At 37.1% G+C, this 72,089-nt stretch overlaps 2 non-coding genes and 1 pseudogene across 2 annotated transcripts; 2 read left to right on the top strand and 1 right to left on the bottom strand.

The window, feature by feature from the left end:
- The first annotated feature begins 21,627 nt into the window (after positions 1-21,627).
- LOC145565731 (small nucleolar RNA R71) lies at positions 21,628-21,733 on the top strand. The gene has a single exon (XR_014095116.1). It is a non-coding gene; the product is annotated as a small nucleolar RNA R71 (small nucleolar RNA).
- Positions 21,734-30,185: 8,452 nt separating this feature from the next.
- LOC145557639 (cytosolic sulfotransferase 12 pseudogene) lies at positions 30,186-31,436 on the top strand (annotated as a pseudogene).
- A 20,388-nt stretch (positions 31,437-51,824) lies between these two features.
- On the bottom strand, positions 51,825-51,931 carry LOC145565386 (small nucleolar RNA R71). Its single transcript, XR_014095022.1, has one exon. It is a non-coding gene; the product is annotated as a small nucleolar RNA R71 (small nucleolar RNA).
- Positions 51,932-72,089: the final 20,158 nt, after the last annotated feature.

The raw sequence follows: 72,089 nt of genomic DNA, 5'->3' as shown, positions 1-72,089 counted from the left end.
GCCAAGGGAATCATTACTCCCATTGGACCTACTAAAGATCCCCCACTTAAGAAAAGATCGCCTAGTTGGAATCCAGATGAACACTGCAATTACCACCAAGGTAGGGGTCATACTACTGAGAGCTGTTGGAAGCTAAAGGAGGCCATCCAGCATTTGATTGATAACAACAAGCTTCCCATACCTCCAGTTAACAAGAAGAGCGAGTAATGATAAGGGGAGCAACACAAGACAAGAGGCGAGCTTCAACGAAAAGATTTCATGACCTCTTTTTCTATTTCTTTTTCATTTTTTCCTTTCCCTAATAAGTCTAGCATAGGCACCTTTTCTTTTCCTGTAGATTAATTTTGTAGATTATTTTATTTATTTCCCTTTTTAATAAAATGAGCATTTATTTCCTTATATATGATCATTTCATTGCATTGCATTTAAAAAAAAAAACCATGTCGAATTAAGCACAAGGTATACTAATGATTTGAGGCACCCCTTGTAGCCACATCATATCTCATTTCACCTTTCAATTATACATCCTTTCTTCATAAACCACTTTGAGCCTCGTCTAACGATAGACCCTTCTTTTTTCAACCTACATCTACCTAACTTTGGGATGGGATGGTGTACAACTTATGGAATTCTAAAGAAGGCTTGAGTAATTCAAAAGATAGTAAAATCAAATATAAATAAAAGTGTACAAAAGGGCAAGTGTTCCAATGTCTTTGATATGAAAGTATCTTCGATAAGAACACGTCTCAGATTGCGTCTCTTATCGAGTGCTCGGTACCGTGCCCGAGAAACATGAATGCCAAGTGAGTGATAGACCGCATGATCGGGATTGCCCACACTTGCAAATGTAAAATAAATGCTAAAGTAAAAAAGAGCTAAAAAAGAATAGAAATTCAAGCATGAAAATACACATATTCAAAAGCAAGGTTGCACACCTTGGGGGCTTATCTAGGGTCTTGAGCCTTTATCCCCTTCTTCTTTAAACCTTTAGCCTAACCACATTACAACCCTTAAAAAGACCTTTTTTGAGGTATACACACTTGTGCAAGGTTCGGCTAGAGCTACGTTCGGCCTGATTCCTAACGGATACGTAGGCAACCTCACATCGAGGTGCGACCGTAATAAACATGCATTCATATTCACATTCACACACTTACACCATGATCATATCAAGGGATCTCCAATGCTCATCACTATTCACTTAGAGCTAGACTTGGGGGCTTGATCCCTACATCATTAGCTTACCTAGCCTAAGAGTCACCATCATTTGACTCTTTTCAATAATACATTTTTTCACACACTTAGCTCTTGCGGCCTAACTTTAGTGTCACTATCACACACATCACGCATACATGACCAAATATATTTCCCTTAGGAACCCTTTGTCACGAAATCTTAACATAAAGCATGCCTTGTCATATCAAAATCACTCATCAATCATAATCATCATTGCATCACTAAGTATGAAGTGCTTAGCCTCTGTGCCTAAGTTACCCAAATACTTTCATCATGGAGTCAACCATTGAGATAGCCTAGGATGGATTAATCCTTGCACCTTGAGAGATAGTATCAAACACATTTGACTAAACTCGTTCGACATGCACCTTCAAAAATTCGATTCTTTTTCGCGTCTTTCTTTTTCGGGAGAAAGTCGGTACCCTCCACAAAAATGACGGAAAATTTTTGCTTTTTTGCATTTTCAAGTCGCATAATCAACACTATGCACACACGGGTCATGAGTCTAACACATGTGTCATTTCACTTCGAGTCGAGTCAACCTCGAGTCAGTCAGTCAGCGAGTCAAGTTTATACCTTGAGTCGTGTCAAGTCGATGAGTCAAGCAACATTAAACCTTAGGTCAACCCTAAGATAATTAAAGAAATTGGCAAAGTTCTATAAATAAATACAGGTGCAGCAGAACAGGGAAGACCCTACTCCAGCGCCTGGCGCCAGAAATATTTCAGCAACGACAGAGCTCGAAGCCTCTCAGAAAGGTGATTTTTACTTCATACAGCAATTTCGGGTTCCTTGGTACGCCAGTTAGCCCCTATAAGCAATTTGACATGATTAAGTAGTCAGTTTGATTACAATCACAATAAGGGGGTCGACCTGATGAAAGATCGTCTCGCTTAGCTTAAAGCGCCTAAGATATGGCTCATTACAGAAACACCGACATAATGGTTTTAGCGAAAGCAAAGTTCAGGCGAGCTTTAGAGATCGACAAACGTTGGTCTTCAGAAATTTTTCTTCAGAACATTATCGCAACAAACATTCAAGCACCGAAGCTCTATTGTTCAGAGACGCGTGAACATTTCCATCAGAAGCTCTTTTGCTCTAGAGACGCGAGGGCATATCAATCAAGCTCTTTTGTTCAGAGACGCGTGGACATTCCCTATTTTCAAGCTCTTTTGTTCAGAGACGCGTGGACATTTCCTACAAGCTCTTTTGCTCAGAGACGCGTGGGCATCCTATTATCAAGCTCTTCGTTTAGAGACGCGTGAACATATCAAAAAGAAGCTCTTTGTTCAGAGACGAGTGAACATTGAAACAGCAAGATGACATTCTCTAGCTTGCAGGAGGTCATCAAAACAAGGATACATCAAATCGGTTACTTTCAGAAACGTGTGCTCGACGGTGCAAGATACGCGTTTCTTAGCTCTTTTATCTGTTTAACTAACGCTAGTTTTGCAGGTATCGGCGTTATAAGATTGATTTAGGATCACAGAACGTTCTGAATCATTCTCCGTCCCTATCGTTACTTTGACTTTCGTTTTTCGAAACTTGCGTTTCTCCAAACTCAGTCAAAGTGGGGGCTTCTGTAAACACCCGTTTGTGTCTCCCCAAAACCAAACCCGGTGATGAGTGCCTTTCACGTCGAATCATAATCGAATGAAACGAAAGTGTGGAAAGGTCTAGTGTTGCGGAAAGTTTTATTTCTTTTTCTCTTCTCCCTGTTTTTGAAAACTTTATTTTAAGAAAACAGCTAATCCAGTTTGGTTGGTCCATGATATGGGTCCAATAGTGGTGTAGTTGGATGGGGCTTGCAAAGACCTTTCCAACGATATATTATAAGCCCAATTCCGATTAATATTGAGGAAGTTATGGCCAATTTACTAAACTGGGCTCGGTTTGAGCTTTAAGTACGGCCTAATGATCTAGGGGAGGGCCTAATATAATTTATCATTCCTAATGTAATTAGGAATGGTTTTAGTCTTCTAGAACATTCTAGAAGATTCTTATCATTCCTAATTCAATTAGGACTCTTCAGAGTTTTAATCAAGATCAAATAGCATTTTCGATTGGAATTATATTATTTTATCTTCCAGTACAGGAAATTTATCAGATTTTCGAAAACGCGTTAAAAATCAGTTTGGCGTCCAACCCCAGGCCTTGGCGCCTGGAACCAGGATTGGCGCCAGGCGCTAGCCACTGGTGCTGGCGCCAACTAGCCAGGGCTGGCGCCAAGGTTGTTTTTCGATCTTCAGACTCTGTTTTGTTAAATTATCTTTTTTGGATGATTTTCTCTATAAATATCGTATTAAAAACTCCGTTTTCATTCAAGAATTCTCATCAACAACTAGTTTTAATTAGCATTCATCAACTCTCTTTATTCACCAACTATCTTCATCATTCATCAACAAGCATTAGTTCTTTTCATTCATTCATCAACTTTCAATAATATTAATTCATTGGCATTCTTTTCTTTTCTAAACCTTGCCTTTTAATACAAAATTCCGCATTCACAAGATCTAGAAACACTTAGCCATATTCGAAGTTGCCTTCGCCCTAGACGTGAAAGGTTTTAATTTCTGAGGGTTTGGTCCCAAATCTCTCTTTCAATTATTTAATTTAATTGTTTTGATTATTATTTTCCTTGAAGTTACTAACGCGTGTATTTTGTTATTAAAAAGAGGTACGAGGCATCCAAGTAAGTACTTTAACGGTTTGATTGATACTATGATATAGATATCATGCTTAGATTGTTATTTTAATTCCTAGTATCATGTCTAGGGTAACTTTAATATTAAGTATGATTAAAAGTACGATGCTTCCTATGTTCTTCCTAATATTTATGATTGTTAGAATCATGTTAGGGTTAAAGATTTGATTTTTATTGCTTAGTGACATGCTAGGGTTTGTTATTAATCTTGTTAGTATTATGCCTAGGATCTTACTTTTATTATGCTTTAACATGAATATTGTTATAATTATGATTGCTATGATTATGATATTCGTTATTGTTCATGATTATTTTATTCATAATTGATTATGTTGCTTGATTTTTATTCTTTATTGCTTGATCACCTTTATTGCATGTTTAAAGGGAATTTGTACTTGTAACCACGCTTAATAAGATATAAATAATCTTGTTAGGGTTAATTGTGATTATAATTCAAGTGATCGCCAATAATAGTTTATTTGTGCATTAATATTCAACCAACATAGATAAACAGGTATAGGGTTAATCCTATTGATTGTATGTTAATCAGAAAGCGCACATGAATACGATCAGAATAAAGTAGAGGCCTATTATTAGGGCAGGTTCAATCTCTTTTAGGTTGGATTTGTACCATCATCCCCGAACCCTTATTTGGTTCATGACCTTATGAAGTTGACGATCTCTTGGATCGTTAAGGGGTGTAACCTTCACCTCGTGAACGGTTTACAAGTTCCTTAAAAACTTGTTGGCGACTCTTTTGCTCTATCTTATTCCCTTTTGGACGCCACCGTACTTTAGTGTATGATCACAGTGGGGTTCAAGCTAGTGGGATTTTAAAGGCTTGAAATTATTCCCTACACCTTCGCACTTGCAAACTCTCTTGATGAAGCCACAAGAGTGACACCACTATTTTGAGTCGATGAGGATTTCTGATCCCGACTTTCAGTCCAAAATGTGTACCCATTTATATCATATCCCTCAAATGAATGAACATCTTCCTTTGGACAATAAGCTAGCCACTTTATTGTATCAGACACAGTCTTCTCCAATTGACGCATCACACGATCATGGAACCACTTCACAAACATCTTATTATGCAACTGCATTAGTGCTCTTTCCCCTTTTGATGGATATTCAACACGCAAACTATCCATGTGCTCTTCTAAATATGGGTGAACCTCCGCAATATGATGAAGCACAAATAGGTGAGCTTGCATGATTTGATCTCGAGCAGCCCAGATCCTTTTTGACCCAATTGTGCCATGACCATCAAGTCTCCCTTCATGTCGGGAAGTGGGAAGCCCAATAGGTTCGGCAACGGCAACATACTCTGCCACGAAATTCCCAATCTCCTCGGACACAATTCCTTGTATCATACTGCCTTCCGGATGGGCTGGATTTCTTACTTTATCTTGCAGTGTACCCATGTGTCGTTCAAAAGTGTAGCACCACCTCATAAATACTGGACCGCTCAACTTAATCTCACAAACTAAATGCATAATCAAATGCACCATTATGTCAAAAAGTGAAGGTGGGAAAAACATCTCAAATTTGCACAAAGTTACCACAACAGTCGCCTGGAAAGCATCAAGTGTAAAGGGATCAAGAACTTTGCTACAGATAGTATTGAAAAACCCACAGAGGCTTGTTATAACTTCTGTCACGTGCTTTGGTAAAATACCACGAAGTGCAATCGGTAGGAAAACTTGCATCATCATGTGACAATCATGGGATTTCATACTTGTCAACTTCAATTCTCCATTTAAGGAAACAAACCTTTTCATGTTTGACGAGAACCCAGATGGAAGCTTAATGTCATACAAACAAGCACAAAACCTCCGTTTTCTTCCTTTGATAATGTGTAGCAAGCTGGAGGTAAATACACCTTTTGGTTCTTTCCTTTTCCATCACCTTTCTTCTTTGCGATACCTGTGGCCTTTTCCTTGCGCTTCCCCTTACGGTTTTGACCACCATCTTCGTTTCCCTTTTCCTTAACCTTTGCCATCCCTACCTTAGCTTGAACCCAAAACTCCGGACGAACACCCCACTCTTGCAAATCTAACCGCGCACTCTTGCCATCCTTCGTTTTTCCAGGAATGTTCATAATTGTCCCCAGAATTGCATCACAAACATTCTTCTCTATATGCATCACTTCGAGACAATGTCTAACATCATGTTCTTTCCAGTACTCAAGCTTCCAAAAGATTGATTCCTTTTTAAAGAGAGCGTGTGGGTCAATTGCTTTTGTTGTTTTACCAAAAACACATGTGTAGGGAATAATTTCAAGCTTTAATCCCACTAGCTTGAACCCCACTGTGATCATACACTAAAGTATGGTGGAGTCCAAAAGGGAAGAAGATAGAGCAAAAGAGTCGCCAACAAGTTTTAGGAACTTGTAAACCGTTCACGAGGTGAAGGTTACACCCCTTAACGATCCAAGAGATCGTCAACTCCATAAGGTCTAGAACCAAATAAGGGTTCGGGGATGAAGGTACAAATCCAACCTAAAAGAGATTGAACCTGCCCTAATAATAGGCCTCTACTTTATTTTGATCGTATTCATGTGCGCTTTCTGATTAACATGCAATCAATAGGTTAACCCTAAATCTTTTTAATCTATGTTGGTTGAATATTAATGCACAAACAGATCTATTATTGGCGATCACTTGAATTATAATCATATTAACCCTAACAAGATTATTAAATATCTTATTAAGCGTGATTACAAGTACCAAATTCCCTTTAAGCATGCATAAAAGGCGTGATCAAGCAATAACAACAAATAATATATCAAGCAACATAATAAATTATCAATATCATGAAGGTTACACCCCGGCCTTAACGATCCAAGAGATCGTTAACTCCAATAGGTCTGGAACCAAGACTAGAAGTTCGGGGATGAAGGTACAAATTCAATCTAAAAGAGAAAGAACCTTCCCTAATAATAGACCTCTACTTTATTCTTCTCGTAATCATGTGCACTTTCTAACTAACATGCAATCAATAAGATTAACCCTAAACCTGTTTATCTATGTTGGTTGAATATTAATGCACAAATAAAACTATTATTGGCGATCACTTGAATTATAATCACATTAACCCTAAACATGATTATTAATTATCTTATTAAGCGTGATTACAAGTACCAAATTCCCTTTAAGCATGCATAAAAGGCGTGATCAAGCAATAACACTAAAAATAAAAAACATAATAATCAAAGTATAAATATAATCATGATCATAAAATTATAACAATGAAATAATCATGTTAAAGCATAATAAAAATAGCAAGATCCTAGGCATGATACTAACAAGATTAATAACAAACCCTAGCATGTCACTAAGCAATAAAAATCAAATCTTTAACCCTAACATGATACTAAAAATCATAAATATTAGGAAGAACATAGGAAGCATCGCAGGAATCATATTAAGCATATTTGATATTATAACCTTTTCCCTAAACATGATACTAGGAATATCATAATAACAATCTAAGCATGATTTCTATATCATAATATCAATTAAACCATTAAAGTACTTACTTTGATGCTTCGTACCTCTTTCTAATAACAAAATACACACGTTAGTAACTTCAAGGAAAATAATAAACAAAACAATTAAATTTAATAATTGAAAAAGAGATTTGGGACCAAACCCTCAGAAATTAAACCTTTCACGTCTAGGGCGAAGGCAACTTCGAATATGGCTAGGTGTTTCTAGATCTTGTGAATGCGGAATTTTGTGTGTAAAAACAAAGTTTAGAATTAAGAGAGAATTGATTGAAAGATTGCGAATGAAAACTGATTGTTGATGATAATTCGTGAGAATTTGTGAATGAAAACGGAGTTTTTAATACGTTATTTATAGAGAAAATCAGCCAAAAAGATAAAATGATAAAACATAGCACTTGGCGCCAGCACCAGCTTATTGGCGCCAGACGCCAATGGCTAGCACCAGGCGCCAATAGCTGGCGCTAGGCCTGGTTCCAGGCGCTGATTTCAGAAATTCACGCGTTTTTGTTTTTATCATATCTTTTGATCCGAAAGTCCAAATAAGGCATATAATATGTCGTTCGAAAGATCTTAAAGTCTACTTTCCAACCCAATTAGAATCAGATTAAAATATTTTTTAAATAAAAAGATATGGCCAAAGTAGTGAAAGGGTATCAATTTTGGATAAAGTTTCATGTCTCATTCATATCTTTTTCGTTATAACTCGGATTTAATATTATAATATATCATTGGAAAGATAATTTCAAGATCTATCCAACCATATAAAATTTGGATAAATATTATGAGGCACGAAAATAAAATCTGAATATATTCCACTTCGTACAAAATAAGGATTCTTAAAAGGAGTAGTTTTATTCAATTTCAAACTCTTTAAAACATAATTATCAATCCTAACCCCATTAGGATTTAAAAGAACCTTCTAGAGTATTATAAAAGACTATAATCAATCCTAATAGCTTTAGGAATGATAATTAATAATAGGCCCTCCTCTAGATCATTGGGCCGCATATAAAAACCAAATCGGGCCCAGTTTAGTATTTTGGCCATAACTTCCTCGATATTCATCTGAATTGGGGTTATAATATATCGTTGGAAAGGTCTTTTCAAACCTCATCCAACTACACTATTATTGGACCCATATCATAGACCAACCAAACTGGATTGGCTTTTTTCTTAAAATAAGTTTTCAAAAACAAAGAGAAAAGAATTAAAAACTATCCGCAACACTAGACTTTCCACACTTTCGCTTCATTAGATTATGATTCGACGTGAAAGGTACTCATCACTGGGTTTGGTTTTGGGGAGACACAAATGGGTGTCTACAACATGGAATACCCTTCACTCTCTCATAAACCTCCTTTCCACTCAATGGCCTAGGCGCAACCCCCTCCTCAACTTTCCCATCGAAAGCCTTTTTCTGCTTACGATACGGGTGATCGCGCCTAAGAAATCTTCGGTTCCTCACGTACACATCTTTGCCATAGTGGTTAAGGTACACGTTCGGTGTGTCATCAATACAAATGGGACATGCTTTATGCCCTTTGTTCTTGTACCCGGACAGATTGCCATATGCAGGAAAATCATTGATGGTCCACATAAGGGCAGCACGCAATAGAAACATCTCGTTCTTATGGGCATCATAAACGGTAACACCTTCGTCCCACATCTTTCTCAAATCATCAATAAGGGGCTCAAGGTAAACATCAATGTCGTTTCCAGGTTGCCTTGGCCCCGTTATCAAAAGTGAAAGCATTATATATTTCCGTTTCATACACAACCACGGAGGTAAGTTGTAAATCACTAAAAGTACCGGCCATGTGCTGTGTTTAGTACTAAGAGTGCCAAATGGATTCATACCGTCCGTGCACAACCCAAGCCTTAAATTTCTGACTTCACCACCAAATGCCCTAAACTTCATATCGATGTTCTTCCATTGTGGAGAGTCAGCAGGATGCTTGACAAGGAAATAATCGTGTCGTTGAGCGACTACACCTAAGTCAAATTAATTTATAACGCTCTACCAACCTAATACGTGTATAGGGTAAATAGAGGGATCGAACCACAGGGAGACATGCATAAACACCGCATTCACTACTTAAGACTTTAAGCTATCTCGGGACAAGAAGTATGAATAACTAAGAGATTAAACTAAGGATTAAGAATGATTAAAGATCAATATAACTAAACACCAAGGGAAGTGGGTGGATGTAGATGTCACTTGATCATGCAATAACACAGAAGCAAAGCAATGGTAAACTAAGCATGCAAGAATATCGAAATAAAGCTCGATCTAACCGCCTTCCGGGGTTAATCGATTCCTCCTAACATAGCCTCTATGCTTCCACATTAGAACCATATATTAGAAGGTGCAAACAAAGAATTATCGATATTAATGAATCTCAACTAAGTCAACTTCCGTTACTTGTTAGTAAAGACTCATCTTTGATCAACTAACAATGTGCACTTACAAGAAAGACCAAAGAATATCAAGCATACAAAGACTTTAATCACCATTAACATAACCCCAACATCATAAGCATGAATCAATTAACAACTACACCATCCCCACACCCTTGGCTAGGTGACTACTCACAAATCATATTGAAGACAATATCAATCATCAAATCAATAAGCATCAACATGATCAATAAGCAAAGAAGGAAAATCAAAATAAGCAAACAAAACTAGATACAAAAGTAAAGAAAGAGAGTAAGAGATTGCTCATTAATTGAAGATGAAGATTTACAAAGATTCAATCAAGCTCCTTCTTCAATATCCAAGTTCATCAATAGAAATCCACACTTTCCCTCTCTACTAATGAAGTTTCTCTCTCTAGATTAAGCTAAAAATGTAGAAAAATTAAAACTAAGTTAATCCCCCAAAACGTTCTAAAAAAGGGACTTATATAGTCCGTACAGAGTCAGCTGACAAAAGGAGAGGTCCGACCGAACAAATGGGAAGGTTCGGCCGGACTACAGGGTAGGTTCGGCCGAACCATGGGTAGGTTCGGTCGAACCTCCCTGATCCTGGTCTGGTCGAACTCCTGCGGTTCGGCCACTCCTGCAAAACTGCCGATTTTCATCTTGCCCCTGCCTCGAAGTTCGGCCGAACCACTGAGCAGGTTCGGCCACACCTTGGTTCGGCCACACCATCAGGAGGTTCGGCCGAACCTCTTCTGAATCATGCTTCTTCTAGCCTCCTTTGAGCTTAGCTTCCTCCTCTTGAAAATCTCGATGGTTCCTACAAAGCATAAGCATGAAAAGCACAGTAAGAACAAAGCGGGAAGACTAAGAAAAGGGAGGATAAAGGAGAAAGAAAAGAGAAAGCAAAACTAAGTAAAAATGCTTAGAAAGAGGGCCAAACAAGTGCAAACGAGGGGAGAATCCTTAGAGAAAAAGGATAAAAGAGTGGCATAAATGCCACTCATCAAAATCCCCCACACTTGCCTTTTGCTTGTCCTCAAGCAAGGAATACTAAAACAAAAAGACAACACACACAACAAGCATAATATGACAAGGGTTAAGAAAATCAATCAAGTTTCACGATGGGAAATGCTCCAAATGGACTCTAACATAGGGACATGAATCAAATAATGCTTACTTTTCTCAACTCAAAGAGGGGGAACACGTTCTAAGATGCTCATGGTTGAGGGAGACAAACCTAAGCTAAGCGTAGAGAACTAATGATTTCATCCTCTGCCCTAGCTCCAACCAAGACGGTCCGCGTTCTCTCCACTAGCTTCAAATCATCCCCAAGTTAGCTCCTCATGGTTCCTCGAGGGAACCGGAAGAAAAAATTCATTGTGGAGTCATGAGGTTATCCCGACATCTCAACTATGCACACTCTTTCCATAGGGTTGAAATTTATCTCCCTCCACCGTTCTCTGACCGCACTTCTCCAAGTCCAAGGGTCTTAACTTGGGTTGTAATGTCATGGCTAAGGGTTAAGGTTGGGAATTAATTTGAAAATTTTTGGTGGCAAATCCTAAGTGAAGCAAAAGAGTAGCCATCTCTCAAGAACCACCTAAGAATTGAACCTAAATTCAAATTACAACCTTCAATACAAAATTTCATAACATTACTTCATTTTTCTCATCATTTCCTCTTCCTCTTCCTTCCCCTTTTTTTTTTTTTTTTTTTTTTTTTTGAACTTCATACGTTGCATCCTTCCTCACAAACTTTTTGCAAATATTTCCTTTCATGAATAACTTTCAAAATCTCACTTGAACCAATATTCACAACTTTCTTGCCCTAAAACCAACACTCTCGAATTCGTACCTCAAAATGCTTCACTAACTACAAGGGTTGGTAGAACATAGGCCGATAGGTTTGTAATATGGCTAGATCAAGAAAGGGGAATGAGGCCCAAGTTGGTTAGCAAGTGGGTGGATGTAAAAATGAAAACCAAATTTGTAACAAAACACAAAGAAAACAAAGAAAAATGAGAAGAAATGCCCTCTTCCTCCTTTAAAGTTGTTTGGTCACGATCTCGGGAGCTAACTACCAACACAAAGATTAAGACATGCATAGTTAAGGATCCAAAACGCCGCTCACAAGAGTGATGAAGGCTAGAACAAATGACGCTCACACGGGATAAAAATAAGCAAATACCAACCAAGGGAATCCTATTCACTACGGAGAGCAACACCATCTTACCACTTTCCCGTGAACTAAGGGGTTCAAACGTCATCAAGAGTTCTAAACCGGGCTACCTTAGCTTACAATGTGTCTAATTCAACCTTAAGCATTCTTAAACCGTGTAAACCCTCATCAACTAGGAAGGTAAGCATTCAAAGCCATGTCATCAAAAAGGCACATAAATTCTTGAATCCAAATGAATGAGCAAATCCACATCAAAAGTGTCTCAACTTGTCTTAGTCATGCTCGTTACACAAGAGAGAACAAGAAAAACACACAAAAGGGAGGAAGAAATTAAAAAGGTTCATAATCGAGGCATGTAAATCAAATAAATCCCAATCGACATACAAGTGATCGTTGATATCAACATCAACGATCCCAGGTTCCTTGGAACCAAAATCAATCAACCTCGAACCATTCAACTCTTCCTAAACTAGACCTAAACTAAGCACTCAAAGAAAAAAAGGAAAAGAAAGAGAGGAAAGGTCTCACCGAATGCCGCTTGAAATATAAGACAAGGTAATATATCCAATCTCACCAAGGGAGCTAGTGTTGCTCCTTAACGTCCTACATCTCCGCTTCAAGCTTCAATAAAGGTGAGCCAAACAAAAGAAACTACAACAAAACAAGAAAAGGTTAGAAAACAAAGAAAAAGACTAAAGAATCAAACAAAAAGAAGAAAAATTAATAAAAAGCTATCTACAAAGTTTGGATTAAGGGGATTTGGAGTTTCGGGAAATTTGGATTTTTTTTTTCTTTTCGGGAGCATCTCCACCTACAAAGACTCGGGGATCATCAAAGAAAATCATCAGAAATCAGCAAAAATAACCATAAAACATCATCATCATCATCACATCAATAATCATAAAACATCACCATCTCATCACATCACCATCACAACATCACCAACATCATCACCACCGCCACAACGCCACAACAATACCACAAAGCCACTATCCTCACTATCCTCCTCATGTGCAAGCAACTACCCTACCACTCTACCTTCTTATGTACACTTCAACCAACCAAAAGGACATCCTCCCCCACGCTATTCCTTTGCTCGTCCCGAGCAAAAGTGACAAGTGAGAAGATCGGGGGGAAAGGGAAGATTTCCCACAGCATCACTGGTTATCATCTCCTCGCCCCCTAGGTTGAGGGGGGTTGTTAGGATCAAACCTGGGAGTGTCCATGAAAGGGTGGAAGGGTTGGTTAAAGTGCTCATAGGGCCACCCTTGGGCACCCCAACCACCATCAAAAGGAGCGGGGGTGGATGCGGAAGTCGGGTCATAAGCCGGATCACACCCACCCGGACGATAGGGGTCGTATGGGGGGGTGCCAACGCGTTGGGTAGGGTCAATGGGACCTTCCCAATAGGCGTAGCAAGGGGGGGTGGGGTGTTGAGGATCATAGGGTCCCCAATGATTGACCGGACCCTCTTGAGGAGGGTGGTAAGGGTAGTTCACATAGGGCGCTTGAATGCCCGCTTGCACAAGATTGTCATAATTTGTCCTCGCGTAGTACCCCCATTGCTCAATGGAAGCTTGATTGTCTCGACGAATATCATCGAGGGTACTACGAAGGGCATTGAAATCAAAAGGAGGAAAGGAAGAAGAAGAAGATGCCTCACCTCCCCCGCTAAGGGGGGGATTGATTTGCTCTTGATGGAGGACCGGTGGAGGTTGAGGAGCTCCACCCCGGGCTCTAGTTCGCCTCAACTCATTGGGGATGATTTGCTGAGGGATCTTCCATTTGAGAGGAGCGGAGTGGTCCACCGTAGTGAGGTCGGGGTCCGGGAGGATACACCATTCGATCTCCCTATCGGCCAGGAGGATAAAACGACGCTTGCTAGTAGTGAAATTAGGAAGCGGCTGTGACGGAGGGCGCTTATGGATAGAGCATAGGGAGGGAACTTGTCGGTGAGCTCTTCTCGGTTTTGGTGCACGGGTGGGAGCAATTCAATTTGGTCCTTGTATGCTCCACCCTTCAAAGAGAGAGCAATGATAGTAATCATGCCACCCATAAATATCTCATCACCTAGACGGTTGTCCCTAGTATCCAAGAGCCGTTGGATAAAGGTGGAGGAACATTGAAATTTTAGCCGTTGAGGATTGTCGGCCAAGAATAGGCAAGCGACCTCGTCTTTTACCATGGAGCCGAGGTTGGCTTTGAAGAACACGGCGTATTGTAGAAGCCGTACAAAATACCTCAAGGCTAAATGGATGATGTTGTTGACCTTTGAGGTATTAGTTTGGAACCTATCCTTGTTTGTGATGCTCCTCCACCACTCTTGCTCGTTGTAAGGAATGCGATGGGAGGAGGTCATTTCAGACGGGTGATCAAGGCCAGTGGCGTGCCAAAAGAAGATCTCATTTAGATCACTCTCCGTTAGAGAGTGATCCTCGTTGAACATCCTGAAGTGTATAATGAGTTGAGGATCCTCATCGACATCTTCCGGCTCAAAAACTTCCTTGCGGAGGGAGGCAAGGAATTCCAAGGTCACACGCTCGTAAGTGTGAGCGTGGAGGTGGATGAAGTCGCCCCAACCAAAGTTTTGAGCCAACCTAGTCACCTCATCCAATATTCCCAGCTTCCTCAAAGTTTGAGGGCAAAAGAACCTTGTGGACCTAATCGGACGCTTGATGAGTGATGCATATATAGGCCAAAATTGCTCGTCCGGAGCAATAATGCCATGATCGTTGATGCCGGGAGGAGGTGGGAATTGCGTTGCTGAGGATTCTCCCACCCTCTTCCTCTTTGACTTTCCTTTTCCCTTGCCGAACATCGTGGTTCTACAAATTCACCAAGAGCATATCATTAGAACAAATTGATAGGAAATGACATAAGAAGCCAAGTACTTAACCAAGGTAAAAGTGTATGCTTGAGAGTATACAATTCAAGGCACGCATGAATACATTTTGACCAAGGTTTGAATAAGGATTCCTATGTCATTCCTAAATTAGTCCTAAAAAGGTCTAAGGGAAATTTGGCATGATGTCCCCTTATTTTCATGATATCCAATCATCAAACCATCAAAATCAAGCCAAAACCATGAATAACAATCTCCAATAACATCCAACTCATGCGTTTCTCAATCATAAAATGGTAACATGAATACCCTAGTATTAAATCAACACTCAATTACATTGAGATCAAAATAAAACCAAGATAAACATGCATAATCATCATAAGAACATGTTCTACTATGAACAACCAATCAATTGCAACAAGTCAATCCAAAGAACCACATGAAATAAACAAGTCATTACTAATAATTTCAAGAATACCATAATTCACACTTAAATATGTAAACCATGGTAAAACTATAAGAAATTAAAGAAATAAACTTGCAAAAGCTAGAACAAACATACCACAATTGATTGGAAGGAAGTAAAAACCCAAAAACACCGAAGCACTTAAACCCTTGAAATTGGGGAAAATGGAAAGATGGGTTTGTTTGGTAGGAATTTTTGGTAGAGATTGCAAAAGTTGAGTGAAGGATGGAAAATAAGTGAGAAAGGATGAAGATTGGAGTGATTTTGATGGAGATTTGAGGTTGTAAGGGGAGGTGCAATGGAGGTTTAGAGTGAGAAGGAGAAGAATGGGGTAGGTGACAAATATGGAAGTGATATTCACGAAAATGCAGCAAAATTGAAAACATGGCAGCATTTTTTTTTTCGATTCTGAAGATAGGTTCGGCCGAACCGAGGGTATGTTCGGTCGAACCACAGTAACAGTTCGGCCGAACTCCCCTTTGGTTCGGTCGAACCATTGCCAAAACTCTACATTTTAAAATCCGGGCAGAAAGTTCCAGCAAAATCGCAAAAAGAGAGGAGTGACCGAACCCAGAGAAGTTCGGCCGCACTACGAATTAAGTTCGGTCTAACCATACTTGGGTTCGGTCGAACCTATGCTGGAACTGCAAATTTTCAGATTCTGGCAGAAAGTTGCTGGAAATTTCTAAAAATTAAGGAGTGACCGAACCAGGGAAGTTCGGCCGCACTACAGTATAAGTTCGGTCGAACCTCCCATGGGTTCGGTCGAACCTTCTGCCAGAAGTCAATATTTTTGTTTTTGGCAGAATGTTGCCATAAATCCTTGAAATTGCTACAGTGGCCGAACATGAAGTGGTTCGGCCAAACTTCCATAAAGAATCACGCAAGTAAAAATAGTCCTTTAACACACATCTAAACACATTACAATCATGCTAGATGCAAAGTATATTTAAAGCCCAAGCACAATCAAAACCCAAAAATCCAAACAATCCAAAGTCGTAGATGGAAAAATAGAAGCAACATTAAAAGAAAAAGTATAAAAGGGTTAGAAACTCGGGTTGCCTCCTGGAAGCGCATTTGGTTAACGTCGTTAGCTCGACGTTCCTTGAGTTGATCAAGGGGGGTCGAATTGACGATGCACATCAAGAAGTGTCACAGAAACTGGTTCATCACTTGGGAATCCTTCATGATAGGGCTTGAGACGGTGACCGTTGACTTTGAAAGGGGAGTGGCCGTCTTGGGAAATTTCGTAGGCTCCATAAGGAAACACTTCCGTGACAATGTACGGCCCACTCCATCTTGACCTAAGTTTGCCCGGGAAAAGCTTCAAGCGGGAGTTGAATAGGAGGACTTTTTGGCCTTTGACGAATTCCTTCTTGACAATTTGAGCATCGTGCCAAGCCTTAGTCCGCGCCTTATACATGCTTGCGCTATCGTAGGCATTCATCCTCAACTCCTCTAACTCATGTAGCTCTAGAAGCCTTTGCTCACCCGCACTATGGAGATCAAAGTTGATTTGCTTGATTGCCCAATGCGTTCGATGCTCCATCTACACGGGCAAATGACAATTTTTCCCATAGACAAGCTTGTAGGGAGTGGTCCCTATTGGAGTTTTGAAGGCGGTCCTATAAGCCCATAGTGAATCAATAAGTTTGGAGGACCAATCCTTCCTTGTCCTAGCAACCGTCTTCTCCAAAATCACCTTGAGCTCTCTATTGGTGACCTTCGCTTGGCCACTCGTTTGAGGGTGGTATGCAAGCCCTCGCTTGTGAGAAACCCCATATTTATCAAGTAGTCGAACGAAGGTGTGGTGCTTGAAATGCGATCCCCCATCACTAATTATTGCTCTTGGGACACCAAATCTCGGGAAGATCACCTTTTTGAAAAGGTTGACCACCACCTTAGAGTCATTCGTTGGAGAAGCCACGGCCTCCGCCCACTTAGACACATAGTCAACGGCGACCAAAATATACTTGTTCCCATGTGAAGAAATGAAAGGGCCCATAAAGTCTATAGCCCACACATCAAAAACTTCAAGCTCAAGGATGGGATTTTGCGGCATTTCATCCCTTCTAGAAATATTCCCCATCCGTTGACATCTATCACAAGTTTTGACAAATATCCACGCATCCTTAAATAGAGAAGGCCAAAAGAGCATAGATTGAAGAACCTTTGAGGCGGTCTTTTGAGCACTCATATGCCCACCACAAGGAGAAGAGTGGCACATATGGAGAACACTTTGAACCTCGTCGTTGGGGACGCATCTCCTCAACAAACCATCGACCCCTCTTTTCAATAAAATGGGATCATCCCAAATGTATCTCTTGGCCTCGTGCTTGAGTTTTCGACGTTGTTGTGAAGTGAAATCTGGTGGTATGGCACTACAAGCTAAGTAATTCACAATATCCGCATACCAAGGCTCCGATTTCACTTCAAGGACATAAAGCACATCATCTCTTAGAGCGTCCTCTATTGGCAAGCCGTCATCTTCAAACCTTGCACCGCCCAACCTTGAGAGGTGATCCGCCACCACATTTTCGGCTCCCTTCTTGTCTCTCATCTCATAATCGAAGTCTTGGAGGACTAAAACCCATCTCAACAACCTTGGTTTAGCTTCCTTCTTCCCTATCAAATATTTGAGAGCCAAGTGCTCGGTATACACAATTGTCTTAGAACCAATGAGGTAGGTTCTAAACTTCTCGAATGAATGGATAACCGCTAGGAACTCCTTCTCGGTAGTTGTATAGTTTCGTTGGGCATCATTGAGAGTTTTAGACAAATAATGTATGACATGAAGTTTCCCATTCTTTCGTTGTCCAAGAACCGATCCAATGGCCTCGTCGCTTGCATCGCACATGAGCTCGAATGAAAGAGACCAATCCGGGCCTTGGACAATAGGAGCGGTGCAAAGGGCTTCTTTCAACCTACAAAATGACTTTTGACAAGCATCATCAAACACAAACTCCTTATCTTGTTGCAACAAGGATGTGAGAGGCTTAGCGATCATTGAAAAATCTTTAATAAAGCGCCGATAGAACCCGGCATGGCCAAGAAAAGACCTCACTTCCCTCACGTTGGTGGGGGGAGGAAGTTTTTCGATTACCTCAACCTTGGCTCTATCAACCTCAATGCCGGCATGGGAAATTTTGTGCCCAAGAACAATCCCACTTTCGACCATAAAGTGGCACTTTTCCCAATTCAACACGAGGTTAGCCCTCTCACACCTTTCTAAGCAACGAGATAAATTAGATAGACAATCTTCATAGGTGGCTCCTCCAACGGAGAAGTCATCCATGAAGACTTCTATCTCATCCTCAATCATATCACTAAAAATGGACATCATGCAACGTTGGAATGTTGCGGGGGCATTACAAAGCCCGAAAGGCATCCTACGATACGCATAAGTACTGTAGGGGCATGTGAAAGTTGTCTTCTCTTGATCCTTAGGGTCAATTGGGATTTGGAAAAATCCCGAGTAACCATCAAGGAAACAATAGAAGGAATGCTTTGTAAGCCTTTCCAACATTTGATCAATGAACGGTAGTGGAAAATGATCTTTGCATGTACTTGTGTTAAGTTGGCGATAGTCAATACACATGCGCCAACCGGTAACAAGTCTAGTGGGTACTAGTTGATCATGATCATTTTTCACTACCGTCATGCCCCCTTTCTTAGGCATAACTTGCACGGGAGATACCCAATCACTATGAGCAATTGGGTAAATAATTCCCGCATCAAGAAGCTTAGCCACTTCTTTCCGTACAACCTCTTGCATGGAAGGGTTAAGCTTTCTTTGCCTTTGCCTGACGGGTTTGGCATCTCCCTCTAGATCAATTTTGTGCATACATAAAGATGGACTTATACCCTTGATATCATCAATAGTATAACCCAAAGCTTTTTTGTGATTTCTCAAAAACATTGATCAAGAGGGAGGTTTGCTCCTCCGTTAGATTAGAATTTACAATCACGGGGAAAGACTCGTTGGGACCAAGAAATGCATACCTCAAGCCCAAAGGTAGAGGTTTCAAGTCTACCTTTGGTGCTCCCTTACCATTGGGACTCTCTTCTCTTTCTTCAACTTGAAAGAGGTCGTGAATGTAAGGAGCCTCTTCTTCCATGCTCGCGCCTTTGCACTCCTTGCTTTCCTCAAGCAAATCCTCATAGAATTGTATGTCTTCTTTGTGAGTACCTATCTTTGATTCATTCAACAACACACTTTCAAGGGGATCATTAGTGGCATGCAAGTGGGAGCGAGAAAATTCATCAAGAACCGTATCAAGAATATCTACCCTAAAGCATTCACCACTTGAGGAGGGTTGTTGCATGACATTGTTCAAATCAAACTCAATAGAATCATTGTCAATTTTCAAGGATATCTTCCCCTCCTTCACATCGATGATAGCTCTAGAAGTGGCTAGAAATGGCCTACCCAAAATTATAGGAATCCTCTCATCCTCATCCATTTCTAGCACATAGAAATCCACGGGGAATGTGAACTTTCCTACCCTAAGGGGAATGTCCTCAACTTTGCCCATGGGGAACTTAACGGAACGGTCCGCTAGTTGGAGAGTAATGTTAGTGGGAGAGAGGGTTCCTACACTAAGCTTTTGGTAGACGGAATAGGGCATGAGACTCACACTTGCTCCTAAATCACACAAGGCTTTATCAAATTCAATGCCATTGATAGAGCAAGGGATGGAAAAGTTACCCGGATCTTTCAATTTGGTAGGTAGTTTGTTGGAAAGAATTGCACTACAATTGGCGGTTAAACTCACCGTCTCACACTCCCTTCTTCCACTCAAAAGATCTTTCAAAAATTTGGAATAGTGGGGCATTTGCTTCATAGCATCAACAAAAGGGACGGAGATATGCAAATTCTTAATGACTTCCAAAAACTTCCCAAATTGGGCATCAAGTTTAGCTCTCACAAATCGTTGTGGAAAGGGTAGCTTCTCCTCTCTAAGTTGGCGATTTAGGGGCAAGGGGGTGGCTTCTTTTTCCTTGAGCACCTCAACCTGTTTTTCTTTTTCAACACTCAATGGCTCATTGGGTTTTTCACCCTTATTCTCAAACTCCGCCTCTTCTTGGGGTTCTTCCTCAATTAAAGGGTCACTCCCTACTACCTTCCCACTCCTTGTTGTCACGGCATACAAAGGTTTTGGGTTGACTCCTTGACTTGGGATGTGAGAAGAAGAAGGAGAAGAAGAAGAAGGGGACGAATTAGATGCAAGTTGAGCAATTTGAGTCTCAAGCATTTTCATATGAGCATTGGTTCGTTTTTGAGCCTCTTCATGTTTCTTTTGATCCTCCTCACGCATTTTTAAAAGAGCATCTAATTTAGCCATTACGGGATCTATTGGAGGGGCTTCAATTTGAAGAGGTTGTTGAGGTGGAGGAAGTTGGGGTTGATGGAAACCCAGAGGCCTATTAGTTTGGGCATAGTTAGAAACAAATTGGCCCCTATTGCCTCCGGTGCCTTGGTTAGGAACATTGATTTGTTGATTGTTTCCCATGTTACCTTGGTCACCAAAATTTTGATTTTGATGGTCTTGGTATCGGGGATTAGGTTGTTGGTTTTGATTACCATACCCTCTTTGGTTAGAGTAGCCTCTTCCATTGAAATTGGAAGGGCCTCCCCCACCATGGTATTGGTTATCATAATCACCACCATTTTGGTTCCAACCACGGTTTCCACCTTGATTCCAATTCCCCATTTGATTGGAGTTTGGCCTCAAGTTTCCTACATTTCCCATTCTAGGAGCAAAATTCATAGCATTGACATTTTCCATATTACTATCATGTTCATGGGAAGGGGGTTGAACTTCACAAGCATAGACACAATGAGAGGTATCATGATCATAGGTTTCACAATTAGAACAAAACATGCACCCTTGGGGCATTGTATTGTAAGAAGAGGGGGAGGAAGTATCCATACCATTGCCTCCCTTGGTTGAAGGGGAGATATTACCATGAGGGTTGGACCTTTCTTTCATCAATTCATCCATTTGCTTGGTCATTTTGGAGATTTGGGTAGAAAGGTTGTTGATTGCGTTGGCTTGCTCCAATGCATAAACGCCCTTGCTAGAAGTAGCATCCCTTTCTCCTTCGTACCAATCATCATAGTGCTTTGCGGCTTCCTCTATAATACACTCCACTTCATGCTCTCCTTTGTTCATAATTGGACCACCGGCCGCGGCGTCTAGGCTTGTTCTTCCTTGAGGTGTGAGACCTCCATAGAAAGTGTGAATGAGTTGATACTTGGGTATCCCATGGTGTGGGCATTGACGTTGAAGCTCTTTGTATCGTTCCCATGCCGCACTTAGAGACTCACCACTCTTTTGGCGAAAACCTTGAATCAAAGACCGAGCCTCGGCGGTCTTCCTATGGTTATAAAACCTCCTCAAGAAAGCCGTAGTCACTTGGTCCCATGTCGTGAGAGAATTAGGGGGCACCTCCTTCTCTAGCCATTCTAGACCTCTCCCAATTAGCGAAAATGGAAACATTTTGAGGCGAATATATTCTTGAGTCACTCCATTGGCCTTTATTGTGTCACAATATTTCTCAAACTCTTTTAGGTGCTCATGAGGACTCTCAAACTTTCCACCCGAGAATTGTTTCCTCTCAATCAAGGCAATCAAATTAGGCTTGATCTCGAAATTGTTGGCTTGAGTAGTAGGAGTTAGGATCCCACTTTGCGCTCTAAAAGCTTCGGGGGCCCCAAGACGACTCAAAGGCGTATTCTCTCCCATTTTAGAACCTTCTTTACTTCCAAACTTATAGGTTGAGAAAGGGTTGATTTCTGAATTCGAAGATGATTTAGGGCTATCTAATTCTTCACTTGAGGGCGAAGAGGGTGGAGTATCTTCTAATTCTCTTACTCCTCTCCTTGGAGTGCGGGAATTTCTACTCCTTGCTCTTGCTTCTCTTCGAAGTAGGGACAAAGACCTCTCTAGCTCTGGATCGATGGGAATTAAAGATCTTGAGCGGGTTCGTCCTCTGGTCATACAACAAAGCTAAGAAGAACGTAAGCACTGACAAGTAACAAAAGTAGCAAACACTAACAAATAAAGGTGAGATAGTCTTAAACAAGCAATGAAATAGCAATGGAAACCGTCTCCCCGGCAACGGCGCCAATTTGACAAGGAAATAATCGTGTCGTTGAGCGACTACACCTAAGTCAAATTAATTTATAACGCTCTACCAACCTAATACGTGTATAGGGTAAATAGAGGGGTCGAACCACAGGGAGACATGCATAAACACCGCATTCACTACTTAAGACTTTAAGCTATCTCGGGACAAGAAGTATGAATAACTAAGAGATTAAACTAAGGATTAAGAATGATTAAAGATCAATATAACTAAACACCAAGGGAAGTGGGTGGATGTAGATGTCACTTGATCATGCAATAACACAGAAGCAAAGCAATGGTAAACTAAGCATGCAAGAATATCGAAATAAAGCTCGATCTAACCGCCTTCCGGGGTTAATCGATTCCTCCTAACATAGCCTCTATGCTTCCACATTAGAACCATATATTAGAAGGTGCAAACAAAGAATTATCGATATTAATGAATCTCAACTAAGTCAACTTCCGTTACTTGTTAGTAAAGACTCATCTTTGATCAACTAACAATGTGCACTTACAAGAAAGACCAAAGAATATCAAGCATACAAAGACTTTAATCACCATTAACATAACCCCAACATCATAAGCATGAATCAATTAACAACTACACCATCCCCACACCCTTGGCTAGGTGACTACTCACAAATCATATTGAAGACAATATCAATCATCAAATCAATAAGCATCAACATGATCAATAAGCAAAGAAGGAAAATCAAAATAAGCAAACAAAACTAGATACAAAAGTAAAGAAAGAGAGTAAGAGATTGCTCATTAATTGAAGATGAAGATTTACAAAGATTCAATCAAGCTCCTTCTTCAATATCCAAGTTCATCAATAGAAATCCACACTTTCCCTCTCTACTAATGAAGTTTCTCTCTCTAGATTAAGCTAAAAATGTAGAAAAATTAAAACTAAGTTAATCCCCCAAAACGTTCTAAAAAAGGGACTTATATAGTCCGTACAGAGTCAGCTGACAAAAGGAGAGGTCCGACCGAACAAATGGGAAGGTTCGGCCGGACTACAGGGTAGGTTCGGCCGAACCATGGGTAGGTTCGGTCGAACCTCCCTGATCCTGGTCTGGTCGAACTCCTGCGGTTCGGCCACTCCTGCAAAACTGCCGATTTTCATCTTGCCCCTGCCTCGAAGTTCGGCCGAACCACTGAGCAGGTTCGGCCACACCTTGGTTCGGCCACACCATCAGGAGGTTCGGCCGAACCTCTTCTGAATCATGCTTCTTCTAGCCTCCTTTGAGCTTAGCTTCCTCCTCTTGAAAATCTCGATGGTTCCTACAAAGCATAAGCATGAAAAGCACAGTAAGAACAAAGCGGGAAGACTAAGAAAAGGGAGGATAAAGGAGAAAGAAAAGAGAAAGCAAAACTAAGTAAAAATGCTTAGAAAGAGGGTCAAACAAGTGCAAACGAGGGGAGAATCCTTAGAGAAAAAGGATAAAAGAGTGGCATAAATGCCACTCATCAATGCTTCAACAAACCATTTTTCTTTCTTCCCTCAGCATGCCATCTCAGGTTCTTGGCGTCTTTTGGTATTGAAAATAGACGCTTTAATCTTGGAATAATAGGAAGATACCACAACACCTTGGCAGGAGGTCCTTTACTACCAGCATTGCAACTTGATCGCTTGTAACGCGACTTACCGCAACGTGGACACTCCTCTAACTCTTCATATTCATTTCGATACAGAACACAGTCATTAGGACATGCATGTATCTTTTTATACTCCAAACCAAATGGACACATTAGTTTCTTTGCATAATAATAGGAATTAGGAAGTTCATTCCCATCTGGAAACATATCACATAACGCAGTCAACAAAGAAGTGAAACTAGTGTCACTCCATTTATGCTTAGACTTAATGTTAAATATTGTAAGCACGGCTGAGAGTTTTTTGTATTTTTTGGACCCGGGATACAAAGGCTTTTTGGAAGCCTCTGATAATGACTCAAATACATCAGGTCGGTCACCAAATTCAACTTCAACATCACGCATCATCTCAACCAAGTGATCATCACCACCACCATCCTCGGTGTCATCCCCTTCACCACCATCATCACTCCCATTTTCTTCTTCAACATGAATTTCGGCACTTTCAACATGCGTCTCATTGCCAACAACATTCTCCCTATACGATCCCTTCTCACCATGCCAAACCCAAACATGATATTGAGGCCTAAACCCATGACATTGTACATGAGCCATGATGGTATCCACACTATTGACCCTTATGACATTATTACAATTGACACAAGGACAATAAAGGTAATTGACACCCGTTCTAAGCTGATACTGTGAAGCACTCTTGCAAAACTCTTGAACCCCATTAAAAAATTCCAATGTATCACTTCTACCATACATCCAACCGCGATCCATTGACGCTTTAAATTGCCTTTAAACATACCAACACATTTCAAACAATAATAAATGTAACATATATTATGTAATCAAAGTACATAGCATATATATCATCCATATGTCGTAAAAATGAATGCTCCCAAAAGGTCCTTATCACTCCAACCTAACCCATCCTTGAACGTCTAATCTCACTAGTGAATGTATGTCAACTTTTCAATTTTAAGGAAAATCCGGCAGCATTTCCCCCCAGTTCCCCAAGTACACGATGTAGGTAATAACTTACCTACATATGTACCCAGAGAACATGGTGAGAAAATGAGAAGCCCGGATATTCCTTAAAATCGAAAAAGAGACATACATTCACTACCTAAGTGAGATTAAACGTCAGAGAACAGTCCCAACTGGGGACTATTCAAGACTTTCTCCTATTGAGAAAGACTCAAATGGGTATCTAGGCAAATGATGATGCAAGCATTCAATTATTATTTGCATTTATTTGACATTCAACAATAAACAAGTTCATTCATTTAAATAGGGCTAATAATTAAATTAACATACATACAAAATCAAACTAAGTTTACTTATATATATATATATATATATATATATATATATAGCAATCCATTATATTCATACATTGCAATTTACTAACCACATTTAACAAACTAAAATGTTAACTAATATATATTCTATTCATAAATTTCATTCAAAGCTACTCAAATTCAAACAATATATATATACATATGAAACTTGGATTAACTACTTGAAACCCTAACTTGAAATTTTGGAATACCAAACAATTAATACTAATTAATACATATGAAACTAAAATTTAGCAAGAACTCACCCTAATTTGAGAGTGAGAAAGACAAAGATTGAAGATTGAAGAATGCGTGCTTGGGCTCGGTTGAACAACACCCTCGAACATGCACACCACCAAACACCGGCAGCCTCGAGCAACCACCAACAAACTCGACAAACCAGCAGCAGCCTCAACCCACCACCACCAGCAGCCTCGACCCACCACCAGCAGCAGCCTCGACCCACCACCCCCAAACGCATCTTCAATAGCCAAATTAAAAAAAAAATGAATATGAATGGAGTGGTGGTGGTGGTGGCCGGAATAGGTAGCTAATTCTAGTTTTCCTTCCTTTAATAATTATTATCATTCTGCTTTAGCTCTTGTAAAATTAAATAAATAAATAACTTTATATATACTCCTTCTGTTTTTTTTAATTTACATCACTTTCCTTTTTGGTGCGTTTTTTTAAATGCATCACTTCTTTTTTTTTTTTTTGTAACTTTATACTATATTTTATCATCCCTCTCTCTTACTTTAAACCCCACTTAACTTATTTTATCATTTATTCCTCTTCCATGGTCCCCACTAAAATAATAAAAATATATATCATCTCTCACATACTTTCTCTTTCATGATCCCCATCTTACTTTTACTATAATAATTTATTCACCTACTTACAATATTATATTACTCTTCTAAAACTTTGTGCAATCCAAAGTGATGCAAATTAAAAAAAAAATGGAGGGAGTACATAATACATAGTAGTGACAAAACATGAAAACAATGGATCTTTTACCAAAATGGCTAATTTAATAAAAATATCTACCAAATCAGCTATTTATATAATTTAATTTCATAACTAGCTAAAATTTTGATTTGGAAGGAATTTATTTATTCATCTCCTTTGAATTGGTTTAGTTCAATATTTTTGGTTTTTAATTTTTTTTTTTATTATGTTTTTGGGCTTTTTTCTGTTTAGCATTAAAAAAAAATAGAGAGAGAAAGAGAGATTAGGGTACCAAAAAAGGGAAAGCATTCCTCTTTCATTCAAACAATAAAAAGGAAAAGGTTTTAAGTGAAATAATTGGAGGAAAAGGGGTGCAAATAGGAGAAATAAGGGTCATGCGTGTGTCACGAGGAAGTCAACACCGGAAAACGGTGAGTCAATGCCTGAAAGTGGAGCTTGGTTGTCCTTAACAATTTTTTTTTTTATATTTATTAAGGTTTGACTTTGCCCAAAAAATTTAAAAGGTTGTTTTAAACAAAAAATGTCTTTTAAAAGGTTATCTTATATATATATATATATATATATATATATATATATATATATATATATATATATATATATATATATATATATATATATATATATATATACCAAAGTTTAGGGAGTTTACCTATTTGTAAAATAGTTTAGGCAAAGTTTACGGAGTTAACCTGTTATATCAGGTTACTACCTAAAAAATGACCTCCAGCCACTTGAGTAGTGAGTATACTTTACTCCTTGTAATTTTGCTTCCTCACAAATTCGGCATTCTCAAGTAAACAAAATTTTAAATAGATTTGGTTCACATTAATTTATGGACAACTAATAGTTTCTAAATATAAATTTGTTATTCAAACATAAAGGTTGTGATATTAATAAAAAAAAAAACACTATGTTAAAATAAAAGTTATTAATATAAAATAAAATTTAGGCAAATTGGCCTTATCACCAACTATAAGTCGGGTTTAGAGAATAGCCCATCCTAGATTGGTTGCACTCTACATCACTAGCTGTTAAGTTTGGTGCAGAAAAAATTTCATAAATGAGATCGAGAAGTGTATTAATTTTTTATTTTAATATTTTTTAAACCAATATTCACCCTTTTGTTTAACTTATTTTGTAATGGCATTCACGAGGAATTACAACAAATGTCTTATGTTTGGCAAAATAAAGTTTTCTAGAAGGTGTCATAAATCAAAATCTTACCACACAAATTATACAAATTTATCCAAACAACATATCAAGCTCAACAAATCATCATAACATCAACCAATACATTTATTTCATAAAAGAGAAGGTATTGCGTGCGTACTGACACATGAACTGTTTGGTGCAGGAGGCTTGGCTGATATATTTTATTCGTTGGCTGATATGTTTTTTTTTTTTCTTTTTTTTTTTAGTTGATATCTAACATAATTTGGCTTATATGTTTCTTTAGTTGGCTGATATATCTATTTTATTGCCTGATATGTATATATTAATTGTTGGATTATAAGTTTCACCTTGATTGCTAATATGTTTATTTTGTTGGTTTATCTGTTACTTTTGTTTGTTAATTTCATCATTTTGTTGGCTGATACGCTTCATTTGTTGATATGTTCCTTCTGTTGGCTAATATGCATCTTTTGTTGGATGATATATATACTCCTCTTATTGGCTTATATGAATCTTTTGTTGGGTGATACATTCTTCTGATTGGCTAATACATTTTTATTAATGTTTGATATAATGTTGACTGGGATAAGTAATCAATTGGCTGATGTATTGTTCTTAATAGCTAATGTACATCTTTTATTGACTAATTTTAACAACATAGACACAATCATTTCTTTCTCTCTCCTCTAGCTTCCTCTCTTTCTTTCTCAAATAACCCACAAATCCACGCCACCCCAGGCCAGTGATCCCATCACACCCATCAATAGCAGCAGCACCAACTCACCTTCTTTTCTCTCTCTTAATTCGTTAATAATGGTAGATTTCATACATTAACGATGTATTCTTTACTCCACTCCTTTCTCTTTCCTCCTCTTCGAAGCTCTTTACCACCACACCACCAAACACTAAACACCACGACCTCTCCCCTGCTGCTACCCTGCTGCGAGCCACCACCATCTCTCACCTGAAATCGCAGCCCAAGCGAATCCACCATTGCCCTTATTGTCTTCATCGTCATTGTCGTCTTCGGATCTACGGACGCACCAAATAGTTTGCGTTCATAAAATTATGGAAAAAAAATAAAATAATAACTAAATGCATGTATTCAACAAAGAAGACCACTTGCCAGCAATCCCTAATAGAAATTCCATACCTCATAGTGAGCCGTTTGTAAGCCCTCCAACTAACAACTTATTCCACTAATTTTGGGACAGTAATAAACAATAAATACATTAACGAACTATCATAGATACATCAAACATAAAATACAAATACATCAAGTAGATGTCATCTATGACTAGGATAAATAAAGGCATTTAAAATTGAAAATCCTTAATGTCAATTGACAATTAAATTAATCAACAAATAGGAAAGAGAATTTGGAAGAATTATTCAGATATGCATGCTAGTCCAATATTGCAGCTTTGATAAATCTCACTAAATTATACATTAGTAGTTTAATTATGAATTTACTCACAATAATAAGATCTGAAAACTTGATACCAATAACAGAAGATGATTGAGAGGGGAGAAACTACGTACAATTATCACATAATACGAAATACGGTACTCTTTTTTTTTTTTTTTTTTTTTTTAATACATCACTTTCCTTTTATAGGTGTTTTTTTTTAATGCATCACTTCCTTATTTGGTAACTTATACTATATTTTATCATATCTCTTGGTTACTTTAATCTCCACTTAAATTATTTTATCATTTCTATTCTCCTCCAAGGTCCTCACTTATATAATAAAAATATTTACTCTCCCTCACATTTTTTCTCTTTCATGCTCCCATCTTACTTTTACTATAATAAATTACTAGATTAAACCCCGTGCAATGCACCCCTGTTAAATAATTCTAATGACAATAAATTTTACCAAAAATAATGGATATAAATATTATAAATAGACTTAGTAGTAAAAAGTATGAAATATTGTGAAAGAAATTAATTAAACATATAATAGTTATAATGGGCAATTTGATATTTAAGGACATTTATTTTAGATTTTATACAAACTAAAAGTCATAATTTAATTACAATAAGTTTTTTTAGTAAGTGGTTTTGGAGGGAAAACATTTTACAATATTTTGCCAAGTGTTCTCTATGTTTCGCCTTTAGTATAATGTAATTGATTCACCCACTCATAATGTTATACTTCATCCGTTTCTATTTAGTTGGCGCATTTGATTTAGGCACATATATTAAGGAGATGAGAGAGAGTGAAAGAGAATTAAAAAAACAAGTGGGGTAGCTTGTAAGGTAAAATATTTACCCCAAAAAGAAACGTGTCAACTAAAAAAAATTCCTAAAAAAGAATATATGTCAACTAAAAAGAAACGAAGTTAGTATTAATCTTCTAAAACTCTGCGCATCACCAAGTGATGTAAATCAATAAAATTGAAAGGAGTAATATTATGAAAATTTCTTTTAGTCCCCAACCTATAATTTTCCTAAAATTTTGTACACACCCATACCATATTATTATTATTATTATAAAACAGAGCGAGTATTTTTAAAGTGACAGGAATTAGGACTCTTCGCCCTATATAAGTAGACTTTACTCCTCCAATCTTGTGCCACAGCCAATCAGCCATCTATTCTAATGGCAACTCCAGATTGTAAAAACACAAAAACTGATGAAATTTTGGAAGAAGAAATCAAAGAGCTCCAACGCTCACTCCCAAAAGAAACATGGTTTGTTTGGCCAATGTACCTCTATGAGGGTTTATGGAATTTAAACTTTAATTTAGAGGGTGTAATCGCTTGCAAATCCCACTTTCATGCTCATGATACTGATATCATCTTAGCCAGTCTACCAAAAAGCGGTACAACTTGGCTAAAATCCCTTATTTTTTCGATAGTAAATCGAAAAAAAATATTGAATAATTTTGCACAACACCCATTTCACACAAAAAACCCTCATGAGCTCATCCCACAATTAGAGATAACAGTTTACAAAAAAGTGAGTGGTGCTCAACTAGACTTATCAAATATACCCTCACCTCGTTTGTTTGCTACCCACATGCCCTATTTCTCACTCCCAGATTCAATCAAGACTTCAAAATGTAAACTTGTTTATGTTTGCCGAAATCCTTTGGACAACTTTGTTTCTGCTTGGCATTTTTACCAAAAGTTCGAGGCATGTAAGGGCATTCAACTCGATGAGAAAATGATGGAGGCATACATAGATAAGTATTGCTCGGGCGTCTCCCCATCGGGGCCCTACGAAGGTCATGTGTTGAGTTACTGGAAGGAGAGCAAGAAGAACACAGAGAAGGTGTTGTTCTTGGAGTATGAAGGACTAAAGAAGGAGCCAAGAGACCATCTTAAAAGGTTGGCCGAGTTCGTGGGTTGCCCGTTTACGGAGGAGGAAGAGAAGGACAATGTCATAGACAAGATAATACAACTTTGTAGCATTAAAAGTTTGAAAGAAATGGAGGTCAACAAGAATGGCAAGGTTGTACCTAGATTTGACAACAAGGCTTTCTTTAGGAAGGGGGAAGTTGGAGATTGGACCAATCACTTGACTCCTACCATGGTCAAACAATTTGATCAATTGCTTGAAAACCTTAAGAAGGCTGGTTTTTCTTTCGCTTACTCTCAAATGAACTCGTAATTCGAAGCTTGTTTACTTGTTTGTGGTTGTTATTGTTGTTATTGTTATTGTCGTTGTTATTGTACTATGTATTCTTGCTATGTAATTCAGTTTGAAATTTAATAAAGTAATTAGAGGTAATAGTACTCTTAATTACCTCTAGCTTTATAATTAGGGAAATTCTCAACCACCATCCTCAATTTCTGCTATGCTTCAACGGTGAGTCGCTGACCTCTTTTTTTTTTTTTATAACATTAAGAAATGACCCTAATTAAGAAATTTATCTCACTTATAACATTAATGAGTGTTATTTAGTGAAAAAAAAATAGGGAAAATGTTTCGTGTACCCTTAAGGTTTTAAAAAATGTCCCGTGTACCCTTGAAAACTTTCAAATGCACCATGTATTCCTGAGGTTGTAAATAAATACACCAAACACCCTAATCCTCTAACAAATGCACATATCATTGACTTATCAAACTAAAATCATGCCCACACATTTACTCACTTTTAGTCCTTTATATTTAAGAAGAAAAAATAGCCTAAAATCATATATTACATCAAAATTTGTACTTTATCAATCACTCTAAATTCTAAACTTTTGTGTGTTAGAATTTGCTTTATTAATTAAGTTTACTTTATAATTAAATGGTTCAGCCTAATAGTAGCATTAAACTGTAATAATTTAATAGAATTTGATGCTTAGGGGGTTTCAATTTAACAAAATTACATTTATTGTAAGTCTAAGTGTATTTGGTGTAAGTTTTTACCGATCTCTCTTCTCTAACTAGGGATGACAATATTAAATGGATATCCGCTAACCCGATCCATCCGCTTAAATAAATGAACGAAAACCCGAAATTAGATGAAAAGTGGGTGACAGATGAAGGGGATAATGGATCAGATCGGATGTGGATTATGATTTTTTCACCCGCTAACCATCCACCCACCCACCCGTTTAACATATATATTGTTAGCTAAGAATTTTAATTATAAAATTTGAAATATACAATAAAAAACTTTGTTTGTTGCAAATTGTAGTTAGTGCTTCCTTTTTACGTAGTAATAATTCATGGTAGTAATAACCATAAATTAAAATTTATGAGATTTTTTTTTATATAAAATGTTCATCCATTAGTCATCCAATCCACCCGTTTCATCCGCGCATGATGGATGGACGAATACGGATGATGGGTAAAGCGGGTGATGGATGGATGTAGATGATGAGATTGGAATGATGGATGGATACAGGTGAAGCTCCACTCGATCTGAATCCGATCTATTGCCATCTCTACCTCTAACCATTCCTTCTCTAAAATTTGATTATCGTTGCTTCGTCATAGGGTTGGTTTTGGTCAAGTAGAGGAGGTGGGTTTAGAGTTTGAGGTTTCGATTCTGGCAGGGATCGAAGAAGACAGAAAAGAAGAAAGAGAGGGTGGAGGAGAGGACGGAAAAGAAAGAGAGAGAGATCGGTGGTCGGTTCTGGGTAATTTGGTGGTTTGGGGGTTGGTCGTGGTTTGGGTTTGGCAGTCTGGGGGTGGACGGGGTTCTAAGTTTGGCGATCTAGTAGTGGTGACGATGAGAAGGAGAAGATAGAAGGAGGGTTGCAAGCAGGGATTTGGGAATTTGACTTGGCGGTGGTCGAGGTTGAGTTGGTGCAGCGTCACCGGCGATCGGGGGAGCCTAGGAAGCATCGCAAGCAGTCATTGGAACCTAGGGTAATGTCTCAGGAAAGGAAGGTGGTGGCTGGGCACGTGGTCGTTAATTTTTTATGGTTGGGTTAAACTTTTAAGTTCTTTTTTCTTAAAAAATAAATCTAACCGTAGTTATTATTTAATGAAATAAGGTTATGAGTGGGATGAAATTTTTAACTAAGGTCATTGTATAATAAATTTTCAAGAGGTTCACCGTTGGTGCGTAACAGAAGTTGGGGGCACCGTTGAGAATTTCTCATTCAAAAAATACATTGTTATAGTTAAAGTAATACATGGTATTATTGTTGATATATATGTTTATCTATGCTTATATAAGTTATCTAATTTATTAAAAAAAAGGAAATTTTGCAAAAAAAAACCACCTTTTAAATATTGTTTTTTGCATTTAACCACCTTTTAAAAAAAATGTTGCAAAAAACCACCAATTTTAAAAATTTTGTTGCAACTTACCACCAATTCAATGTAAAACAATTGATAAATTTGGCTAAAAAAGTGGTAATTTTCAACAAAATTTTTAAAATTGGTGGTCTTTTGCAAAAAAAATTTTAAAAGGTCGTTATTTGCAAAAACAAGATTTAAAAGATGGTTTTTTGCAAAATTTCCTTGAAAAAAAAGTTATTTTAGGGCATATTTAGTTCATCTTATTCTTGTTAGACGGCAAATTATTATCATTTGGGGCTACACAAAGTTGAGTATTTTTGTTAACGGATTGAAAATTAGTTAAAAGAATGTGATGAGACGGTGAAAAATTCAATCAGCGACTTTCCAATTATAATATGCAACTAATTTATTTCAAACAATTACCAAGCGTAATATGAATTTTTTTTAATATAGCAATTAATTTTCAAATTTCTCATTCGTTCTCAGCCCTATATATAATAGGCAAATGCTATATATAGCCCTAAGGGCTGTATATAAGCATTAGTTACATATTTGATTCTCTTATAGTTTCTAGAAAATACTTAATATAACTGATTAATTGATTTACCCAATTACATAATTAATGCTATTCACAACAATACTAATAATTACAATGAAAATACATGTTCCCAATAAAAAACTCAATCATCCTACCTCAATTCAGCTTCCCAAAACAGCTATATTATGTACATAACAATACCGCATAACATTCTATCTATGGTGTTTCGGCAACATCCTATTTTTACTTTGAAGTTTTAGGTATGCCATATTTCTTTACCTTTTAAAATTTTCAGATTGTTTTTTACCTATTATTCTTTTGGGTAATGCTATATGTAGCCCTAAGGGCTATATATAAGCATTAAATATACTCTTGAAAATGGTATAAAATTAGGAATTCATGACAAAAGCACACGTAAATCAGTGTAATAAGTGTTTATATTTTCATGATTTCTTAACTTTTTACGATTTTCAAGTGGAAATTTAATGCTTATATGTAGCCCTAAGGGCTATGTATAGCATTTTCCTAACAACAATAATAATAAAAGGTTTTATGGCATGCATGCTAACATTTTGGTCAAGCCTTTGAAGATTTATTAAGTCTTTTTAATCGAACGTTGGAGTCCGACATTATGAGCGGTCCTAGATTCCTAGTTAGGTCGTTGTCCCGAAACACTTGAAGAAATTGACAGATATATATTTCACAAAGGTTACCTCTTCTATAGTATTCACCTTTTCTTTATCTCCTCGCAATCAGCATTGTGGAAATCGCAGCTAGGAGATCACATCTCTGATTGGCTTCAAGTGGTCCCTATTTTTGGGTTGGGTCAGACGATGAATGTAAAGACTTACCGATGTGTGTTGTGTTACTAGTTGGGTGTTCAATTGTTCTTTGTCTCGACGCCGTGTTTTGCTTGTTTAAGGGTTTTTACGAAGGATATTTTCAGTGATCACGTGGTGTCGAGTGCTAGTATTGTGGGTATTTAACATCTACATAATGTTGTTCGGGATACGCTTACTGATGTTTGCTATCGATCTGGGATTTCAGAAAGGAAAGTGGTTGACATTGGGTTGTCAGAAGGGAACAACGGGGCCCTTAGACCGGCAGATATGTTACTTTATTCCTAAAATTGTGGTTGTGTTATTTGTGCTGACTTGATAAGGTCTTCTCCTTTGGCATAGTCTGGGTTTTATAGCTTTGTTTTTGGAGGGGTTCTGGCTAATGCGGCACATCAGAAGTGGGTAAAAGTATGAATCTTGTTGTCAGACAATTGGATATGGTTTGCTTCCCTTCTCTTTTCCTTCACTTAGGGAATTAGAGAAAGAGGTTGTTGTTTTGCTGAAGCGCATTTAGAAGTTCTCAACGAATCAGGACATTGGAAGACGCATGTTGCTGCTCATATTTTAACAGGGATAAGTTTTGCTATAGTTTGAGGAGTGGGGGCCCAAATTGTATCTCAACTTCCCACTAATTTTGTGTAGGATGTATGACTACTTTTTCTGTTTTTGAGATATTATAATAACAACAGCAACAACAGCAAAAACAACAACAATAATAATGAAATTTTTTTTATAGATATTTAATTAATAATTAAATATATTAATATGATAGAGAATAAAACACTTTTATGGACTTGGCTAACCATAATATTATTGTGGACATGAGGTCTCATACGTGTACAACTGGCATTATATTGAACATAGCGACCTTTATCTTAGGATTGTAATCTTAATTTTAACATTGTAACCTTTAGTAAACTTGTGTGACCTTTAATATTAATGTGAACCTAAAGTACGACGTTATGTTGAAATAGTAACCCTAATTTTAGCATACTGACCTTTATTATTCATATAAATCAGTATAATAAAAATTTCACTAGTAGAAAAACGTACATTTGCGTCGCTTTATTTGCGTCACTCATACAAAAGAACAAAGCAAATGCTTTTTTTTAGCATCCTTAAAAGTGATTTACGTCGCACATTAACCAAGAAGCGATGCAAAAGTCATATACATTTTAGCTTTATGTTATTTGTGTCACTCTTAATTATTGAAGCGACGCATATAATAATGTTATTTGCGTCACTCATTTAGTGACAAGCGACGCAAATGAGTGATAGAATAATAGAATTAAAATGATCATAATGGTCGGGCAATAACATTTATTTGGCGGTGGAATTGGCATTAAAGCTGTATGGGGATTCGGAGAGAAGCGTAGTGACCGACGGGGCAGGGAAATTGGAGATATTGAGCTGGAAGAATTAGAGGCAAGAGTAGCCCATAGGGTACGAGAGGAGACTATGCAGGATATGGACTATAAAATGGATTCCATGGTTCAAGAGAAGTTTATGTTATTTGCTAAACAGATTGGTATTCAAGTTCCAACTGAATTGATGGAAATGAATAACATAGGCCGGACGACTCCACAAAATCCTAGTAGTTGCCAATCAGTGGGTGATGATCCATTTGCAAACATACAGGTATCCAAAACTTTTTTATTTTTATTTATTTATTTATTTTTTTTGGTAATGATTTATGTCTGCGATGTTCTTTTAACTTGTAACTCAATTTTTTTTATTTTTTTTATTTTTTTTTGTAATGATTTTTTTCTATCTTTGTAAGGAACCGGTTCCATGTCGGCTATCACTGTTGAAAAATGACTCTGAGAAAGTTATTGTCGCTGAAGGTACACATTATCCGGAGTTAATCCTTGATCATCATAGTAACCTCCTTCCAGATCACGTGAGGGTAAGTGTTGATGATTTTTTTGACAAGTTCAGAGAATTCTCGGTTCCAGTCCCTTCTTCAGTCATCAAGAAACTTAAGCATGCTCACGGTACCTTTACCCAATGGCCGAAACACTTGGTTTCACTCATGCATGACAAGGTAAATTATTTTTATAACAATTTACATAGTTTGCCATACAAAATATAGCAAATTGTTGAATATATTTGCTTTACTATTGATTAGGAATTCATATCAAATAAGAATGATGATAACAGTAAAGCGGCCAAAGAAAACATGCAAGACAAAGTGAAAGTAGTTGAAAGTGGTTACGAAACAAAAGAGTCCAACACCAATCTAAAAAAAGTTTTTCTTATGGATTATGCTTTGGAAAACTTGTCTCAGAAGTGGGGGTCTTTGAATAGTTTGTTATCTTCATTACCCGAAGGTGAAACTATTAAGGTAAAGGTTGATGCTTGGACCTTTAGCTATGAAGACAATAAGGACATCATTATCATACGTGAAGATGTCAATCAACTTTTCACGAGATCTTGGCTGAATATTTCAATTTTGCAAGTTTTATGATGTAAGATATTCAAATTTCACTCTTCCCATATATACTTTATTACCGTTTATAATGTTATTACATGATATATTTGTAGGGCCTTGAGTGACATACTCAATACGGTGGATGAGGCTTCCATTGTATTCATGTGTCCGGAAATGATTTCAGAAACCTATTTGCATAGTAATGCAGATCGTATCCTACTATACATGACACATGTGATGGAAAAACAAAAATCTAAGCAGTTCATCTTATGCCCATACCATAAAAAGTATAAACTTTGAACTTGTATTTATTTAATTAAACTTTGCAAATTGTTGATATTATTTACTCATTTACAAATTTGTGTCTAACTTATTATGTAGGAATCATTGGGTTCTTTTGGTTTTATGCATGGCTAAGCGTGAAGTCTACATCTTTGATTCTTTGAGGCAAAAGCCAAATTTAGCAATTAAGTTTGCAATGACAAAGTAAGTCTAATTTTTTATTAATGTCATGATTTTATGTGTGTGTAAGGATAATAGATGGTTTTACATATTATGTATAAATATGTTATTTGTTTCAAATGTGTAGTGCTTTTCGAAGTTACAAGGCATTAAGTGGACAATCTAGGGGAAGTAGATTGACATGGCATTTGGGACAGGTTACCTTAATTCCTTGCCCAAACTTTTAGTTTCTTAATAATTTAAGTATAGCAATTTAATTAAACTTATAAATATATTACATGTAGTGTCCTCAACAATTGGGTGGACGTGAGTGTGGCTACTATGTCATGCGTTATATGTACGAAATATTTGAACATCATCATAGAAGTGAGGATCTTATTAAGGTATGAGTTGTCAAATATTTCATTTTTGTTTGATAAATACAATTGATGTTAGCTACAATCTTGAATTAAAACTTTCCTCTTGTATATTTGTTGTGTTGATAGGATTTTTCAAAAAGTACACCGTATACCGAGGAGGATATAAATTAGATTCGAGATATTTGGGCAGAGTATTTTATATGTAATGTTGAACTTTAGATTTACACTTAGCAAATGTTGGACTCTTGTTTTGGATTATAGCATGACATGAATGAATTTGGTTAATTGGTGTTGGGATGATGAATATAATGTCAACGATATTGAAATGTAAACTTATTGGACATGTTGTTAATATAATGTCGTCATTCCCAATTTACATTTGCATTCATTAATATTGCATTTTAATTTCAATTATTTGCGTTAGCATACTACCAAGGGAAACAGGTACTACAAACATATACAAGCAATTATTATAATTATAAAAAAATTCACATCATTTGCGTCACTCATTAAACAAACAAGTGACGCAAATAACTCGCTTTTGTATTGTCTAGTAAGCCATTTGTGTCACTCCTATATAAACAAGTGACGCAAATAAAAAAACAAGAAGTTGCTCAGAACAACTATTTGTGTCACTTGTTTTTAAAGGAGTGACGCAAATAACTCTTATGTGCGTCGCGCCTAGGAGCGACGCAAATGATTTAAAAGTCATTTGCGTTGCGAGTAGTTGCGTCGCTCATAGAAGCGACGCAAATACAGTATAAATGAGCGACGCAAATGAGCCTTTTTCTAATAGTGTTTCATTCTAAAAAAACTTCTCACAACATGTATAATAACACGACTTTTATTTTAACATAGTGACCTTTTTTATATATAAATAAAACAACCATTGTGTTAATAATATTAGTAGTCCAAAATAAGTTAATGCGAACCAAGTCTATGTAGGAGCTTATCTAAATGTAGGGTACATGTAAGTAGGAGAGAGAATGAGAAAGGATTTTACTGATGTTGGAAAACTGAAAAAAGATGATGAGAAAAAGGATTAAGATAGTGGGTGATGATGGCTTAAGAAAAAAACTATAGCTTGCCTACCATGAGCCACGAAAGCTCTCTAAAACCAGATCTACAACCAATCAGCCACCTCACCGACGACCACCGATCACCACGACAATACACTTCGTCTTCCCGTCGATAAACCACGAATACATTCCCGTTCCACTTCCATTTCCACCACCGAAAGGACGAGTGAAGAGAAACCCTAACACCATCGACCATCCTCTTGGTCTTCTTTTTCAACAACAATGGCAGATCTCCCCCAACGCCGCTTCGCGGATGTTACAAAATGATACCCTAGTAGAAAAAAGAGTTTAAATTAGGACTATATCAACACTTAGGGAAAATCCTTTTCTTCACGGAAGCAATTTTAACCACTATAGGTGGTAGTGGCGATGGTCTGCAATAGAGATTTGATGGAGGAAGAAGGTGGGAAGCTGTATTGGAAGAATTGAGAAGGGAGGAAGAAAGAGATGAAACTTACAAAATTATCCCCTAATTAAACAAATAAAATGATCCATATACCCCCTTAATTTACATTAATCGTCAATCAGCTTGATCAACAAGTGTATATCCTTGGTAATGATGTGGAGAAAAAAGAGTGTGATGTGTCAAATAGAGGAAATGAGATAGTATTATGGAGTATAGTTATGTATTTGTAAATACATAACTACAATTATAATATCTAAAAGCACATGGTAAAGAGAGAAAAGAGGAGAGAGATAGGAAAAGAGATGTATGTTGGTGACCCCACCTCTTTTTTTTTTTTTTTTTTTTTTTTTTTTTTTTTTTTGTCAAATTATCATCATGTGATAATGGACCACATTATCATTGTTCTTGTAAATGTGATAATGGACCACATTATCATTGTTCTACTAAAAGCTTATACCCTCTCCGTCCCTAAATTACATTCCTGTTTGTAAAATTACTCGGGAATTAAGGAGGAAAGAATAAGACAAAGAACAATAATGAAATATTTCATTGGGAAATACAAAAAATTTAATGATGTCTTTGAGTAAACAAAGATAGATTAATGATTAATGATGCCATGTCATCAATCCTTTCCAAAAAAAAAGGACCAATAACATGCTTCTAATTGAAAATTAAGAACCAATTATATTCATTAGGTTAGTTATGAGAAGTACAAACTTGAGAAAAACGATGGAGAGAGAAAATAAGAGTGAGATTAGGATAGTAAGAGTGAGAAAGCATTAAATATACAACAGAAAAAGAGAGTTGATTTGGGATATTTGGAAGAAAAAAACTTACTAAAAATGAAAAAGAGGGATGTAATTTTGGATTAACCAAAATAGAAACCAGGAATGTAATTTAGGGATGGAGGGAGTACAATATCTTTGAATTTTCAGTGGTACTATTATGCATAAATTTACTACAATTAATAGTACCACTATATGCATATATAGTACCACTGAATGTTCAGTGATATTATTTTATCATCTAATGGTACTACTCTAAATTCATAATATGTGTTTGTTCATATATATGTATAATTACATAAATATCCCTTATTATGCACTATGAAATAAAATAACTCAAAGAATGGGATAAGAAAGTTGTTTCCTAACCATTAATATTAAGGAGATAGAGAATGGGAATTCGTGTACCAATAATATTATTGTCTTAATTAAGGTTGTGTTGTTTTGATTCTTCTGTGTCATATTATAGTTCTTGTTTTCCTTATTTTGGAGATCCAAATTGTTTCAGTTTCTATTTTTGGCTAGTATGTAAAGACCATTATACCTTTATTTTTTCTAACTATATTCCTTGTACATCCTAAATTACCCTTGAATTTTCCACTTGCTCTATACTTTTTCCACTTTCTCTCTCTAACTTTAGTCTATGATTATACTTTTCACCTTTTTTTATGTACTCCATTTACTTTCTCCTATTTAACTTTCGTTTATAATCGTACTTTTTTAAAAAAAAATTAATGTACTTTATTCACTTTTTACTCCTATATCTTAAAATACTACTCCCTCCATCCCTTTATTACATGCCTGTATTTCTTTTTCGGGTGACCAAAATTAAGTGTATGTTTCTATTTATAGGTTGTACTTTTTTACAATATTTTTATTTTTTGGCAAATTTGTCAAAAAAAAAACCTTTAAATGCATCATTTAGCGAAAAAAAACCTTTTAAAAACTTTATCGTTATAAAAAGAACCCGAAGTTAAAAAAATTTTGTTCAAAGAAACCTAGTATCACTAATTAACTCAATTAACCTCTAATCTCTTTTAATATACTCTCTAACACTTATTTAATATATAAATTAAAAAAACAAAACACCACCACCACCACTCTAATAACCACCAGCCACCCTCCTCCCTTTTCCCTGGCAGCAGCCCCCTCCCCCAACTCAACTACCGCCTTAAACCCTCTACCTCCTGTGACACACCTACACATCCGACCAACCCTCTTTTGAAACCCTAAACCTGACAACCCGCCTTAGATTATCAAAACCTAAAGCTAAAATAGAGCAAATCAACAACATATTCCATAAATTAAGCAAATCAACCCCATCAATGGCGGTTTTCGATCTTTTACGCCATGTTTTCAAGCGTCATTTTTCAGGTTTTCAAAATTGAATAATTGTAAATGGTTAAATGTTGATGGTGGTTGAAGAAGGGGGAAAAGTGAAGTAGAAGAGGGAGGAAGAAAACACAGTCTGTTTGGGAATTCGGCCAGTCGAGATAGATGCATATCTGTGGGCGGTGGTATTTCGAGAATTCCGGTCGAGTGGGTGTGGATGGGGTGGTTTTCGCGGCTGAGGTGGTGGGTAGGAAGGTTGTCAGGGGTTGGTTGTAGGTGGGGGTCAGGCCGTTTGGAGGTGGTTTTCGTGGCTGAGGTGGTAAGAGGGAAAGGGAAAGGGGTCGACGGCGGTAGAGTTGGGTAATCGGTGGTGGGAGTGGTTGCAAGCAAGGGGAAGAGGAGAGAAAGGAAGGTGGTTGGGTTGGTGGTTAGAGTGGTGGTGGTTGTAGATTTTTTAATTTATAAATTAATTTAATTATTAAATAGTTAAGTGAGTGTTAGAGTAATTAAAAGAGATTAGAGGTTAATTGAGTTAATTAGTGATCCTAGGTTTCTTTGAACAAAAAAATTTTAAGTTCGGGTTTTTATTAACAATAAAGCTTTTAAAAGGTTTTTTTTCTGCAAAATTGTTCATTTAAAAGGTTTTTTTTTTGACAAATTCGCCTTCTTTTTTTTTTTTTGATGATTTGTCACCCTTTTTCTTTTTCTTTTGGAAAAATACACTTTAATAATCCTAACTATGGGCGATTTACCTACAATAATCCCAACTATCGTTTATTCTACAATAATCCCAACTATTAGGTGAGTTTTCCTCCAGTAGTCCCAAACCGGTCAACAAAAGTCAATAACCTGTTATTGTAGGTTGTTTGACACGTGTCAGCGTGTGAGTGGTTCCAAAATAAAAAATTAAAAAAAAAACAAAAAAAAACCAAAAAAGAAATTCTGGCAGCCACCATGCCAGCCATAACCACCACCTCCACCTCCTGCCACAACCCTAAAACACCACTTTCACCGGCCACCCAAGTCGGAAACGACTCCCACGACTAGCTGCACCCCCGAAATCGGCCAAAACACCTAACCCTTGCCTGAGAAACCACCCGCAGCCCCAAATCGCACCAAAATAACCGACATAAATGCTTGAAAAAGTCCCCCAAATTCGTCTGAAATCGAAGAAGGTGGTGTTTGGGGCTTGAGGCGAGAGGTGGAGGTGGCGTTTGGGGTGGAGAAGGTGGCTATTAAGGTCAATTTTGGAGGCGGCGGATAGCGTGGTGGTTTTTATTAGAGGCGGTGGATTTGGTTGCGATTGCCGATGTGGGTTTGTGAGGTTGTAGTTGCGGCAAGCTGGTGCCGATCTGGCAGCGAGTAGGTGGTGAGGAGGGGTCGTGGTTGCGTAGGCGTTGCTGGCCGTGAGGGAGGATCGGAGTAGTTGGCGTCGCTGGCCGTGCGGGAGGAGCAATTGGGGTTGGGGTGGATCGTGGTTGGTGCTGTTGGGGATTGGGAGGGCCCGCCAGCTGTTTTCCGGTGGTCTAAAGGTTCGCCGACCATTTTCCGGTGGTCTGGAGGTTTGGCTAAGGGTTGGTGGCGGTTTCCGGGGGGCTAGGGGTGGCTGGGATGGTTTTTGTTTTTTTTTTTATTATTTTTTTTTATTGTAATATTAGGCCGCTCATGTACTGACATGTGTCATTTAAGAAACAAAATAAAAAAATTTTACCCTTTCAGCAGGTAATCGGTTATTGGGACTGCTGGAGGAAAACTCACCTAATAGTTGGGATTATTGTAGAATAAACAATAGTTGGGATTATTGTAGGTAAATCGCCCATAGTTGGGATTATTAAACTGTATTTTTCCTTTTCTTTTTTGTACTTTAACATCAATTCTCAATACTTTCTCTCTCCTAATTCTCAACCACTTTTTCTCTCTCTTTATAACCCCACATGCATATTTATACTCCCAATTATTAGTTTTAAGGAATCTTTAACTTTCTTAATTCCCATGCAAAATGAGAAATAGGCATGTAGTAAAGGGACAGAGGGAGTATGTACCATGAGAAAATAAAAACAAGAAGCATATTATGAGACGTAGGGAGTACATTATTTGTTTCTATTTTGCATGGAAGCAAACGTCAATTTTTCATGGAAGAGCTCGTGTTCCACCACGTTTTTTTAAATAATAAGTTGTTTTTTTAACAAAAAATAAAATATATATATTTAAAAAAATTAGTTTTTATTTATTTCAAGAAAAAAAAAAAAAGTTCACGTAAATGTGAATACGGCATGCCAGTCTGCCAAGTCCAACTCATATTCCCCAATTTCCCTATTTTTTTTTTCTAAAATAAAAAACTTAGTTCACGTGAAAGTAAATACAGGAAATTAGGAAAACATTTTCTTCATCCTCTAAGCTACAATAATTGGTTGTGTTTGGTGAAAAGGTGAAAGCTGAAAATGATGAGTTAGTTGATTTTAATTGGCTTATTGGGCCTCTCTCTCCTCTCATCTCCTCTCCTCTCCTCCTCTCTTCTAGGGTTTTTTCAAATTCTTGGTCGTTTAGGCCGGAAATAATCTAATTTCTTCGGAAATTAGACTATTTTCGACCCTTTTCCTTTAATTATATTTAGATTTGCAATTTGAATTTCAATAAATCTATACAAGTAGTGTAGATATTCGTCCGTCTCGCTATGGTGGAGTGTCTCCCTATGGTGGAGTCGTTAGTTTTCGTTAGTTTAGTTGTTTGTTTTTGTTTGGGGTTTGTTTGTGTGTTAGGGTTCATCAAAAAAGTAATCATCTTTTGCCCAATTGTCAATTCTTTGGTAAAAATTTGTTCGGGATCGCAACGGTTGTCCAATTTTCAAATGCGTTCAGGCGAATCAGATGAGAATCATCCTTACGGCTACAAAAAATCGTTAGACCGTCTCTCCGAAAAGGCTGTATATTCCAGCGATGTGTGCGAGAGATGTACCACAATGCAAGATCTTTTCAACGATCGTAGCTCTGATGAAGGAAAACCTAATTTGATTCAATTTTATGTATTTGTTAATTTAGATTTCATTTGTAGATGCTGGATGACTTTTTATTAATGAATTGATTTGTTTCAAAAAAAAAAAAAAAATTGGCTTATTGGGCTAATTGATTTAATTAATATTTTATTAGTCGATTGTATAAAAGTGTTTGGTAAATAGCTTATTTCTTAAAGTTGTTTGAGTATGTGAAATGATCAATAAGCTAATTGTGGGAGTATAGTATATTATTAGATTAAATGGGGATAGGTGGATCAGGTAGGATATTGATTAAAGCTTTGAAATTAAATGGGGGTAGGTAATTCACGTAGGTATTAGAATAAAGTTTTGAGATTTTTGAGATTATCAATATCTTACCTAAACTACCTACCCAAAAAAATTCATAATTAAAAGTTGTTTAGTGAGATTATCAAAGCTGCAGCATATCTCAATAATTCTTCCAAATTCTCTTTCCTATTTGTGGATTATCCCAATCGTCGATTGACATTAAAGTTTTTTAAATTTAAATACTTTGTTTATCTATTAGGTTTCGCCAAAATATAACTGTGAAGGTAGTTGTAGCTTAGCTGTGGAAGTAGCTGTTAGTTGTGTAGGTACTGTTAGCTGTCAACAAGTTGTTAGATGTGAAGATAAATAATTTAGATACGATTGTTCGGTAAAGTAGTGGTTGACTAGCTGTTACATATAAAAATCAAAACTTTTCTATTTAAAACTATAGATTAAATTTTAAACAACTACTTCTAATATCAAAAGCTAATATTTCTAACTTTTCATAAAAGCTACATCCACTACTAAAAGCTACCATAACCACTACTTTGTCAAACATTCACATTTTTTATTAAGTAGTGGTTTGACCAAGTTGAACTACTAAAAACTGCCTAAAAGCTACTCAACAGCTAGCGCCGAACGCGCCCTAGATCATCGTTTTATGTGCAGTTTATGAAAATCACATATTAATAAGGATCTTGCTAACGAACGCCCCTGGGGCAAAGTGATATTAATTTGGGAAAACATGACAAAATCACACATCGATCGGTGTAATTAATGTTTATTTTAATTTAATCTTTCCATTTTTAGCTAGCTTATCCAACGCCCCCGGGGCGTTCTTTAGCTTTTGCATATTAATAAAATACACATTATTACGAATTTAACAAGATCCCACTTGATACTTTTTATCCGTATAAATTATTGTACTACCTCCGTTTCATGTTTTTTTACAACTTTGGAATATTTTATCTCTCTCAAATAATGACCAAAGTTGCAAAAAATATGAAACAGAGGTATTATATTTTTTAAGGTCGAAGTTTGGTCAAATTTAATATTCAGATCAGACCAGATCAGAACAGATCAAATCAAACCAGACCACATCATATCATACCACATAAAATAAGTTCAGATAAGCAAAAAATAAGGTGAACCAAACAAGCCCTAAGTTGTTAGTTGTTACGAAGTGGATTAAAAAGTTAAAAGTATTATTGAGTCAATGTTTGATAGAGTAAAATGTGGGCCATGATTATCTTAAGTCAGTGGTGGATTTAGGATTTTTAAAATGGGGAGTCACCATCAATTATTGATCTCATGTACAAATATATATATATATATTTTTTTTTTCTGAATCTATTTCATACTCCATCCGTTTTTTTTTAAATGCATCACTTTCCTTTTAAAGGTATTTTTTTTAAATGCACCACTTCCTTATTTGGTAACTTTATACAATATTTTATCATTTCTTTCTCTTACTTTAAACCCCACTTAAATTATTTTATCGTTTCTCTCTCTTCCATGGTCCCCACTTATATAATAAAAATATTTACACTCCTCACACTCTTTCTCTTTCATGGTCCCCATCTAACTTTTACTATAATAAATTATTTACCCACTCACAATATTATATTATCCTCCTAAAACTCCGCGCATCACCAAGTGATGCAAATAAAAAAAAAACAGAGGGAGTAATTGATTTCAATCCAAATATAGGACCCAAATTTTCATACTACAACCAAATAGTACTTACGATCTTTCTTTCAAAAAAAAAAAAGATGTAAAATGACCTTAGATATCGGCTGTTAGTATAATCGGTCTCTTTTAATTAAAAAAAACAAGTAAAGCAATGAGGAAAAAGGTTAATTATACAAGAAAACAACGGGAATAAAGAAGAAAGCAGAGGGGGTGATATGATACTGCTATCACCTAAAAAACCTATTACTTATAATAACATGTCTCTTTGATTGTATCTTCTCTACGTAATAAAAAGTACAAGATTACTCTTATAAATAGTGTTATTCCAATTATACCCTCATTAATATGTATAACTTTTTTTTAATGAATAGTGTGGACAATTTTACCATCTAAAATATTTAATTACTTTTTTTTTTGGGAAAAATTGAAAAAAAATAATCCCACCTTTCGCTCATCTGCTCAAAATAATCCCACCTTTTCGAATTCCAGAAATAATCCCACCTTATAACCCCATCTTCCCAAAATAATCCTTTTCACCTTCAACCTGTAAAACAGGTTAGATTTTTTCCCCTCTAATCCCTCTTCTTTCACCTCCATGGTTGCATCCATGTCAACCACCTCCACACCACCACCTTACTTGCAACCAACAACCATGCAACCACCATCCCTCACCTCGCAACCCACAACCGTGCAACCACCATCCATCATCTCACAACATCCTATCCTGTAACCCACAATCGTGCAGCCACCATCCCTCACCTCGCAACAACAAACCCCGGCAGTCCCGCGACACCAACAGGGCAGCCCGACTCACTCCTCTGGTCGCCGCACTCAAAAGCTCACTCCACCTCACCAAAATTCGACAGCAATTAACCGCACCTTCACTCCACAATCTGCATCACAGCCCACAACGACACCAATAACAACTCCTGCTCCACCTACTATCGTCAACAATAGTAGAATTGGGAGCGCAAATCTGGGTGTAATTCGTGCAGTGGTGGCAATTTAGTGCGATTGGTGGCGATTTGGTGTGTGGGTTCGCTTGGTGGTGGTGGGTTGTGGTGGCAGCAACTACAGAGGAAGGTGAAACTTTGTTGTGATGGTGGTAAGGGGCGGCGGCAGGAGGTTGTGATAGTGGTGATGAGCGGCAGTATGGGGTTATGATGGTGGTGGTGGTGATCTGATAAAGGGGTGGGAGATTTTTTTTTTAATTGTTTTGTTTTTTAAAAAATTATTAAAAAAAATAGGACCAATTAGAAGGTGACAAGTGTCAAGTTACCTTCTGTAGGGAATAATTTCAAGCCTTTAAAATCCCACTAGCTTGAACCCCACTGTGATCATACATTAAAGTACGGTGGCGTCCAAAAGGGAAGAAGATAGAGCAAAAGAGTCGCCAACAAGCTTTTAAGGAACTTGTAAACCGTTCATAGGATGAAGGTTACACCCCTTAACGATCCAAGAGATCGTCAACTCCATAAGGTCTTGAACCAAATAAGGGTTCGGGGATGATGGTACAAATCCAACCTAAAAGAGATTGAACCTGCCCTAATAATAGGCCTCTACTTTATTCTGATCGTATTCATGTGCGCATTTTAATTAACATGCAATCATTAGGATTAACCCTAAACCTGTTTTATCTATGTTGGTAAAATATTAGTGCACAAATAAATCTATTATTGGTGATCACATGAATTATAATCACATTAACCCTAAAAAAGATTATTAATTATCTTATTAATCGTGATTACAAGTACCAAATTCCCTTTAAACATGCATAAAAGGTGTGATCAAGCAATAACAATAAAATATCAAGCAACATATAATAATCATCTTGAATAATAATTATAATCATCATAATAATAATAATCATCATTATAAAATTATAGTCATAATCAAAACAATAATAATCATAAATAAAATAATCATCATCAAAATAACAATAATAATATTCATAATCATCATAAATTATAACAATTATAATCATAATCATGTTTATGTTAATATTAAAGCATAATAATAGCAAGATCCTAGGCATGATACTAACAAGATTAATAACAAACCCTAGCATGTCACTAAGCATTAAAAATCAAATCTTTAACCCTAACATGATACTAACAATCATAAATATTAGGAAGAGAATAAAAGGCATCATAACAATCATATTTAATATTAAAATTAACCTAGACATGATACTAGGAATATCATAATAACAATGTAAACATGATTTCTATATCATAAATCAATAAATCAATTAAAGTACTTACTTTGATGCCTCGTACCTCTTTTTAATAACAAAATACACACGTTAGTAACTTCAAGGAAAATAATAAACAATTAAATTAAATTAAATAATTGAAAGAGAGATTTGGGACCAAACCCTCATAAATTAAACCTTTCACGTCTAGGGAGAAGGCAACTTCGAATATGGCTAGGTGTTTCTAGATCTTGCGAATGCGGAATTTTGTATGAGAAAACCAAGTTTAAGAGGAGATGAATGAGAACATTAAAAGAATGCTAATGAATGTTGATGAAAATAGGTGAATGATTAAGAGAGAATTAGAGAATTAATGATTGCGAATGAAAACTGATTGTAGGTGAATGAAAACGAAGTTTTTAATACGATATTTATAGAGAAAATTAGCCAAAAAAGATAAATTAACAAAACAGAGTCTGACACTCAGGAAATAGAGCTGGCGCCAACCCTGGCTAGCTGGCGCCAGGCACCAGCACTAGCGCTAGGCGCCAATTGCTAGTTCCAGGCGCCAGGCCTGGTTCCAGGCGCCAATGGCTAGCGTCAGGCGCCAGGCCTGGTTCCAGGCGCCAAGGCCTGGGGTTGGACGCCAAGCTCGATTTTAACACGTTTTCGAAAATTCGATAAGTTTACCGTACTGGAGGATAAAATAATATAATTTCTTCGAAAATTCTATTTGATTTTGATTATAACTCTGAAAAGTCAACAAAGTCAACTTATCAATGCTAATCGAATTAGGAATGAATAGAACCTTCTAGAAGAATCTAGAAGACTAAAACCATTCCTAATTGCATTAGGAATGATAAATCATATTAGGCCCTTGATATGTCCATTTTATATAGTGTTTTACCCCCGTCCCTTGGTCGTTATTAGTAGTGTTTTTGGCTCTTTAGGGCCACTTTTATTACTAATTTGTGTGTTCTAGTGTTTTCGTAGTTTTAGTTGTATTTTACAGGAAATTGCACTCTTGGAGCATTTTCCCGGGCTTTATTGGATCGACTACGGAAGCTAGAAGGACACGACCACTTTTGGAGCCCAGGATCGGTTAGAGCCGGTGATTAAGGGCTCGGTAATTGGGATCACGAGGCATTTGGACCAAGTATTCGAGACCCGAGAGGAAATCCGGATTGTGCCGAGAATCTAGCCCAATCGAAGTCCAAGCCTCGAAGAAGAAGACCGGGCCCGATCGGGTGAGCGTAGGCTCGATCGGGCGCGGCACATCAGTAGCGGGCAAGACAAAAAGGCGGGCCCGATCGGGCGCGTGTTTTCTTAGGACCTGATTAAGTTTATTTTTTATTCTTGTTTTAGAAAAGGTTTAAATACGATTATGTACGGAATTTTTAGGGGACCTTCTTTCTTAGAATTTCTCTCTCTACTTAGTATTTTTCTCTCTACTAAATTCTCTCTAAACTTTTGTTCTTAATTCTTCCTTTAATTCTAGATTTATTTTGGTAACGATTCCTCTTCTCTTAATCTTAGTTATTTATTCTATTCCTTTAATCATGTCTTATTTTATTGCTTTGATTTGTTTAATTTTTAATATGTGTGAGTAGTTTAATTTCTAGGGTTTATGGGGATCTAATAAATAATATGAAGGGGTAAATTATTGTTGTTGATTATCAATGTTAGATTAATTTCCTATTGATTGATTTAATGCTCTGTGACTAGATTAGGCCTATCTTTTATGCATGAGTTTGACAATATTGATTCAAGAATCGAGAGATGAGAATTAATGTTTAGGTCTAGTTTCAATAGGCAAGTTAATTTATAAATGGTTAAGTCAAGATTCGAGAGATGAGATTTAATACTGGTAAATTAATTGTGTGATTGTAATACGTAGCGAGAGCCCTTTACAATCTGGTTAATTGATGCATTGATGATTGACTATTATTGATTATTGGTATTGCATGATAATTTCTTATTGGATTGTTTTAATGTTTTACAATTGCGGCTTGTAAAAGTATAGCAATATTAAATTGATGAATCGAGCAGATGTTAATTTGATATTAAAGGCTATTTTCAATAAGAACTTAGATCTAGTAAATTGCGAGAGCCTGTTAGATCTATGTTGATTAATAAATTGCGAGAGCCTGTTAATCATGTTATTTATGCAATGTCAATGATTGGTTACTATGTTTTACCCTGGAGTATTATTTATTGGTGAACCTATGCCCTAGATCCTTTCATATATTGTTTTCTTCCTATTCTCAACCTTAGTAGTTTAGTTTCTTACTTAATTATAAATATTGGTTACTTAAATAATTTAGATTATAATAATTAATTAGAATTAAAAAGACCTGTTTCCCTGTGGAGATCGACCCTACTTCCCTATCTACTGTAGTTAGTGATTTAGGTAATTATTTTTGATTAGGGGATACGACTTTACCCTGTCAAAATTTGGCGCCGTTGCCGAGGAAACGGTTTTATTTTTTTTTCTGGTTGTTTTTGTAGTCTAGATTATCTCTCTTTTGTCTCAGAGAGCATTAGTTCTCTGAGACAAATCTCATATTTGCTTCTAATTTTTGTTTATGCCCAGGTGTTCCAGATCAGGTAATATCCCATTTGATCCTGAGATCGAACGTTCCTTCCATAGACAGAAAAACTTCTACAAGCAAATCCTGGCGGATTCCGGTGATAATACCAATAATCACCGAGATCCTCCAACTGATTCCAGCGATTTAGAGGCATCATCAGACGCAGAATCAGAGATGACGGCTCCAAATAAGCTTAGTGATTATTCACAACCAAAGCTTACGGATTTTCCACATCTCACCCCTACTCCGGCCCTTGATGGGGTTCAATTCGAAATCAAACCTCAATTTATAACGATGATAGAGAGGAAGCAATTCAGTGGAGCCAAGGGTGAAGACCCGAATCTTCACATTGCCGACTATTGTCAATATTGCAACACCATCAGGCAAGCTGGGGTCACTCAAGACCAAATCAGGGAGATTCTCTTTCCCTTCTCTTTAACTGGAAAAGCTAAATTGTGGTTTAATGGTTTAAATAGAACTTCACTTGGTATATAACTGACTGGGAAACTCTTGTTTTGAATTTCTATAACAAGTATTATCCTGCAAAGAGAACACCAGTACTACAGAGTGCGATTCAGAACTTTGCCCAAGAAGCCGATGAGTCTTTATATGAGGCTTGGGAGAGGTTCAAGGACTTGCAAAGAGAATGCCCTCACCATAATTTAGCACAATGACAGTTAATCCAAGCCTTTTATAACGGCATTGGAAATTCCTCTAGAATAATCTTAGACTCTGCAGCTAGTGGGAGATTTATGAATCTTAATGTTAATGATGCAGGTCAGGTTATTGAAGATATGGCGATACACAATTCCCAATATGGGAATCCCAGAGGATTTGCTAACAAGGGGAAGCATAGTGTCGACTCTGTATCCTTTTTGCAAGCTCAACTGACCTCTATTTGCCAAAAATTAGATAATCTGAGTACTGCTAATGTAGCAAATGTTTCTGCAATTAATAATAATTATAATGAGGCTTTCTGTGAAAATTGTGGTATTGTAGGTCACTGGGAGCAGGATTGCAGGAGTTCCGTGGAGCAAGTTAATACCTTTCCTACCGGAATCGGAATCATCCATACCTTTCCTACCGGAGCACTAATGTTCAAAATCCACCACCACAAGAACCACAGGAACCACAGCAACAGCAGCAGAAATATTATCATCCCAATGCTAGCCAGAAGAACCAGCTACAACAACCCCCCTCATCTTCCGACCCTTCTTTGGCGGAAATTAGAGCAATGTTGGTCAATATGCAAAAGCACATGGAGAGCAGAGATGCAACAATTGATCAAATTTTAGCGCATAATAAAATTGTAGATAATCAAATTGCGCAACTCTCCGCTACTCTACAAGCCCGCCAACAGGGAGTCTTGCCGGCACAGCCTACTAGGCCTACGGATCAAGCATTTGCAATTACTCTAAGGAGTGGTTCAAACTATGAAGGGCCCTCTAGGCCCAAAGTCGATGAACCTGTTTTATCAAATAATGCTAATCTTGATTCCATTAAACCAAACAATGTAGTTGATAGCCCTGCAGGGCTAAAAGATAATACTAACATATCTAATTCTACATTGCAGGGTACAACTCCAGAGAAGGTGGCTACACCAGAAAAGAATAAGAATGCTCCAAAGCCAATCATCAAACTTCCTTTCCCCAATCGTCAATTGAAGACAAACTTGGATAAGCAGTTTGGTAAGTTCCTGGAGGTGGTTAAAGATTTGAAGGTAACAGTTCCCTTTACTGAATTGATCACACAAATCCCCTCATATGCAAAATTTATGAAAGAAATTTTGACGAGAAAAAGGTCTATTAGTGAGGTAGAGACAGTAGCTTTCACTGCAGAGTGTAGTGCCGTACTTCAAAATAAGTCTCCACCTAAATTAAAAGATCCGGGTAGTTTTTATATCCCTTGTCATATTGGCAATCTCTTGATTGATAATGCATTATGTGATTTGGGTGCTAGTGTTAGCGTCATGCCATTATCTGTGTGCTCCAAGTTGAATATGGGTAAGTTAAAAGCTACCAATATAACTCTACAAATGGCCAACCGTACTTTTAAATACCCCTTAGGTGTTTTAGAGGATGTCCCCGTTAGAGTAGGTAAATTTTATATACCTGTAGATTTTGTTGTTCTTGATATGGATGAGGATATGCAAACTCCAATTATTTTGGGTAGACCATTCCTTAACACTGCAGGAGCAGTCATAGATGTAAGAAGTGGTAAGCTAACACTATCAGTAGGGGACGATAAAGTTGTTTTTAATCTGAATAATTCTCCTAAAAGCTCCATGACTGAGGAGAAATGTTTTAGTGTTAATGTGGTTGTAAATTATTCTAACAAGCCCCAAGCTTTTGGAAAAGATCCCTTGGAGGTGGTATCTTGTGTTGCATCCTTTTCAGATGAGATAGACAAATGGCAGAAGGAAGTCGATGCAATAGAAAGAGCACTCTACACTGTTGGTCTTGGTTTCGAGGATGAACAAGTGGAACCGATCGAGCAAGTTGTGCGAATCGAGCCTACGGTAAGTGTTCCGCCAGATCGAGTTGCAAGTGTTGAACGCAATGACAATTTGAAGCAACATTCGATCGACGGAGGGTTTTTAGTGCGTAGCATTGAAGACCCCCCAATCCAAGTCAAAGAGGACCCACCGGATAAGGTGGTTTGGCGTCCCTCAGGGTATGTCAGAAAGCCGAATCGCAGCTTGAACACCGCTAGACCGGGTGAGAAACCACCCGATCAAGCGTTAGGCAAAGGGTCCTAGATATTGTACTTGGTGAGACGGTCGTGCGGGACCTAGATAAACCAGCGCTTTGTGGGAGGCAAACCGTATTTCTTGCTTTATGTACTATTTCTCCTTTTCTTTAATTTTTGTTTTGAGAGGCGAGGGGAGTGGAATTTTACCGTCTATAAGTGTTTTTGTACAGGTATAGGTTTAAGAGGTCAAAAGACTTAGAAGAAATTGAAGACGAAGAAAAACAAAGGAAACGACTGGGCACGGGCCCGATCGGGCGAAGCTCGCCCGATCGGGCGCGCAAGGAGGGTTAAATTTCATGCCTCCACTCGCCCGATCGGGCGAAGTTGCCCAATCGGGCGCGAGAAGAGAGCTGGAATCAAGCCTTAATTAGCCCGATCGGGCGGAGTCGCCCGATCGGGCGTGCAAGTGCAGTCAGAAATTCGAGCAAATTTCGCCCGATCGGGCGAGGTTGCCCGATCGGGCGCAAATCGAGTGAAGGAAAAGATATATCGGGCGGATATCGCCCGATCGGGCGCGCGTACGCGTCAGCAAACTACGTCAACTTCGACAGGCCATAACTTTTGCGTTTCTTATTCGATCTTTGCGTGTGACCTGTCGTTGGAAAGCTCTTCAAGTCTAGTTTCCAATGCAATTAGAATCACTGTATTATCATTTATGTATAAAAATTTATGATCAGAATAGTGAACCTGACTCAAATTTGAACTTTTTCCCACTATCACTTTGTTTCTTTCTTGCCCAATTTTGTTCCAAAGAGATGCATTGCAATCCTCGAGGCTTTGGAGACATTGATGTGGTGATGATGAAGAGTAGTCACCTTGACTACTAGCTTCCCTTTAAGACAATGAGGACATTGTCTGATTTAGCTTGGGGGGAGGTTCTCGTGTTTGTATGGTACATCTTTAACTCTCTCTCTTCTCTTTTTATTTTTATTTTTTTTCTTAGTATAGATTTTATTACTTTCTTAGGTTAGTTTTGTTCCAATGAATTGTAAATCATACTTCCCTGTGCCCCGAACTTGAGAAAAAAAATTGTTTTGATTCTTGGTTATTGACAATGAGCATTGTGGATTTGTTGGTCATGATTTGAATTTTAATTGTTTTGAATCCTAAACATGCGTCAATTTTGTCCAACTATTTGTGAATATAGTGCTTGACTAGTTGATTTGGTTAGGAAATGTGTGATAGTTCCATAGTTCCTGGTATGTCAATGAATTTGAGTATTGGTTTGCAACTATAAGTAATGTTTATATGATTCATTATTATGCACATTGTGGAGGACGAAGGCATTTGTTCTTTTAGGTAGCCTCCAAATGATTTTAGATACATTTGTTCCCTTCTTGCTACCCATGTTGTTGGCTTGACTTTTTGTTGTTTATTAGCCACATTACAAGCCTATTTTGCCCCATTGGTTACTAGTCCCAAGCTTGGCTTGGGGGAGCTATTAGTGAGTAAGGTGAGGGAGTTTGTAGTGTGCTTTTTATTAGCACAATTTGGGTGGGATTTGAGAAGTTGTTTTGTTGTTATTCATGCTTATTTTTGATGAGTTTGAGAGTTATATTTTCTTGGAAAACATAAAGCATGATATTATGAAAAAAAAAGAGAAGTTCAAAGGAAATTGTTTTTTGAGAAAATAAGTGAACTTCAATAGAAAAAATGTTCAAATGTTCTATTTGGAGGTTGATCAAAGAAAAATAATTTCGAGCCTCAATGAAAAAAATTCAAGTTTGGAAAATAAGTTTGTTTATTCACTCTATTTCTTCATTATTATATCTTATGAGTGATTATTGTAAGTGTTGGGATTATTTATTATGATTGGAGTATATTTGGTTGATGTTAGAGTTGGTTATGTAGGAGATGTATGATCACTATTTATTTTGATCATGGGTTTTATTAGGATAAGGCTCCTTTAAGCATAGCTTTTCTCTCACTTATTCCCAAATTTATCCTACCCTTTACCCTAGCCTTACATTACAAGCTTTAAAGACCTTCTGACCTTTGTGCATAGAATTGTATGAATGTGAAAGTTTTGCTTATCAATGCAAGTTATGACTTGGTATATTTCGAGTCGACTAGTAGGTTGAGCGTTCATTGTTTTATAAACGCGAGAGTGTGAGTTGGGAGGGCATTGTTCACATAAAGGGGTTGGTTGGAGAGCGATCGAGTACATTCTTTACTTGCCACATAAATGAGAGTTGAGTGTGTGAGCACTAGTCTTGAATTCTATATGCTCTTGTGGTTTGCTCTACTTGACAATTGTTGGGGAGGAAGGGTGATTAGATGAATAAGATTGATTGATGTTGAAGCGTGTTCATTAGATTTGCCTTGAGTTGTTGGTTATTGATTTGACTATTGGGGTGAAGTATGTTTTATATGTTCATTGATGAGCTCTTAATTTGCTTAGGGACAAGCAAAGGTTTGGCTTGGGGGAGTTTGATATGTCCATTTTATATAGTGTTTTACCCCCGTCCCTTGGTCATTATTAGTAGTGTTTTTGGCTCTTTCGGGCCACTTTTATTACTAATTTGTGTGTTCTAGTGTTTTCGTAGTTTTAGTTGTATTTTACAGGAAATTACACTCTTGGAGCATTTTCCCGGGCTTTATTGGATCGACTACGGAAGATAGAAGGACACGACCACTTTTGGAGCCCAGGATCGGTGAGAGCCGGTGATTAAGGGCTCGGTAATTGGGACCACGAGGCATTTGGACCAAGTATTCGAGACCCGAGAGGAAATCCGGATTGTGCCGAGAAATCTAGCCCAATCGAAGTCCAAGCCTTGAAGAAGAAGACCGGGCCCGATCGGGTGAGCGTAGGCTCAATCGGGTGCGGCACATCAGTAGCGGGCAAGACAAAAAGGCGGGCCTGATCGGGCGGCCCTTCGCCCGATCGGGCGCGTGTTTTCTTAGGACCTGATTAAGTTTATTTTTAATTCTTGTTTTAGAAAAGGTTTAAATACGATTATGTACGGAATTTTTAGAGGACCTTCTTTCTTAGACTTTCTCTCTCTACTTAGTATTTTTCTCTCTCCTAAATTCTCTCTAAACTTTTGTTCTTAATTCTTCCTTTAATTCCAGATTTATTTTGGTAACGATTCCTCTTCTCTTAATCTTAGTTATTTATTCTATTCCTTTAATCATGTCTTATTTTATTGCTTTGATTTGTTTAATTTTTAATATGTGTGAGTAGTTTAATTTTTAGGGTTTATGGGGATCTAATAAATAATATGAAGGGGTAAATTATTGTTGTTGATTATCAATGTTAGATTAATTTCCTATTGATTGATTTAATGCTCTGTGACTAGATTAGGCCTATCTTTTATGTATGAGTTTGACAATATTGATTCAAGAATCGAGAGATGAGAATTAATGTTTAGGTCTAGTTTCAATAGGCAAGTTAATTTATAAATGGTTAAGTCAAGATTCGAGAGATGAGATTTAATACCGGTAAATTAATTGTGTGATTGTAATACGTAGCAAGAGCCCTTTACAATCTGGTTAATTGATGCATTGATGATTGACTATTATTGATTATTGGTATTGCATGATAATTTCTTATTGGATTGTTTTAATGTTTTACAATTGCGGCTTGTAAAAGTATAGCAATATTAAATTGATGAATCGAGCAGATGTTAATTTGATATTAAAAGCTATTTTCAATAAGAACTTAGATCAAGTAAATTGCGAGAGCCTGTTAAATCTATGTTGATTAATAAATTGCGAGAGCCTGTTAATCATGTTATTTATGCAATGTCAATGATTGGTTACTATGTTTTACCCTGGAGTATTATTTATTGGTGAACCTATGCCCTAGATCCTTTCATATATTGTTTTCTTCCTATTCTCAACCTTAGTAGTTTAGTTTCTTACTTAATTATAAATATTGGTTACTTAAATAATTTAGATTATAATAATTAATTAGAATTAAAAAGACCTGTTTCCCTGTGGAGATCGACCCTACTTCCCTATCTACTGTAGTTAGTGATTTAGGTAATTATTTTTGATTAGGGGATACGAATTTACCTTGTCAGTCCTCCCCTAGATCATTGGGCCGTACATAAAGCTCAAACCGGGCCCAGTTTGGTAAATTGGCCATAACTTCCTCAATATTCATCGAAATTGGGCTTATAATATATCGTTGGAAAGGTCTTTGCAAGCCCCATCCAACTACACCACTATTGGACCAAAGTATCACAAATTGGTTGGCTGTGTTCTTAAAATAAAGTATTCCAAAACTGGATTGGTTGTTTTCTTAAAATATATCACGGACCAACCAAACTGGATTGGCTGTTTTCTTAAAATAAAGTTTTCAAAAACAGAGAGAGAGAAAAGAAATAAAAACTTTCCGCAACACTAGACCTTTCCACACTTTCGTTTCATTCGATTATGATTCGACGTGAAAGGTACTCATCATTGGGTTTGGTTTTGGGGAGACACAAATGGGTGTCTACAGAAGCCCCCACTTTGACTGAGTTTGGAGAAACGCAAGTTTCGAAAAACGAAAGCCAAAGTATCGATAGGGACGGAGAATGATTCAGAACGTTCTGCGATCCTAAATCACTCTTGTAACGCCGATACTTGCAAAACTAGCATTAGTTAAACAGATAAAAGAGTTAAGAAACGCGTATCTTGCACCGTCGAGCACACGTCTATGAAAGTAACTGATTGTCTTGATGACCTCCTGCAAGCTAGAGAATGTCATCCTGCTTGAAAACTGCTACGCCCGTAACTGCTTCCAAATTAGAAGATTTCTTCGCCTGAAACTATCCTCCTCCGCTATGATAGTATTCCATATCCAAGGGAATACCATCGAAGATTGCTTCTCTTGAAACAATCCTCAGCTGTTTGTGACAACTTTCCACAATCTAGGGAACGCCACCTTGCTGTTTCGATGTTCACTCGTCTCTGAACAAAGAGCTTCTTTTTGATATGACTCCAATTTCCGCTGTGATAGTCTTCGAAAAGATCACTGCTTCTTAATGTTTGCTATGCCAGTACGTCGGCGCTTTGCTGCTTGTGAACCAGTATGTCGGTGCTTTTGCTGTGATGACAATCCTCTTTTCTTTGGGAATAGTTGCCAACACAGCTCTTGTATGATGTATGACAATCCGATTTAGGGAAAGTTGTCAATGCCACGTAACAATCCATCCTTGGAAATGTTGCCACGATGAAGCGACAATCCGTATCTCGGAAAATTTGCCAAAATCCAATTTTTGGAAAAGTTGCCAATGCTTCGTAACAATCTTTCATAAGAACTTTGCTATGATTGACAATCCACATCTTGGAATATAACTCTTGAAAGCAATCCACCTTGGAAATTTGCTAAACGCTATGCGACAATCCTTTTCGGGAAATATTGCCACACTTGACAATCCGCGTCTTGGAACATTTGCAAAAAGAGTTGATCGACAATCCACTTCGGGAAAATTTGCCATTTGCTGAAGACAATCCACGTTGAGGAACTTTTGCCGAAATTTATGATCAGTAGAGACCTACGACAATCCTTTGGGAAATTTTGCCATGGGGAACTGGGTGTATGACAATCCAATCTTGGAAAACTTGCCAGCGATCTATGAATGTATGACAATCCGAACTTGGAAAAACTTGCCAACAAAGAAGGAGCACGACAATCCACGCTTGGAAACTTTGCCAGAGATGACAATCCAATCTTGGAAAAATTGTCGTTGAAGAAGATGCACGACAATCCATTTTTGGAAATATTGTCAGTTGGGGATGACAATCCAATTTTTGGAAAACTTTGTCGTTTAATAAGAATGCGCGACAATCCATATTTGGGAATATTGTCGTTTAAGTGCTTGCTTTTGAACCGATTGTAATGAGCTAGTGTTTTAGGCGCTTAAGCTAAGTGAGAAGATTTTTTTGTCAGGTCAATCACTTACTACGATTGTAATCGAGCCGACTACTAATCATGTCAAATTGCTTATAGGGGCTAACTGGCGTACCAAGGAACCCGAAATTGTTGTATGAAGTCGAAATAACCTTACTGAGAGGCTTCGAGCTCTGTCGTTGCTGAAAAGATTTAGCGCCAGGCGCTAGAGTAGGGTCTTCCTTGTTCTGCTGCACCTGTATTTATTTTTTACTATAGAACTTTGCCAATTTCTTTTTAATTATCTTAGGGTTGACCTAAGGTTTAGCATTTCTTGACTCATTGACTTGACACGACTCAAGGTATAAACTTGACTCGCTGAGATTGACTAACTCGAGGTTGACTCAACTCGAAGTAAAATGACACATGTGTTAGACTCAAATCAAAGTGATATGACACGACATGGCTCAATGTGTACATGACTCGTGTGTGCATTGTAATGTGATCGTGCGACTCGAAAATGCAAAAAAGCAAAAAATTTCCGTCATTTTTGTGGAGGGTACCGACTTTCTCCCGAAAAAGAAAGACGCGAAAAAAGAATCGAAGTTTTGAAGGTGCATGTTAAATGAGCTTAGTCAAATGTCATTTGATACTATCTCTCAAGGTGCAAGGATTAATTCATCCTAGGCTATCTCAATGGTTGACTCAATGATGAAAGTATTTGGGTAACTTAGGCACGGAGACTAAGTACTTCATACTTCGATGCAATGATGATTATGATTGATGAGTGATTTTGATATGACATGGCATGCTTCAATGTTGTGTTAAGATTTCATGACAAAGGGTTCCTAAAGGGAAGTATATTTGGTCATGTATCTGTGCAGTGTGTGAAAGTGACACTAAAGTTAGGCCGCAAGGGCTAAGTGTGTGGAAAAATATTATTTGTTAAAAGAGTCAAATGGTGGTGACTCTTAGGCTAGGTAAGCTAATGATGTAAGGATCAAGCCCCCAAGTCTAGCTCTAAGTGAAAAGGGATGAGCATTGGAGATCCCTTGGTATGATCATGGTGCAAGTGTGTGAATGTGAATATGAATGCATTTTTATTACGGCCGCACCTCGATGTGAAGTTGCCTACGTATCCGTTAGGAATCAGGACGAACGTAGCTCTAGCCGAACCTCGCACAAGTGTGTGTATACCTCAAAAAGGTATTTTTAAGGGTTGTAACGTGGTTAGGCTAAAGGTTATAGAAGAAAGGGATAAAGGCTCGAGGCCCTAGATAAGTCCCCAAGGTGTGCAACCTCGCTTTTGAATATTTATATTTTTATGCTTGAGTTTCTACTCTTTTTAGCTCACTTTTATCTTTTGCTTTAGCATCTATTTTATTTTATAAGTGTGAGCAATCTCGATCATGCGGTCTATCACTCACTTGGCATTCATGTTTCTCAGGCACGGTATCGAGCACTCGATAAGAGACGCAATCTGAGACGTGTTCTTATCGAAGATATTTTCATATCAAAGACATTGGAACACTTGCCCATTTGTACACTTTTATTTATTATTATTTTTTTTTTGCTTATTTTTGCTATTTTGATTTTCTGAAATCACTCAAGTTTTGTTCTTTGAAAATTGCATAAGTTGCACACCATCCCATCTCAAGGTTAGATAGATGAAGGTTGAAAAAAGAAAGGTCTATCGTTAAACGAGGCTCAAAGTGGTTTATGAAGAAAAGATTGTAAATTAGAAAGGCGAAAGGAGATATGATGTGGCTACAAGGGGTGCCTCAAATCATTGGTATACCTTGTGCTTAATTCGACGCGTTTTTTTTTTTTTTTTTTTTTTTTTTTTTTTTTTTTTTTAATGCAATGCAATGTGATGATCATATGCAAGGAAATAAATGCTCATTTTATTAAAAGAAAATAAAGAATTTACAAAATTAATCTAAGAGAAAAGAAAAGGTGTCTATGCTAGACTTATTGGGGAAAGAAAAGATGAAAAAGAAATAGAAAAAGAGGCCATGAAATCTTGTCGTTGCAGCTCGCCTCTTGTCTTGTGTCATTCACTTCATCATCACCCAGTCTTCTTGCTAGCTAAAGGCAATGGGACCTTGTTTGCTTCTATGAGGTCTTGAATGAGATTTTGAAACTTGTAACATTCATCAGTGGTATGACCATTTCCTCGATGGTACTTGCAATAGGAATTTGGATTCTATCTCGAAGATCGATTTTCTGGTGTCGGATCCTTGGTAGGGCCAATAGGTTTGACTAATCCTCGATCATAGAGACAATCAAAAGCAGCATCGTACGTCATTCCAATGGATGTGAACTCTCGCCTGGGTTTCCTTTTAGATCCTTGATTGTCCATGGCTAAGACATCATTATGGTCAAAGGTACTAACATTATTACTAGAGTGGGCGTTTTCGGAAGAAGAAGGATTGTCGTTCTTCTTTCCTTTCCAGCCACCGTGGTTACTATTGTTAGTAGCCTTTTGCTTTGCAAGGTCATCTTCGATTTCAATACCTATGTCATAGACGGCTTTGAAGGTATTCAAATTGTGTTGATATTTTAAATGCTTCGAATACTTCTCTTGAAGATTCTTGATAAACATCCTCACAGATTCCTTTTCGGTGGGGACCTCAATCATCTTGGCGGAAGTTTCCCTCCATTTATTAAAGAAAGAAGTAAACCCTTCATTCTCTTTTTGTCTTAGCATCTCAAGTTGTCTATGATCGGTTTCAACTTGGATATTGCACTTGTATCTATCAACGAAAGCGTTTACTATCGATTCCCAGGTAGAGGTTTTCTCCTTGTCAAGGGAGAAGTACCATTGTTGGCAAACGGTTTCAAGAGATAGAGAGAACAAAGAGGGGAAGACCTTCTTATCGATACTCTTAATGTTCATTATAGTTTCGAAAGCTCTTAGATGGAAGTAAGGGTTATCTGTTGCCTTGAATTTAGGGATGTCAGTGGCGTTGAACTTATGCGGAAGAAGTTTCTTGTCCAGCGAGACCCCTTGTGAACTCATGCCTTGAAATTTATAGTCACTAGATAGCTTGCTTAGACTCTCTTGTATGAGACTCATTTGTTGTTGCTTTACGGGATCATTGACCCTAAGTGCGAGAAGCTTCAGTGTCTCAGTCACAGTAGCCAGTTGGTTCTTAAGATCATTGACTTCTTCTTGAGTTGCCATTATCTTCTTAGCCTTCCTCTTTTGACGAATTGGTTTATCAAAAAGTGAGACTTGAATAAAGAGGTTGTCCTTGATTAATCGCCCTTCTCTCCTCGACCAAGTACTGTGGAAAAGGAATTTGGGGATACTTATTGTTAATTATTTGACTCAAACTTTATTCAACATGCAATGGATGGAGGAAGTGAAGAAAGATGGAAGAATGTGAAGAAGATTAAGATGAAGGGATATGAAGGATTATGAACAGAATGTACCCCCAACTCAAATGACGGAAAGACCGACTCATGCATGGACCTAAGACATGGTCATGGTGATGTATACTCAAAGTGTGTGCTAAGACTAGTGAGTGTAGATGGTGCGTTAAGACTCGTGTCATGACCATGTGGCTAGAATATGTGACCAAGACTCGATTAATGACTCGACAAGGTGTTATTGACAGCGAAAATTAACCGAATTAAACAGAAAACTGATTAATTAGACCTTAGGTGATGACTCGACAAATATCCAAACCGCCAGCCAAGCGACATGACTGGCGTCACACTGTGGAGCTTGGCGCCAGACAAATGTTGTCAGGCGCTACACTCCATAGTGTGGCGCTACAGCTCAGACCTTGGCGCCAATATTGAAGCTTCGGTCTGGGACTGTTTTCGGTGTTATTAGTCAACTGGGGTATGCCTAAAGTCGTACTAGGTCAATTCCGATTAAAAAAAATAGACTTTATTGACTTAAATTAATTAATTAATTAATTAATTAGGCAAAGTTCTCTAAGTCATTAATTTATTTAGTCTCGACACAAATCAACGAACGGTTAAGAGAAACATAGAATATATATGCACAACAAATAATGCACAATTAGTCAAGTAGGCACAACATGATGCAATGCGTTCGCAACCTAACCATGGCTCTAGTTCTCTAAAGTTCAGGATATGGTTTAGTCGAAGAGGGTCCATGGTTAATTGTTCGGATGCACCGCGCGGAAGCCTAACCATGAAGGGTTGGCGCGAGTGGATGGGACACCGCGAGTTTTAGAACAAACTCGCTTCCATGGTTTGGTGAATTCAACATCTCGGATGTACCCTTTGTTGCACGGAGCGTTCAATCGGGTAGATGGAGCATGAATTCCTAGAGGGTTATGTCCATATGTAGAACACATATGGTTTCAGAAAAGTGAGAAAAAATTCAATCAGGAAGTAGGATCGAGCAAACAATACGAAAAACCGGTCGAAATTAGAATGCATATTTCTGGCTCGGTATTGGGGGAAATTGGCGCCAGCAATCAGAGACTGGCGCCAACTTTTAACTGTAGCGCCTGGCGCCAATACTGGCGTCTGGCGCTACGGCTAAAAGTGTGGCGCCAAGTTCTGGCCCTTGACGCTACTTCCCACATGCCTCAGCAGCTTTCTGTGCTTGATAAAATTTTCCAGTTTCACGCGGTGTTATTTCAGTCCTAGTTGTGAAAGATATTTCTCAAATTTCCTACGTGTAAAATCCTATGTTTTTAACTCATTACGGATGGTCTTTCCAATGAGATCTTTTTTATGCATATGACAATAATGTTAATCAAAATTACACACATGAAATACTTAGAACTTTTCGAGTCTCATCCACTCATTCTAAATCATTGCCGAAACAAATTCAGGAATTAAAATAGAAATCATCCCCAGTGGAGTCGCCAAAAACTGTAGGGAATAATTTCAAGCCTTTAAAATCCCACTAGCTTGAACCCCACTGTGATCATACACTAAAGTACGGTGGCGTCTAAAAGAGAAGAAGATAGAGCAAAAGAGTCGCCAACAAGTTTTTAAGGAACTTGTAAACCATTCATAAGATGAAGGTTACACCCCTTAACGATCCAAGAGATCGTCAACTCCATAAGGTCTTGAACCAAATAAGGGTTCGGGGATGATGGTACAAATCTAACCTAAAAGAGATTGAACCTGCCCTAATAATAGGCCTCTACTTTATTCTGATCGTATTCATGTGCGCTTTTTAATTAACATTTAATCATTAGGATTAACCCTAAACCTGTTTTATCTATGTTGGTTGAATATTAGTGCACAAATAAATCTATTATTGGTGATCACTTGAATTATAATCACATTAACCCTAAAAAAGATTATTAATTATCTTATTAATCATGATTACAAGAACCAAATTCCCTTTAAACATGCATAAAAGGTGTGATCAAGCAATAACAATAAAATATCAAGCAACATATAATAATCATCATGAATAATAATTATAATCATCATAATAATAATAATCATCATTATAAAATTATAGTCATAATCAAAACAATAATAATCATAAATAAAATAATCATCATCAAAATAACAATAATAATATTCATAATCATCATAAATTATAACAATTATAATCATAATCATGTTCATGTTAATATTAAAGCATAATAATAGCAAGATCCTAGGCATGATACTAACAAGATTAATAACAAACCCTAGCATGTCACTAAGCATTAAAAATCAAATCTTTAACCCTAACATGATACTAACAATCATAAATATTAGGAAGAGAATAAAAGGCATCATAACAATCATATTTAATATTAAAATTAACCTAGACATGATACTAGGAATATCATAATAACAATGTAAAGATGATTTCTATATCATAAATCAATAAATCAATTAAAGTACTTACTTTGATGCCTCATACCTCTTTCTAATAACAAAATACACACGTTAGTAACTTCAAGGAAAATAATAAACAAACAATTAAATTAAATAATTGAAAGAGAGATTTGGGACCAAACCCTCATAAATTAAACCTTTCACGTCTAGGGCGAAGGCAACTTCGAATATGGCTAGGTGTTTCTAGATCTTGCGAATGCGGAATTTTGTATGAGAAAACCAAGTTTAAGAGGAGATGAATGAGAACATTAAAAGAATGCTAATGAATGTTGATGAAAATAGGTGAATGATTAAGAGAGAATTAATGATTGCGAATGAAAACTGATTGTAGGTGAATGAAAACGGAGTTTTTAATACGATATTTATAGAGAAAATCAGCCAAAAAAGATAAATTAACAAAACAGAGTCTGACGCTCAAGAAACAGAGCTGGCGCCAACCCTGGCTAGCTGGCGCCAGGCCTGGTTCCAGGCGCCAAGGCCTGGGTTTGGACGCCAAGATCGATTTTAACACGTTTTTGAAAATCCGATAAGTTTACCGTACTGGAGGATAAAATAATATAATTTCTTCGAAAATGCTATTTGATTTTGATTAAAACTTTAAAAAGTCAACATAGTCAACTTATCAATGCTAATCGAATTAGGAATGAAAAGAACCTTCTAGAAGAATCTAGACGACTAAAATCATTCCTAATTTTATTAGGAATGATAAATCATATTAGGCCCTCCCCTAGATCATTGGGCCGTACATAAAGCTCAAACCGGGCCCAGTTTGGTAAATTGGCCATAACTTCCTCAATATTCATCGGAATTGGGCTTATAATATATCGTTGGAAAGGTCTTTGCAAGCCCCATCCAACTACACCATTATTTGACCCATATCACGGACCAACCAAACTGGATTGGCTGTTTTCTTAAAATATAGATTTCAAAAACAGAGAGAGAGAAAAGAAATAAAAACTTTCCGCAACACTAGACCTTTCCACACTTTCGTTTCATTCGATTATGATTCGACGTGAAAGCTACTCATCACTGGGTTTGGTTTTGGGGAGACACAAATGGGTGTCTATACCTTCTAAAACAGGTTACTAATTTTATAAACCAGTAAAAGGATCGTTTTGGGAAGATGGGGGTACAAGGTGGGATTATTTTTGGAATTCGAAAATGTGGGATTATTTTGAGCAGACGTGCTAAAGGTGGGATTATTGTTTTCAATTTTTCCTTTTTTTTTTGCCTCACTAAGATTACTCTTATAAATAGTGTCATGCCGATTATACCTTCAAATGTGCATTTACATATATATCCTCATTAATTTCTTAAAATGAATAGTGTGTGGACAATTATACCATCTAAAATGTTTATTTACTTTTTTTTTTTGCCTCATTAATTATAATTACCTCTTTTTTTAACTCTTAAAAATAGTGCTTGGACATTTATACCCCTAAATATACCATTTAAAATGTTTATTTGCTTTATTTCATCTCATTAATTATAATTACCTCTTTTTTTTTTATATAATTTTGAAGAATATTTAGCGAACATTTATACCCTTAAATTTGTTCATATAATTAATTACTAAATTTGTGACGTAAGACTAATTCGAAAGAGATTTCGGATATGGCTAGCTATAGCGTGCGCATCAATTTTTTTTTAAAAAAAGGAAAAATTAGTAATAATAATCCCAACTATTATCAAATTTGCTAGAATAATCCCAACTTTAGATTATTCTAGAATAATCCGAACTCTAGGCGTTGTTCTTTTTCTTTAATCCCAATTACCGGTAACCGGTTTAATGGGTTAAAATTTTTTTTTTTGGTTTAAGAAACACATGTCGCAAATTAATTGGTTAAAAAAATTTAATAAAAAATATAAAAAAATCAAGACCCTTGAAGCCGAACACCAACTACGGACGTCGCCCACCATCCATGTAATCCGGCCAGCCAAGAAACCTGACCACTAGCCGCGAAAGTCAGCTACCAACCACGTAATCCGGCCACCACGCACGAAATCTAGACCCAACAACAAAATCCGGCCAAACATAACCCCTTTTCATTTTCTCTCTCCTCTCAATTCTCGCAGCCATGAACGCCGCCAACAAACCGGTCACGAAACTCACCTGAAACCCCTCCCCTAATCCCGAAAACACCTAACCCACCCCTGATTTTTGCAAAACTCCCTCGAATTTACGATTTGGGGAATCGGTGGCTGCGATTTTGGGGTTTCACTGGCTGGGTTTTGGGATTTCAGTGGCTGGGAACATTGGTTTTCAGTGGTTGCGTGGGGGAATAGAAAAGGGGTTTCGGGGAGGGGGAATATGGCGAGTCGCTAGGGGTGGGGATATGCGGCGGTCCGACGAGGGGAGAGGTGGCAGTCTGGCTGTGATGGTGGGGGAAGAGGAAGGGGACGGTGGAGGAAGAGGAAGGGGAAAGGGACGGTGTGGGAGGGGGAGGGGAAGGGGAGGTTGGCTGGGTTTTCTAATTATTTGTTTTTTTTTTTGGTTTTTGTTTTTTTATTTTTTTATTTTTGGACCAATCAGAACTTGACACGTGTCAAGTGACCTGATATGATAGGTAATTGACTTTTGTTGACCGGTTAGGGATTAAAGAAAAAGAAGACCCCCTAAAGTTCAGATTATTCCAGTATAATTCAAAGTTGGGATTATTCTACCAAAATTGATGAAAGTTGGGATTATTATTTCTAATTTTCCTTTAATTAATAAAACTTCAAATATTTTTTTGGGCTGGTGATGCACGTGCACCAGTGTGTACTAATGTAGCTTCGCCCTTGCCCTAAGTATTATCATTTCCTATTTTGTAGTTGAGATTTGTAATTGTAAGCTATTTAATGGCCAATTTATATTCTTGTCCCTATTTTTTTTTTTTTGCTTTATTTGACTTTTTACGATTTTTAAGACACATATTAAATAATATTTCTATTTTCGTACACGAAAAATTTATAAAAAGATAATATTAATGAAACATACAATGGAGCCTCTCTACCCTCTACCTTCTTTAAAAACCCTAGCACTAGGTGAAAAACGGGCTTTGGCAGCGGTTCAAACCCGGTCTAAGGCACCGGTTTGAACCACATTCTATGTGGGGGGTGCCAAATACCCCCCTTTTTAGCACCGGTTCAAAACCGGTTCCATATACTCGATTTGGCACCGGTTAACCGGTGCCTTTAACTGTTTTGGGCACCGGTTAACCGGTGCCAAAAATAGTCTCCCGCCATTTTTTTGGTGGTAGCTAGTTTTGGCACCGGTTAACCGGTGCCTTTTTACTCAAAATTTATTTTTATTTTTTTTTTTCCATTTTTCGTGCAATAATATTTAAAAAAAAAAAATTTGTTTCCAGCAATAATAATAACCTGTAATTCCAGCAATTATATTAAATAAAATAATTAATAATATTATTATTATAATTACTAATAATAATAATATTATTATTATAATTACTACTAATAATAATATTACTAGTATAATTACTACTAATAATAATATTATTAAATATTATAATAAGATACGAAAATAATATTAAAAAAAAGAATTCATATATATATATATATATATATATATATATATATAAATATATAAATATTCCCAAACGCAATACATTAAAAAAAAATTGTTATATATATATATACAAATGATAGTAAGTAAATATATATAATGAATAATAATATATATAGTTCAAAAGTTAACATAAATAATTTACAATTAAAATGGCATTTACATGTTGAAGGTGATAAAAGACGCCAACATGTCACGAACTTCATTAAGTTCCTTGATTGTCAACGGACCATCCTTTTGGACCTTGCAAAACTTGAAATACAAAACATTATGTTAGAATTAATTAATTAGGCAAAACAATGTGTATTTTATCAAATATTACCTATATGACTTCTATGTAGCCCATTTCCTACATTACTTATCAAATAAACTATTTCTTTCTCATAAAATGTCAATGACACCTAGTTTTATGTGTCTAAGCCCTAAAATTGAATCAAAAGAGCATTTTATTAAGGTTTAAGACGCTTTTTACTCAAAATGGCCCGAATATGACCTATATGACTTTACTTTGCCCATTTCCTACATTTCTTATTAAGTAAACTTTATTTATCTAGTTATAGGTGTATAAGGAAAGAAATCACATTAAAAGAGCATATTAACACAAAATGGCCCAAATATGGCCCAAATGACTTCTATTCAGCCCATTTTCTACCTCTCTTGTCAAATGACCTTTTTATTTCTCATAACATGTCAATGTTGGGTAATATTAAGTGTCTAAGGCTAGAAATCACATCAATATAGCATTTCATTAAGTTTTAGGAATTACCTCATCAAGCTGTTGAGTGTCCGTACAATGAGTCGCAATGTCAAGCATGACTCTCATCACATACAAAGCACAGATGTAGACACCTAAAAATGTCTCCCCAAAACCAAACCCGATGATAAATAACCTTTCACCGCCACTGTTGGTCGGGTTTAGTATTTAATCCCGAGAGTGCTTAAAAAATCGTATTTTACTAAATTCTTATTTTTGAAAGGTCTATGGATCAGTCTTGGTGTTTGGTAAAAGCATAGTTTTAATTTTAGCCCAAGCTTGTTAGTTAATTTTAAACCCAAAACCTTTTTATTTTATTATTTTATTATTTATTTTTGGCCAAAACATTTTATTTTATTTTATTATTTTAGTCCGAATAATAAAAGTCAGAAAAAGCCCGAAATTATCAATCGACACTTAAAAATCCGAAAGAAATTAGGGTTAAAAATGAATTTAGACGGAAAAATGGACTGGAACTGACCGTGTCACGGTATAGCCTGACCGTGTCACGGGAACCTATCCCGTCTGACGGTAAGACTTCCCGTGACACGGGAGGTCTGCCGTGACACGGGAAGTTCCGTGTCCTTTCCGCGTAAACCCTTAACGCGTTTTCCGTTCCGTTTTCTGAAAATTTCCCGCGTCACTCTAAAACTGACCGTGTCACGGGAATGTGTACCGTCTGACGGTACAGCCTAACCGTGTCACGGTACAGTCTGACCGTGTCACGGGATACTTTTTTAGGGTTTTATCATTTTAGGGTTCCATGTGCTCCCTTAGCACATTTCCCTATAAATACCCCCTCATTTCTGATGTACGGGGCAACCAGAATTCTATTATTCTTATTTTCTCTCTTCTATGCTCTCAACCTAAACACTAGCCTACCCTTTTCACTTCAAAATTCCTTCTTCAAGCACTCAAAGGAGTCCATATTTTACTCGAGGTTCTGTCCTTAAGCCAAGGCGTGAAAGGTAGAATCGTTTGAGGGTTTGGCCCCAAAATCAACCATATTTTATTTGATTTAATTTAATTGTTGTTTTATTATTTCCTTGAAGTTACTAACTCGTTTATTATTTTGTAGTTGCAAACAAACAGATTCAAAGTAAGGATCATGCTCTTTTTATTATTATTATTTTTCTAACGATTTATATGTTGTTGGAATTATGATTAAATTGGTTTTTATATTAATATTGATTCTATTATTTATTTTGATCACCATATTGCATGTTTAAAGGGAATATGTAATTGAAAATCACGCCTAATAAGATAATTTGGACAACCGGTTTAGGATCCCTTTTAATCTTATTATTAATTGAAGTGATCACCAAATTTTAGAATTATGTGTGCATTAATCTTAAACCAATTTAGTTAAATAATAGTTTGGAGCGAATTGAATATTTTGTTTGTATGCCTTTGAGATCACAGGAATCACTTTTCAATATAAGAATCGAGTAGAGGCCAATACGGGCGAATGTGACTCCATGACTCACTTCGTACCATCATCCCCGATCCTCCTTTCGTGGTTCCGAACCATATGGAGTTAGTAATCTCATGGATTATGAATGGGGTGTAACCTTCACGGGTCAATCGTTGTTTCCTATCGTTGTCCCTTATCGTGGTTGCCTTTTATGATCCGTGAACGGTTTACAAGTTCCTTAAAAACTTGTTGGCGACTCCCTACTTTCCTTGTCCCTAATCGTAATGTCAATTCCCACTTCCTATGAGTGTTAAGCATATTCACACATGCTTTTTACGTAGGCGCACTTCGAATGACGCCTACAATTTGGCGACTCCACTGGGGAGGATTCTTAATTATTTATCGATTTGAGTGATCGGTATTTAATTAAGATGAGTGGATGAGACTTGAAAGATTCTTGAAAAAATATTCCTGTGATTAATTTGGCATTTTTGCATCTGCATAGACGTTTTAACGTCGCATTCAGGTCTGTCCCGGAGGAAAAATTGGATAACTCGGTTGCGCGCAAAAGGAAACAGGGCACCAGTCAGATTTTCTGACTGCCATGTCACGGTACAGTGTATCGTCTGACAGTACACTGTACTGTGACACGGGAATTTCTGCCGTGTCACGGCAGTCCTAA

This window comes from Chenopodium album, chromosome 1 (genome assembly GCF_948465745.1).
Source record: "Chenopodium album chromosome 1, dcCheAlbu1.1, whole genome shotgun sequence".
Taxonomy (NCBI): Eukaryota; Viridiplantae; Streptophyta; class Magnoliopsida; order Caryophyllales; family Amaranthaceae; genus Chenopodium; species Chenopodium album.
This window is presented reverse-complemented; position numbering and strand designations above follow the sequence as displayed.